Source organism: Candoia aspera, chromosome 2 (genome assembly GCF_035149785.1).
Source record: "Candoia aspera isolate rCanAsp1 chromosome 2, rCanAsp1.hap2, whole genome shotgun sequence".
Classification (NCBI taxonomy): domain Eukaryota; kingdom Metazoa; phylum Chordata; class Lepidosauria; order Squamata; family Boidae; genus Candoia; species Candoia aspera.
The window spans coordinates 102801033-102873121 of NC_086154.1; the positions used below are offsets into that span (position 1 = coordinate 102801033).

At 42.6% G+C, this 72089-nt stretch overlaps 1 long non-coding RNA gene across 1 annotated transcript; it reads left to right on the top strand.

Annotated features, from left to right (window-relative positions):
* The first annotated feature begins 5145 nt into the window (after window positions 1-5145).
* On the top strand, window positions 5146-57433 carry LOC134492327 (uncharacterized). The gene is made up of 4 exons (XR_010067426.1): window positions 5146-5257; window positions 52555-52845; window positions 53484-53715; window positions 57031-57433. It is a non-coding gene; the product is annotated as an uncharacterized LOC134492327 (long non-coding RNA).
* Window positions 57434-72089: the final 14656 nt, after the last annotated feature.

Genomic DNA, 72089 nt, shown 5'->3' on the forward strand with positions numbered 1-72089 from the left:
ACTGAAAAATTAAATTGAGTTGATTTGGATTTCTGAATTATTCTGAACAAGCTATTTCTGTGCATGTGCCGAATCATACTGTTTGGAGGCATCCAGTTCACTTCATGATTCACTTCAAATCCTTGAAGTGAAGTGACTTGACTGTGTCAGTTTTCAACTGAATCTCAATTTTGATCTGAATATTCATATGGCTGTATTCGTTATGCATTACCAATCCACAACTGGAATGGAACATTAGAACAACCCTGACTTGCCAAAGTGGAAACAAATGTAGCTTTGAAATAAAAGTCATTTTGTAAAGTATGAGAAAAATTGGTTGATAGAAGTCTGGCTGAATGACCAGAGTTTTTAACAAAACAAAGAAGCCACTACTACTGCAAGCTGCTGTGCACTCCCTGAACTTTCCAGAAAAATATCTGCTTAATCATTAAAGTGAATAAGATGCTGGCTATGAAAATGCATAATAAATTACAGAATACACTGAGTCTGGGCTAGAAGGAACAAGAGGAAGAACTGGAAGAGAGCTTATGCCAGCTTCACTGGAGCAGCTGCAGAAAGAACTTGGGAGCAGAATGAATCTAGTCGTAAGTAGGATGAGTTTTGCAAAGGATAAGGAGTTGGTAAAATGATGGCACTCGCTTGTGTACAGCACAGCAACTGGTCTGTCATATAGTGGCTTTGAATGTCAGTGGGCAGACATCTCACCAAGGGAGAAAGTTGCCTAGACCATGTTCAGGCAGTCCTTCAGATTATCAATAAAGGGCAGCATTTCTTCAGAGTCTTCTTGCATTTAGCCATGTTAAATTTAGCCAGGGCTTCAGTCCTGCCATTATTTTGGAAAGGGAAAAGTTAGAGCTTTGTTCCTGAGGGATATGTTTGGCTGGAAGAAAGACAGAGTTAAATCTGAGTCTCCAATGCTAGCCAAGATATTTTACTGATTGAAGAGCTACAGTAGAACTCCAATTCCATGCACCAAAGCTGGCAATTCATCTTCACCACTAGGGATGAACAGAGTGCTCCACTGCTCCTGAAAGGAACAGTCCACACAACTCTCCCCTCCAACTCCTACCAGCTGCCTTCCAGCAAATGCAACCTGTGGCAATTTCCTCATTCTGCCTATTAGTTGCCCAGTCCTGCTCAGTGGTTACCAGACATCAGCTGTCAGAAATACTAGTCAGGCTTTCTCAAACTTCAATTCATTACCAGATAAATTTCCAGTTGATATGAATTGTGTAGAAGAAGCCAATATGCATATTTGATGCATTGCAGTTCATTAGATATGTATGTAATTCTTAATTCTTTCTTACGGAGACATTGGGGGCAGATGAGGGAGGTCAGAAACTAGCAGAAGCTATGGGAAAATATTGTCTCAATAGGCAATATTTTCCCATAGCTTTTGCTAGTTTCTGATCACAGGTAAAGTATCTCTTACCACCAAGGCCATCCCACACTCCCTAACCTTGGCATTGAGCCTGCTGAAGGATCCAATAACTTGATGGGAAGATTTCAGACAAGGCAGCACCATCATCTTTGCCCAGCCAGGTTTGGTAACATATGCCAGTCTGCTGGCTCATCCATCATCAAGTTATGGATAAAGATGGTCTTATTGGAAATAGGTCTGGGATTAACCATCAACACCTCAAAGCCAAGATTTCTACCAATCCAACCACCTGGCTCCCAGGTTGCAAGTCAAGATTATCACCAGACTGTTATTGTTATTATGCTGTATGCTCCTTAGAACTGCCTTAGTTGAAGTGGTTTAGAGATCTATGAATAAATGAATAAATATTCAATCATAACTCTGTCACCCACTCTCTCTGCATTGTTGTGTGGCATATATTGTTTATGAGCCAAGTCTCTAAATGTACAACTAAAGCACAAAAAGCCACAGCTGTATGGTACACTAAAACTTCTGGTTCATGGCATGGTATTCTAGAAGAGATAGTGAGTAGTACATGTCAGACCTTAATTTGGAGCATAATAGTAGGGATTTTATTTTTATTAGGTTTTTTATATTCTTCATGAGCATGTGAAAATCACATTCTTGACTCTTGATGTTGCCCTCCATATCTCAACATTTAGAAAAGCATGTGATGCCAAATGCTGCTCCACTGATTGTCAAGCTTCATTATCTACTGCATTTCTTTTCAGCCTCAGGATTAGGAAAATGATCCCGATGCCTTTGATAGTTCTGCTATTACATGTATCATCTTCCCATAATTTGCATGGCTTTGCAGAGACAGGCCCAACTCTGATTGCCATATGGAATCTATCTCTTGTAGTTGCTATACAATACTCAGAAATCCCAATTAGGATTTTTGGCTTATGCCTTCCCAATTAAGAAACAAAGCACTTGGAAACCATTAATGGAGTTTAAAGAGCCAGAGTCGATTAGCATGGCTAATTCTATTACCCTAGCTTGGTCTTATTTTTAAGATTTGTTTGAAGATTAAAGATTAATTATGGCTACAAATCTTTCAGCAAGGAGCAACAGAGCTATATTGATTGACCAGATATTTTTTTACATTGTGGCATTTATACCCAACACTGGATGGCTCAGACCTACTTCTAAGGATGCTCACAGTCAGCTTTCTTCAGATCAAGACATAAACCAGGATGTGTTTGCTTGTTTGGAGTACTTTTATATGACATTTCTAAAAACCAGCAAGATGCCATGCAGAAATTCCAATTGCAGTTCCAAAAAGAGTATATTCCAGAGTTGGAAAACACCTATATCCTCTTCTATATGCACAAAAAGGATGAAAAAAAGGGGAGACAAATTGGTTTGTACAAGAGACAGGAGGAGAGAAAGAGATAAATTAGAATGAGCATGTAACCCTCCACAATTACTCCAGGGACACCCTACTCACCCTCTAAATCTGCCTTTAATACAAAGTAAATTGGCTTACAAAGGCACATACCTAAATGTGGTTGATACTGATTTAGGTTTAATGTGATCTTTCCCCTTACTCTTCCAGGAAAGAGCAAAGCCCTATCACTGATTTCACTGGACAGGAAGCTAAGCCAATTTTCAGCAGCAGTTCAAATGACATTAGGACTTAGTAGAAGGAAGAAGGGTTCACTTGATATTTAACCAGACTGTTACATAATTTTCCCACTTTTATTTTATTTGTATGTATGTGTGTATGTATGTATAAAATATTCACAAAATTGTTTTTAGTAGAACCTTAAAAAAGGATATTATTACTGTACTTCTATTTGATGTTCATAAAAAAAAATTCCGCCTTGCATATACCATGATCACCATTTCATGGTCATGTTCAAGGTAAAACTCACTGTGTTTCTACCCAGTCTTGAGGATAATTGGTGGCCCAAGAGCTCCATAATTCCTAAGGCAATCCTCTCAGACTTCTCACTTCTGGTCCCCTTTCCTTCTCTCCTCATGTGACCCTTTTTTCTCATACATACAAACTAAATAAAAGGCCCTAGACCTAATACTTTTATACTAAAGCTAGAGTGTCAAATATTTTTTCAGCCAAAACAGGAAAGATGTCCTCCTTCCCATCATCATAGTTATGGCAAAGGTGTGTCTCTCCAAAGGGACATCTTGAACAATTGTGAAGGCTTATCCTAATTGCTCAACATTCCATTAATTTTGTATGCTTCATTTGGTCACTGGTGCACTCTGAACTGTAGGCAGAATGTGGTGTCTGGTACAACTCCTGATAAGAGAAGTTGCCCTTGAAACTGCCCTGTGGCTTTATAAACAATCTGAACTTCTTGTTAGCTTTTGTCCATCCTGACTGATAAGAAATTGATTTTCTATGGAGGGCCATTGTTGTACTCCTGACATCCGAAACACTGGTCCATTTCTCTTAATAATTCCTATCTGTAAAATATGTTTTCTCATAATGAAGCATTTGGATTCAGTGTACGTGCCTGGAAGGTTTCCTTAAGCATAATGCTATGGTTACGATCAGTATGCATTTACACAGCCCAAAGATAAAGATCTTGGTTTAATTTGTTGATAAAGCAGACCAAGCTACACTTGCTGTTTGGGATGCAGTCCAATCCAGATTCAGCTTGCTTGAGTCTATTAACTCCAATGAGCTTAGGTGTGCCTAACTCTGATTGTTAAATCTATCACACACTAGCACTTAGTAAAGTAAACATGAAGGCCTTGGAAAAGATATTCAGATACTGTGATGTCTTTACATATACAAAGACCAGAATCATGCAGACAATTGTTCTCTGTGTGACACTCGATGGAAGCAAAAGCTGGACTTTGAAAACCCAGTATAGAATGAATATTGCTGCTTTTGAACTTTGGTGTTCGAAAATACCACTTTGGTGTACCTGAAAATACCATGGGTAGCCAAGAAAACAAATAAATGGATCATCAAATGGATCACCTGTGGCTCAAATGACCAGGCACAAATTATCTTACTTTGGACACATTATGCAAAGACTCTATGGGTAAGTGTATAAAGGTGGGAAAGATTAAGAAAAGAGGAGACAAGGATGACCAGCAGCAAGGTGGATGGCTTCAATTGCAGCAGCAATGGATAAATCATGGGAAGACCAGAATGAAGGACAAATTGTCCTGGAGAAAATTTATGTATGGGGTCACTAAGAGTCAACACTGACTTGATAGCACATAATTAATCAATCGACTCTCATTGTTGGACTGAAATGAATGTTTTCAATCCATTTTTCCTCCAAAAAATGATACACTTATCTCATATTTTTATGGCAAAGAACTATTTGTTTTATTAGCATTTGGGTTATGATAGTGAGAAATCTCGAGTCTCTGCTCTTTTGGGGGGAAAGGGGGAAGGAAAGATTACATTTTATTATGTTTTAAGTCCTTCCCCAAACTGGCACCCTGTAGCTACCCAACGTGTAGCCGAGTATTGTGGAAGTTGAAATCCCAGTGCATCTTCATGATAACAGCAGTAGTAATCATCATTATCATCATCATCATCTATTTAAATTATATGCCACCTGATTCCCAATGACTCTGGGCAGTTTACAAATTGTTAAAAGTATTTAAAAAACAAAGAAAAAACATGTGAAAAAAACTACAGAAAAATACCACAAAAGAATTAAGATGGCTGAGAACAAACCTGGATGGGAACAAAGAGAAGAGAAGAGAAGAGAAGAGAAGAGAAGAGAAGAGGAGAGGAGAGGAGAGGAGAGGAGAAGAGAAGAGAAGAGAAGAGAAGAGAAGAGAAGAGAAGAGAAGAGAAGAGAAGAGAAGAGAAGAGAAGAGAAGAGAAGAGAAGAGAAGAGGGGTGTCAATCATTTTTTCCAAAGGCCTGGGCAAAGAACCGCATCTTCAAAATACCAGTAAGGTGGGGGCCATTTGACTCTCTGGGGGAACCTCATTCCTGAGGGCAAGCACTATGACAGAGAAGGTGCACTTCTGGAGTCCCAATAGATGGCATTGTTAACTGAAGGAACCCGGAGTGTGCCAACTGGCAGATCTGACTGGCCAGGCAAATACTCTGGGAGACAGGCAGCCCTTCAAGCAACTAGGCCCTATGCCACGTAGAGCTTTATAGGTAGTGACCAGCACCTTGAATCATACCCAGAAGCAAAGTGGCAACCACTGCAGCTTGCAAAGCAGAGCTGTCAGGCTCTGCCTGCTACCCAGTAAAAACACAGACGCTAGTGTAGGCTTAGGTTCTGGTTTTATTTGAGTAACAGTATGCGTGCCATTTAAGAAAGCTGAGAGTGAGTGGAGCGCGCCGGAACGGGATTTAAATAGCCTGCGCCGGTCAGCGCTCCACCCCTTCTTACTCTGGGTGCGCCCCGAGCCCCGTCGGTTCCGTCTTCGTTAGGTGAGGGGTCATGGAGCCCCTCCTGTGCTCCGGGCATTTCCTTGATTGCTTCCCTGGCCGGTGATGGTTCATTGCCGGGCGAGCAGGTTCGTAATCTCTTTGACAGCTCGGGCGCGCCTCATGGTCTGGTCTTGTCAATTACCTTCTTTGCAACATTGTATCTCTCTCTTCCATGCCCCCGGCTAGAGTTGATACTTTGTTGCCAGCACCTGTTGCTCTCTTTTGTTAGCTAGTTGCCTTTTCCCTTAATCTGCCCGGTACCCATTTCCCTGCATTGTCATGCAAGCCATTGCGATGTCACAAGCATTGCAACGGTGATCATGACATACTGCCCCCCTTTGAGAAGGTTAAGCCACGGGTTTGGAGGGATAGGTGGTATGGAAGGTGCGGATCAGGTCGGGGGCCTGGACGTCGCGGGCAGCGACCCACTCAGGGTGTGGAAAGTGTTTCCACTTTACTAGGTATTGGAGGGAGCCCCGCCGCTTGCGGGAGTCAAGTACCTCCTTCACTTCGAAATGTTGTTGTCCGTCTATCATCACTGGGGGGGGGGGAGGGCGTGCGTGGGTGCCACCGGGAGGGATCACTTGCCGGCTTGAGTAAGCTGCAGTGAAATACCGGGTGCAGTCTTTCCAGTCCTCTGGGTGGCCGGTCCCCCCCCCCACCACTGTAGAGCCATCGAGTTGTTGGGACGCCAGCGGTTTAGGGAGGGGGGAGCAGGGCAGTTTTAATGCGGCGACAATGTCTGGGTGGATCAGATTTCTGGAGCATCCAGAGTCCACCAGAGCCTCGACCGCGATGGCTCTAGGGCCATACGAGAGTTCAATTGTCCCTGCCAGGATGGAGCAATCGTCACTCACCCTGGGGTTGTTGCGCCCCTTCTTCACCACCTGCCCAGCGGCACTGCTTAGAGCAGGTGGGGGGCATTTTCCACCAGCTGTTCTTGGGTGTCGATCGCGTCCCCTGCGAGGTAGGCATACGCGTCCTCATCCAGGGTTGCTAGCGCTCCTGTCAGACGTCTGGGGGGGTTGGATGGCTTGTGCAGCGTCTTCGGTGTTGGTCTGGGTGGGCGATCCGTTGTCCTGTTCTTGAAACAGTCCGCCGCTTGGTGGCCCGTCTTCCCACACCTGGTACATTGCCCGCAGGCAAGCCTCCGTTGTTGGTCTGCGTGCCAGGTTGGGCCCGACTGTGGGACTGGTCCTCTTGTGCTGGGAGGGATTTTGTCCTCTGCGGTTGTGAGCAGGAACGTGCGCTGAGCGTGCTCCGCTTTTCTGGCTAGGCAGATCCACCCGTGAAGGGAGGCTGGGTCGTCCCTGTAGAGTGCCCATTGTAGTACCTCCTGGTTGAGGCCATGCTTGAACATGTCGATCAGGGTGGCCTCAGACCATTCTGTGATTTTGCCTGCGAGGACCTTGAACTCGAGGGCGTAGTCAGCCACCGTTTTTCTTCCCTGGCGAAGCACTTGAAGTGTGCACTTGGCCCTTTCTTTCGCCAGGGGGTCCTCAAAGTAATGCTTCAGCTCGGCTAGGAAGTCATGGAAATTGGCCAAGGCTGGGGCTCTGGACTCGGACATCTGTACGTACCAGTCCGCAGCCCTGCCTTGGAGCTTGGTGGCCACCGCCGAGATTTTGGCTGCTTCCGTGCTGAAGTAATGGCCGTATTGGGCCATGTAGTCCCTCGCATTTGTGAGAAAGGACAGTTTCGTGGGGTCCCCATCAAATTGTATGGGGAAGTCTTTGGCAAACCTCCCAATTTGTGGGACCCCTACCTGTGGGTGGTGAGGGATGGCTCCCACTGGCCTGGGACCACGAAGCCCTGCAACAGAGTCTTGTGCTTGGCCCCTTCTGCTCGGGGTTGTTGGCGGGGTGGGTATGGTGCCTCGATCCCCTCTTGCCCCCTGTGCCGCCTCAGTCTTGGAGCGCTCGCCTACGATTGTTGCCAGGGACTGGAGCATATGTTCCAGGTCTCGTACCTTGGCTTCCACGGCTGTGTCCTTGTCTGGCGTGCTCCGGTCTGCCGATGTCGGGGACAGGAGCAGGTGTTCAAGGTATCGTACCCTGGCTTCCAGGGCCGTGACCCTGTCTGGCGTGCCCTGGTCATCCGACGTCGGTGCTGCCAGATGCTGTCCGGTCTGTAGTCTTGCGCCTTCCTGCTCGGGCGTTTGGGGGGTAGCGGAGCCTCCAGGTGGAGTAGGGTGTTCCCGTCCAGGTTCCTGCTCCGCCGGCCCATGTGAGGAGTTGCTGGTCCCCGACTTCGTCTTCCGTCGGGGCTCTCCCGTCTGGGTTGGAGCTCCAGGTCTGGAACTGGGGTGTGGTGTGGGCAGGGAGGGTGCCCATTCCAGGTGCGCTGCCTCCAGCAGCTGTCAGGTCTCCTCTGCCTCTTGCGGTCCATCCTTCACGCCTCTGGTGCGAAGTGCTGGCTCCATTGCTGTCCCCGGTTCCGTTTTCGCCAGTTGATCTCTCCCGCGGAAAATTTTTGTCCGGTGGAGCTTGGCGACTTTGGTTTGGTGATCTCAGCTTTATGTCAGGTTCTGCCTGCTACCCAGTAAAAACACAGGCGCTAGTGTAGGCTTAGGTTCTGGTTTTATTTGAGTAACAGTATGCGTGCCCTTTGAGAAAGCTGAGAGTGAGTGGAGCGCGCCAGAACAGGATTTAAATACCCCACGCCGGTCAGCGCTCCACCCCTTCTTACTCTGGGTGCGCCCCTGAGCCCCGTCGGTTCCGTTGCCGGTAGGTGAGGGGTCATGGAGCCCTCCTGTGCTCCGGGTGTTTCCTTGATTGCTTCCCTGGCCGGTGATGGTTTATTGCCAGGTGATCAGGTTCGTAATCTCTTTGACAGCTCGGGCGCGCCTCATGGTCTGGTCTTGCCAATTGCTTTCTTTGCAACATTGTATCTTTCTCTTCCGTGCCTCCGGCTGGAGTTGATACTTTGTTGCCAGCACCTGTTGCTCTCTTTTGTTACCTAGTTGCCTTTTCCCTTAATCCACCCAGGACCCATTTCCCTGCATTGTCATGTGAGCCATTGCGATGTCACAAGCATCGCAACGGTGATCATGACAAGAGCTGTGACATGAGCATAGAGAGGTTTGCCCATCACTGTCCACACTGCTGCATTCTGGACCAGTTGAAGTTGTTGGTGGTCTTCAGGGGCAGCCCTGTGTAGAGCGCATTGCAGTAATCAAGCCATGAAGTGACCAGGGCACGAGTGACTGTCTGAAGGGCCCCCTCATCCAGGAAAAGGCACAACTGGCACACCAGATAAAGCTGTGCAAAGGCCTTCCTGGTGATACAGAGTTGGCAAAGGTGGAGAGCTGGTGTTTTAAAATTGCATGCTGACCACCTTGAAAAAGTAGAAGGACTAATCTTCTGGTTTAAATGTCAGTAACAGGTTGCTTGCTTAGTCTCTGAACAGACTGTACTATCCTCTGACCCAAATATGTTATCTCTGTTGTCTCTGTTGACTGTTGTATTCATTCTTATGATTTGCTACCAAAGAAAGAACTATGCGGAGAATTCTGCCCCTGTAAATAAATATGGTGACCAAAGGCATAAACTGAGATCATCTCCTGACTACATTTTCTTCATACATTGCACAGAATGGACAGAAATTATGGAAAGAAACAGGATTTGAAAGGCATATCCACCCTACATTAAATAAAACCTGACCCCCCTTTTCTTTTATATTTTCATTTGACATGAATCTGCAAGCAGAGACTGCTTTTCTTCTATCCATGTAGGTATCTTATCTACTTACTTATCTCCAAATCACACAAAAAGCAAACTTTTTTTTTTCTGAAATTTTAATCAGCTAAAAAATTCTTAGAAACCTGAAAGCTTGAACATTATTCTTCAGTTGGGCTAATGACAACTTGACTTAATTCCATGGATGCAGTCAACAGGATTCAACCCTAATCCTAAATTTACCTTTTTTAAAATATGGATTTGGATTAATGTTTTAATCTACGCCCACTCTATTTTATGTAACATACAAATGTTAAAGGCAGCAAATGAAGAGCTATGGCTTCTAAAGAAAATTCATACATAAACTGTAGAGTAACAAAGCTGGAAGCTTTTTCAAGACTGACAATCACATCATGGTTTTTCAAGAATTTCCTTCTAGAGCAGCCCTGGGAGGACTTAGAGTAAGCACAGTGTTGATTTTATGGCAACACACTAACATAGTTGTCCTTCTGTCAACTAGATCCTCTGCTTAGAGAATGCTGTACTTCATGGCAGATCGTCTGCTTGGCACATAAGAGTCCTCAGGTTAAATTCTTAGCATCTCCAAGTGCACCTGAGAAAACCTCATGCCAGAAATCCTGAAGAGCTGCTGCCAGTCAGTGTAAGTAATACTGAGCAGAACAGTCAATTGCCTGGCTTGGAGCATACTGTATCTACTGCACTTTTAAGCTGTTCCTGTCCTGTGCTGATGCTGGCTTAACTTTGAACTGGTTAAAGAAAACCTCTCTGGACTAAAACACTTTGGCAACAGCTGGCAAAACATTTAATCCAGACTACAGACTGCCACAGCTTCCCATTAGACAATTCCTCTGCTGTAGTGCCCTTCCAACTTAATGTTCCAGGAAAGCAATTGCCAATTGCTTTCCTTTCTGTGGGTGGCTCTTACCGGATGCATATACACACATACATGTGCACACACACATACAGATACAAAATTGTATATATAACATTTTGCTAAATTACGTTTATATATACAAGGTTAAATAATCAAAATGTGTGTATATGCAGAGACAAAAAACAGCTTTAAAATAAAAATCCCTTTCTTCCATTTTCCTAATTCACCTTAATAAGGTCTGTCGCAGCTATTGTTAAAAAAAAAAAAAAAAGCAACAGCTTAGTGGTTATAACATTTGCCTGACATGGCACTGCTTCAAACTCCAGCAGAAACAATAAAAACAAACTATTTTTCGTTTCCCGAGTTACCTACTTTTCTATGTATTTTCTATATATACAGTATGTCTGTGTGTGTGTATGTGTGTGTGTGTGTGTGTATCCCCACTGGTGCAACATTTCATTGTTTTTCTAGACACTTGAGAAAGAAGCATGTCATAGTTGAAAAATGTTTTCAGCTGTGTTCTGGTGACTTCCATAAATAAACAAATTCACAAATAAATAAAAATGGGGAAAAGTAGAGCACTCAAGAAAAGAAAAACAGTAATTTTTAAAAAAATCTTTCCGGTTTCAAACCAGTGACATTCTACACATTTTTTTTTAATCCATCCCGAAAGTGACTGTCCCAAGGTCCCCCATTTGGCTTTATGCCCAGGGTAGGACTAGAACTCACGGTCTCCCGGTTTTTAGTCCAGTGTCTTAACCACTACACCAAACTGGCTCTCTATACATTAAGCAAATGTTATAACAACGATGCTTTTGAGGTTCCGATATCTTATAATACCTGCAGCACACCTTATTTTGAGAGCCACAGAGCAGCAATCACTGACTTATAAGTGATGGGTCATTCCTACCACTCTGTGCAGTAGCTAATCAAATTGCAGAAATTTACCTATAACAAAATAATGCCCATCAAGAAAACGGGATAGCAAAGTCTGAGCCAGCATAAAAGGGGTGTGTATTACTTTCAACTCAGAGCAGAAACCATGGGCAGATATCACATTTGCAGTGGTCTGGAAGTAACTAGAAGATGATAAGGTCCAATCTTACTCTCCAAATGAATGGTGGCTTATACTCATGATAGAGCAACCTGCCATGAGGATATGCCCTTGATATAAAGTAAGGCTTAATTATGATAAAGGAAAATAGCCCATTTTCATGCAACTGGAGAAAGTGTTGGTATGTCTTTGCCAAGGCATTAGATCAGAGTTATGAAGCCTAAATAAATAAATAAATAAATAAAAAAGCAAAATAAAAGGTTCACTAATGAAATGCACAAGGACCAACCTATTGACACCAAAGTTATATAAGTACTCATAAAGTCATTGGGGAATATTTAATCTTATGTATGAATGGTCAGCCCAAGGATATCTAATGCTTTGAACCACAAAAATGTCATCTAAATGCACTGCCATGATTTAGAATTCCTTCTGCTGTAACAATTTAAGTAAGTTTCCAGAATACTTCCCAGTGTTGATTGTGTCCAAAGGGTGTCATTTTTATGTGCATTTCCAGAGGTTGAAACTGAATGTAATATATGTTCTAGAGAAATATACAGCACAGGAAATAGCTGATTTTCAACACCAAAAATTAGAAATCTTTCAAGGTTGCTTTTGCTCCAGCTGCCTGAAGGAAAATATCTTCTTGTTTCGTTTGAAAAGGTTAGTTGCAGGTGAGGGAAACTTCATAGAGTAGACTTTATCAGCCGTATAAAAACTCTCTGCAATTGGACCTTTTCCAATAAGTATTTTATAAAAGACTTGCACTTGGTGCGTCTTATGCATTAGAAATTAGCTGCTACTGCCACCCCATCAAGCTAATGAACTAATGAAACTGAGGATATGAGCTCACCAGCAGGACTTGTATCAGCAAAAGCAGCTCCTGCTGAGTTTCTTTCAATAGTGCAGTTAGGTCATTTTAGACTCTGGGCTTAATAGTCTTAGAGAATTTCTTTAGATGGTAATGCATATGCTTCAAAATATAGGATTTAACCATGTTGGTTGAATTCTGCAATTGGCCTGGAATTTTATTCGGTGCCTCTGGTAGAAAAATGTCTGGAGTTAATATCTAAGGACATCACTGGCCAAGCAGGCGTGTGAAACTGATGAAGGTGACCAATAGGCTGTAAGGCAATCTGTTTCTGGGAAAGGGGGCTGCTGTTTTCACACGGGGGGTGGAGGGGGGGAAAGGCAGGCAGGTGGGCAGAATCACAAATCTGCCCTCAACAATCTATATAGTAACAAAAGCCCTGCATATCTCTCCTTGCCAAATAACAAGAGCCCCAAGGAAGTAAACCGACGCTGTAGAACAGTGTAGCATTTCGAGAATAATCAGAGTGGAATGAAACCACATTTCTTTTCCATAGTTCATGTGTACATTTTCAACCTTTCCTTTTGGTAAGATATAGTCTTTGAGCTGAACTCTGGGAAAAGCATAGTGTCTATATCCAGAAGGAGGCTGGGTTTGTTTTTGTGAAAACATAATGTATATATTTATATCCTTCCTTTCACCTGTGAGTTTAAGACAGCATACCTGGGGGGCCTCCCCTCATTTTAGCCCCACAACAATAATGCTCTCAAGTAGGTTAGGCTAAGAGAGAGAGAGCTCCATGGTAAACTTATTTGCCCAGGTCCAAGTCCAACACCTGTGACCACCATACTACATTGACTGGCTGAAACTTCACTTCTCTATTTCTGAATGGTTTTTGAAGATGTTTTTGTTTTTAATTAACAAAGGAAAGGATGCACCCATAACTGCATTTACAACACTGTTAGAATGTTCAGTTATCTGATCTTCCCAGGTTAATTAAGCCAAGACTGCTGAGTCTCCAATAGTCCATCATAGAGAAATAAGTGCAAGTTGCAATGACAGTATGAGTTGTCCGTGTGTTTTCTGGCACAAACCTTTTATTGGCTTAAATCTTTCTGCACCCATGCAACTCCCTTTGTTCCTTTAACACCTGGTTACCCTGCAAACCATAAACACAACAGTGACAACAAGCAAATAGGATGGGATGAAAAGAGACAGGGTTGGATTAAAAAGCAATGACCTAAACAGGCATTCAGTTCAGTCTGTGGGTATTAACACTCTATCCAGGTGCTGTAAAAGCACCAACTCACTGCTGGCATGACATTCAATTGAATAAGAAAGGCCACAACAACCAACAAGGGGAAATGATGCTTATAACCTTCATATCAAGTTATTTTTTTACATTCCTGATAAAGAGATCAGGTCTATCCAATCTTACCAAGTCAGCTTCTGCTCTCAAGACACTTGATCTTTTTCCTCATTACCCCATATGTTCAGCACATTCTACCAGCCACTTTGCATGCCTTCATTTCATTCCCACAGTGAGGTTAAATAGGACTGGTGGATACTACTACTAAGGTTGGCAGCCTTGAAACCCTAATTTAATAAGATACAGGGTATGTGAAGCATGAATTTAGGAGGGTGAATGAATGAGGCTACAACTAATCATGATGATAGTTGGGAGCTATTGCCTGATTGCCAGTTGGGAATAAAAGCTTTTATAACACCTGCATCCAGATGTTACCAAAAACTTACAGCACTCATATTGAAGACAAATCAGGTTCATGGGAAGTAAGTGTTCCACTATCTTCAGCCCTGGTTAGGCCACCTTTGGAGTACTGTGTCCAGTTCTGGTCACTACAGTTTTAAAGGAAAAGTGACAAATTGAAGCAATTTCAGAGAAGGGCTACCAAGGGAGTGAAGTGTCTGGAAACCAAGCCATATGAGGAATGTTTAAAGGATCTGGGTATGTTTATCCTATAGGAGAGATAGGTGAGGGGAGATACAGTATATCAGTCCTCAAATATCTGATGGCTTTTCATACAGAAGAGTGGCCAGTTAAAAATGGCCTGTCTGGCTGGTAGTTGACCAAAGTGCCTCTCCATGTATGGTGATAAATCTGGATACTTCAGAAGAGGCTCCCCAAAATCTCTTTCAGTGCTGCTGATCATCGATGGGGACAGTGATCTCAATAAACTAATTTTATCTTCCAACAAACTGCAGTGTCTTTCTGATGATGCCAAACTCTTACCTATTCCTATTCTGCTTGATGTACATGATAATCAATTTACGTCTCTCCCTTCTGCTGTAGGTTCACTAGAAAATCTTCAGAACTCAATGTGCGAGAGAAGATAGGGAGTTACCAGTATACCCATACCCTGGAGGCCCTTGGGGCCCTGGAAGTCTTGGAGGTTCTGGAAGCCCAGGTGAACATTGCCAGAGACAGAAGTGGTGATTCCAGTGGGAGCTGGTACAGTCTGCAGAGGTGGTGGGCTAAGGAGTCGTTGTAGGGGCTGATGTGGAAACTGTGGTGACAGGGGAAGGTTCTGGAGAGGAGGGTTGCTGCTCAGTGCAGTGTGGCGTCCCCTCAGCTGGACATAGTGAGGCTTGTGGAATAGCATGGCTTGGGTCTGACTGTTACCCCAGCAACAGCCCCACCTGGCATCTGCCATCCCCCTGAAATTTGCCCAGACTGGATTGGAGGTTTGCCTAAGGTTGGAAATGATGGCTTCCTGGATCCCTAGGGTGCTCTTTGCTTCATGGGGAGCAACTCAAGGAGTGTCCTGAGGTGGGGCAGGAGGAGCTGGATCAGCAAAGGCATGATCAGAGTCTGTTTACTCCAATGGGAGGTCTGTGGTTGCTCAGGCTTGTTGCTCTTTGACCTTCACCCTGGGCATCAGCCTGTTAAGGCCTTTCTGCTGGACCTGGGTTTTGTTAGACAGCCAACCACTTGCAATTTTAACTGAATGGCAATAGGTGAGGCTTGGGGTTTGATGAGGCTTGTGGTGGAGCTTGCCACAACAGCTAGGTACCACAGCAGAGTGCCTTGAGGCAGGAGCAGCCCAGGAGGGGAAAGCTAGGAGGAACTTGGGGGAGAAGACAGGGCAGGCAGTATCATCAAGGCCATGATGGGCAGGTGTAGATATGGTGGGACTCTGTGGGTGGGCTGCACTCAGGGACATTCAGGCTTCTATCTGAGAGTTGTCCCATCATCTAGCCCTCAGTGCTCACCCCTGAAACTAGTTTATTGGATCCTCAATGGCCCTGGGCTCCAGCTGTGTTTTTTAATGCAGCTCAGTTTGTAATAAACCACCCCACCCCAAGATGGTCACCCATGCCCTAGTCACCTCACAAGTGGATGATTGCAGTGTACTCTACCTGGGGTTGTCCTTGAAGATTACTTGGAAGCTACAGCCAGATGTGTCCAGCTTCAGATAGCTATGCGTTGATAGAAGCCTAGACATGAGATTGCATTTTCTATTTTAGAACACTATACTTGTAGGTATCTCAGATATGCAGATGATACCACTTTGATGGCTGAAAGTGAAGAGGAACTGAGGAGCCTTATGATGAAGGTGAAAGAAGAAAGTGCAAAAGCTGGTTTGCAGCTAAACCTCAAAAAAACCAAGATTATGGCAACCAGCTTGATTGATAACTGGCAAATAGAGGGAGAAAATGTAGAAGCAGTGAAAGACTTTGTATTCCTAGGTGCAAAGATTACTGCAGATGCTGACTGCAGTCAGGAAATCAGAAGACGCTTAATCCTTGGAAGAAGAGCAATGACAAATCTCGATAAAATAGTTAAGAGCAGAGACATCACACTGACAACAAAGGCCCGCATAGTTAAAGCAATGGTGTTCCCTGTAGTAACATATGGCTGCGAGAGCTGGACCATAAGGAAGGCTGAGCGAAGGAAGATCGATGCTTTTGAACTGTGGTGTTGGAGGAAAATTCTGAGAGTGCCTTGGACTGCCAGAAGATCAAACCAGTCCATCCTCCAGGAAATAAAGCCAGACTGCTCACTTGAGGGAATGATATTAAAGGCAAAACTGAAATACTTTGGCCACATAATGAGAAGACAGGACACCCTGGAGAAGATGCTGATGCTAGGGAGAGTGGAAGGCAAAAGGAAGAGGGGCCGACCAAGGGCAAGGTGGATGGATGATATTCTAGAGGTGACGGACTCGTCCCTGGGGGAGCTGGGGGTGTTGACGACTGACAGGAAGCTCTGGCGTGGGCTGGTCCATGAAGTCACGAAGAGTCGGAAGCGACTAAACGAATAAACAACAACAACAACAATACTTGTAGGTATCTCTTAAATTTGTCTTAGTATTTGGAAACTACCATAAACCTCAGGACTGTAAAATAGATGGGAAAGATGATAAAAATAGCAATAATCCAGACTAAGTTTATAGCAGTCCATGAAGTTACTAGAAGTTGACCTTGATACAACCTAGGGCAGATTTGATGTATGGAGCTCCTCACTATCCCATATAGCCCTTATATTTATGTATAACTGGAGACTGCAGATGAGCTCAAATGATAGCCAGCCCAGCTGCACCTGCCACTAGGACATTTATATTTTGTTCCTGGCGTGCTTTCGGTTACCAGGCCTTGGCCATTTGCCCTTTCAGATGACCCAAACTGCCAAGATGGTCATGGAAAGAGTCTCCACAATTTCAGCAAACCGTATTTCTTTATTCTTCAGTTAACTTGACATGTACATGCAAAGATAATCATGTGGACAGAATGTAGGCCAGCCAAAGCTCATCATCACCCTGCACCCAGCCTCCACCCACCCACCTAGAATGTCCACAGTAGGCTGATCCCTCCCTTGACACATCTGTCTCAAAGTCACAGTGCTTAAAAGCAACCACACTACACTCTTCTTCTTTTCAATTTCTTGGATACACTTTTGCTGAATCTCTGTGCCGAGTATCTTTTCCTTGCCTTCAAGCTTGCAAAATCATCAATGACAGCAACATCACTTCTTTGCTTGGCAAGTTTATTCTCCCCAGAAAAGATCAGATGGTTCAGTCTCTTCTCCCAGTTGTTGGCCATAAGCAGGTCTTTAAAAGCTTCACCATATTAAAATGCTGTTCTCCAACAGCCAGGCACTCTCATTAACGTGCTGTCCTCCAGTCCTTGAGTTGATGAAAGGGTATGCTGATGTTAACTCTGCTGCCCTGACTGCTTGCCTCAGTAAAGAGGAAGACTGGAGCTGGTGCTCTCCTTACAATGTTAGTGCTTCTGTCCTTTTTGTTCAGTATTCATAATGGTTTCTGAATATTTGCTTCAAGGCCACAGGGGTTTAGGTTTCTTCCAATAACCTGTACAAAGTACCAGTATACTTTGCTGTTAAGTGATAGGAAAGCAGAGAAGTGGAGTCCTTGGTGCTCTCTGAGCTTGGTGCTTGGTGCTCACAGACCACCAGGGACTCCACAGTTCAACCCTGAGCTATATATACTTTATTCTCTTCTCTTGGAAGCAGAGAAGGGTCTACAGAGTAAAGTCACTTTACATATTTTTATCACTACCAGATTTATTTTGTTTCCCGCTTTGAAGAAGCTGAATCTGACATATTGCATCAATCCCTGGGTCTGCTAAAACTGGGAGGGACCTTGGGTTTCTTACACTATTACCCCCATGTGGTGAGCTGTTAGAATTACAGCTTAAAACCCTGTCCTTATAATAATCCCTTGCTTCCACCAAGCTGCCCATGAGTCAGGAACCAACCTTCCCTTGTATTACCCTGGGCTTAGTTCCTCAACTTTGGCTCAGTCCCGGGCTCTGAACTCACCACTGACAGTCACTGTAGCACAGGAACATTTTTCCTTGGTTGGAATGTTCTGTTTCTTTGTGTTGCTCTAGACGTCACAGTTTCCTCCATTGTCCTGTTAAAAGGAGAGCAATTGCTTCGTATTATGGGACAGAGAAGGGAAAAATGGGTAGGACAGCAAAAGCTTTCTTATGTTTTTGGTGTAATGTATTATTGTGCTTTACTCCTGATCCAGTAAGTGCTGCTGAGAAAGTGAATTAGGTGAGCTCCTCCACGCTTATTCCTTTATCAGCAATGAAGTGGTATGAGCGCACACATCTTTGCATTCTACATGTCCCCTGGGCAGCAATCTCTCAATGGGGCTATAATGCTCAAGGTCAAAGCTAGTGTGTGAACTGCTTTTCTGTGTTTACCATAGGTTACAACAGCTTTTTTCTTTGAAAGAGCATCTCTAACACTACTCTGGGTAGAGTTTACAGATGATGCAGTGAGAACAGGCTGCAAGAAAGGCATGCTAACATGTGGCTCCATATTTGATGAGGAGGAGAGAAACATACATTTTCTTGGCCATTAAAATATTGGATAAAGTTTTAGACAAAGATCTCAGAAACAGCTCCCAAGGTCTGCTGGGGATGATCTCTCATATTTCTTGGCATCCCAAATTAAAACAAAGCAGTTTTAATGTCATACTTGTCTCTACCCGGCAAGATTACCCTCTTCTCAGCAAACAAACAAATAAGAAAGAGAAATTGAATTTACCTAAAATACTGGAAACGTAGCAGGAAAGGCAGTGATCTTATGAGTGGGAAAGTAATTTTGAGCCAGAAGTGGAGTCCAGTTACCCTTGTCTACAAGTTAAATGTGGTAGACACACACACTAAAAAAATGCAGCCTTTACAGGCAATAAGTATAGAATCAAGGCAGAGGTAAGTTCAAAACTAAACCGAAGACTGAAGCTGCTTGAGTCTGATGCTCATAGTTTTATAGAAAAAAGAGAGGCCCCTGTTTCAATTTTCAGACATGACATTTGAACTCCGGCCTGCTATGGAATGGAGCCGAAGGTGCAGAGTTCTGCTTTGAATCACATTCTACAGAAATCAGAAACAGATTAGCAAAAAGGAAAAGGCACAAATCCAGTAGGACCTCTTTCAGCCCATAGCCAACACAGGAACTCTTCAGGCCATTAAGGTTTACACAATGTAAAGGAAACAAATTGAGGGGTGTGATAAACAGAACAGTTCTAAATTGGTCCACTGCATTATAACGTCACTATACGGAAACTGAGTCCTTCCTACAGTTGCTTAATTTTTGTTGTAGCTTTATTAAATTTTATTAGGCCAAAATTATTAGCAGAAAGATGGGTGCAAAAATGGTAGTACAAGGCTATATTGAAAAAGAAATCCCAAAGAGTGGGGAAAATGCAGTAACAGCCTCTTCCCTGGAGCCATAAAATCTCATGGTGTGTTTTCTAAGCAAGACTTGCTGTAATTCAAGCCTGGAGGCTAACTTTCTCTGACACTGGGGGAACAGGGCAGGACCAAAATGAAGACCTAAAAAAAGGGAGGGGGGGCACTTCATCAAAAGGAAACTGCAGGAAAAAAAAATACTCTACACGCTTGGAGAGATGATATCCTCAAAACCAAGTAAAAGAAATTTTGTGAATGCATAATCAATTCTTTTTTTTTTGCTGATGATATTCAGGACCATGATATAGCAGGTAAACAAGAACATTTTTTAAAAAATGTAGACCTAATTTACAAATGCAGGAATAGATCAGAAACCCTTACTGAAATCCAGTGGACATCAATGCATGTTATAGGCATAAAATGCCTTGGGACATAAATATCTTCTCCAAATTATATATGGGCTACAAGATAATTTAAGATTTAAAATGTCCAGTTATGTTTATTCTGTTTGTAATGATTGCCTATTCTAACAGACTCAGTCTCACAAGCAAGGGCTTAAGGATAACTGATTTATTGAAAGAATAGTATGCAAATACAAAGAAAGCTGAGAATGAGCAAAAGCACGCCAAATACAAACTAAAAACCCTCGCTTCAAATCCAGTCCCGCCCTCGCTCCCTCTTAGCAACCATCCCCTCCCCAGGTGTTAGCAACCGTTACCCACATCGGCCTGGGAAAGTAACCTTGGACAGAGGCAATAACCCAAACATACATTCCACAGTGCAGTAAACAGATTACAGCCTGGCATGGCTGGAAATTTCCCTCCAGCAAACCCGGGTCAGGAAAATGACATGTGAAACGTTACGATGTATTCAGACCATTGAAACGGTGAACATGACATATTGGCCCCCCTAACGAAAATGAAGAGTTAAGGAGCAGGTTTAATAGGGTAGGCAGCATGAAAACGAGTAACTAAAACAGGAGAGCGAACATGTTGAGCAGCCACCCATTCAGGATGTGGGAAATGCTTCCAGCGGACCAAGTATTGCAATGCAGAACGAAGGCGCCGAGAATCTAGAATTTCTTGGACTTCAAAGTGTTGTTGGCTATCAATCATGATAGGCGCAGGTGGTGCGGGGTGTGGATGCCAGCGGTCAGATTGATGGAAAGGTTTGAGTAAGTTGCAATGAAAAACAGGATGCAAACGTTTAAGATTATGAGGCAAGTCTAACTTAAAAGTAACCAGATTAATTTGGGCAACAATAGGAAATGGGCCCACAAATTTGGGTGCCAACTTTTTTGAGGGTTGGGGTGATTTAATAAATTTCGTGGAGAGGTATACTTTATCCCCAACTTGAAAAAGTGGTTGAGGTGCCCGTTTGGTGTCAGCATAGTGTTTGTAGGTGGCCTGGGCATCCGCAAGAGCTTGTTTTATTTTCGGCCAGGAGTCTCCAAGATGTGCTACCCAGTCTGCCGGGGACGTAGGAGGAGCGGTTGGTTGAGGAAGCTCAGGAATGGGTACGAAATCGTGCCCAAAGACAGTGAGGAACGGCACCCGACCAGTGCTCTGATGCACTGCATTGTTGTAGGCGACTTCAGCAAAGGGTAGGAGATCGACCCAATTATCTTGTTGATAGTTAACAAAAGCACGCAAATATTGCTCCAGTGTGGAATTAAGTGCTTCTGTAGATCCGTCAGTCTCAGGATGCGACGCAGTGGAGAGCACTTGTTTGGTGCCCACCAATTTCATAAAAGCCCACCAGAATTGTGATGTAAATTGTGTGCCTCTGTCAGTCACCAAACGGGAGGGGCTCCCGTGGATCCTGTACACATGTACAAAAAAGAGGCGGGCTAGTTGTTGTGCGGAGGGAATGGAAGCACATGGAATGAAATGGGCTTGTTTTGAGAAGTAGTCTTTTACAACCCAGATCACAGTTTTCCTCTGGCTTGGAGGTAAATCCATGATAAAATCCATAGAGATCTCCTCCCAGGGGTGAGAGGGGCTGGCCACTGGTTGCAACAACCCTTGGGGCTTCCCAACCTTCCGTTTGGAGCCAGCGCAGACAGGGCAGGAGGCAACATAGTCTTTAACATCTCGCCTTATTGTTGGCCACCAGAATTGGCGCCTAACCAAATGGAGTGTTTTAACAAACCCAAAATGCCCAGCCAGTTTGTCATCATGGCAACGTAGCAAAATGTCTTTGCGCAAAGCATCAGGCACATAGAGGCAATTATTTTTCCAAGCAAAATTGCCGTCAAAAGTAACCTTGTGTAAGTTTGCTTGCAACCAAGTGTCAGATTTCAATTTGGAAAGAAACTGTTGTTGCAAGTCTGTGGGAACTGGCAAACGTCCCGGATCGGGTGAAAGTGAAGCATCCGGTTGCTGTGCATGAGTCTGGCTGCGGGTCACAGCTGCCAGACTCAGTTGGGGCTCCATCCACAGCGTCCCTACGATATCAGGCACAGAACTGGAATCTTGGGGTCTGCGGGATAGTGCATCAGCTAGAAAGTTTTTCTTTCCCGGGATAAACTTCAACTTGAAATCAAAACGGCTGAAGAATTGAGCCCATCTGATTTGCTTTGGGTTGAGCTTACGAGGTGCACTGAGTGCTTCGAGGTTCTTGTGGTCAGTCCAAACCTCGAAAGGGTGGGTAGCTCCCTCCAACAAATGGCACCAAGTGTCCAAAGCAGCTTTAACAGCAAAAGCCTCTTTCTCCCAAACATGCCACCTCCTCTCAGTCTCAGAGAATTTGCGGGAGAGATAAGCACAAGGCTTTAAACATCCCGATTCATCTGCCTGTAGCAGGAGTGCTCCAATTGAGAAATCAGAGGCATCCACTTGTACCACAAATGGTTTGTTAGGATCTGGATGCTGCAAAATGGGTTCTGCTGTGAATAGTTTCTTAAGCTTGTCAAAAGCCACCTGGCATGCAGGCGTCCATTTCAGTAAAGCCCCCAGATTTTTTGATCTCTGTGTGTCGCCTTGCCCCTTAGTTTTAAGCAACTCAGTGAGGGGCAAAGCTATTTCTGCGAACCCCTTGGTAAATGACCGATAATAGTTTGTAAAACCAAGGAAACTTTGGAGTTGCCTCCATGTACGTGGCGCCTCCCACACCAGAATGGCTTCAATTTTAGCTGGGTCCATTTCAATACCCTTGTCTGAAATTCTATACCCTAAATAGTCAATTTGAGTTTTATGAAAAGCACATTTAGACAGTTTAGCATACAGTTCAGCTTTTCTCAGCTTGCTGAGCACTAGTCTGACCAGCTTTACATGCTCCTCCATTGTTTCCGTATAAATTAATACATCATCCAAATATACCAAGACCCCTTTGAACAAATGGTCATGCAAGACCTCATTAATTAATTGCATAAAAACCCCAGGTGCTCCCGCCAACCCAAAAGGTAACACTTTATATTGGAAAGAGCCCAGAGGACAATTGAACACAGTTTTCCATTCATCCCCCTCCCTTATACGGATACGGAAATATGCCTCCCTCAGATCCAACTTGGAGAATATTTTTCCCTTTGCCAGATGTGATAACATGTCTTTGATTAACGGGACAGGATATTTATTTAATATTGAGACTGCATTCAAACCACGGAAATCTGTGCATAATCTCAAAGTTCCATCCTTCTTTGGTCTGAATAGAATGGGTGCCCCCACTGGGGAATTGGCCGGTTCGATAAAGCCCCTAGCCAGATTTTTGTCCACAAACTCTCTTAGCATTGCCAGTTCTTTCTGGGTCATAGCATATATTTTTGGCTTAGGCAACTTTGCATTAGGAATAAAGTCTATGGCACAGTCAGTTTTTCAGTGCGGCGGTAGCTGATCCGCTTCCTTTTCACCAAATACATCCGCAAAGTCCTGGTATTGCTCCAGCAACCCCTCTAACGGATCAGCAAGGAAGTGCGGGGTTGTTGCTGCCGCCCTCCCCGCTGCACCGCTGTCCAATTCATCCCCCTCCGGCGCTTTGTAAAATCCATCTGCAAAAGTCACAGTCCTGTGAACCCAGTTTATATGTGGGTTCTGCTGAACAAACCAAGGCATTCCCAAAATGACCAATGGACCCCCCACAGGTGCTACCACAAAAGGCAGCTTTTCCCAGTGGCTTCCCATTTGCAATGCCACCATCCCTGTGGACTGCATTGCCGGTTTCCCCCCCCGCCGTGGATCCATCCAATTGGGTGAAGATCATGGGTCGTTTCAAAGGGAATGTGGGCAACTGTAAGGCAGCTACTACATCAGGGTTCATTAAACATCTTGAGCACCCCGAATCAATCATTGCCCACACTTCCACGGTTCTTGTTCGTGACTCTAATTTCACCTTCACTGTCAGGGTAGGGAAATTTCCACTCACCAAAGTGTGATCGTGCCCTTCCTCTTCCACCTGCCCAGTGGTGCCCTTTAAAGCAGGTGGGTGGCGTTTCCCACCGGTTGATCAAAAGGAGCCTCCTCCTCATCTCCGAAGAAAGGGACTTCCTCCGGTTCGACCTCCACCAACGCCGCCTTCATCTTTCTTGGTAGAGACGGAGATTTCCCAGATGATTTTTCCCCCCGGTCTTCGGTCTTCCTCTTTGAGCACGCCGCCGCTCGGTGCCCCTCTTTTCCGCACCGCAGGCATTGCCCCTTTGCATAGCGTCGCTCCTTCTCTTCCTCCCAGGCTCGCTGACTGGCTCTCCCTGGGGGAGCCGAGGTGTGGGACCCTTTACTGATTCTCCCATACCTCATCGATCTACGGTGGGTAAACGTCTCCAAGGCATGCTCGGCGCTGCTTGCTAGCTGAATCCAGTCATACAGGGTTTTCGGGTCCTCACGCCCCAGAGCCCACTTCAGAACCTCCGTTTCCAGCCCATCCTTGAACATCTCCACCAGGGTGGATTGGGACCAGTCCTCCACCTTCCCAGCCAGCGCTTTAAACTCCAGCGCATAATCTGCCACGGAGCGTGACCCTTGATACAGTCCCTTCAATGCCCTCTTCACTCTTTCCTGAGCTAACGGGTCTTCGAAATGCTGCCGTAACGCCCATAAGAATTCCTCGAAGTCTTCTAGCTCTGGGGCATCCTATTGGCACAGTTGCACATACCAATCGGCTGCCCTCCCCTTCAGCTTGGTGGCAATGGCATTTATCTTGCCCTGTTCTGACCAGAATCCCTGTTCCCAATCCTCCATATAACTGTTAGCATTAGTTATGAAGAAGGACAATTTGGTAGGGTCCCCGTCGAACTTTACTGTAAACGGTGGGGTTCTTCCAATTTCTGGTCGCTCAGCCCTTGACACAGCCCCCAGCGAGCACCTCCCCGCTGGAGGGGACCTCGAAATTGTCACCCTTGGGCCCCTCTCCTCTCCTCGATGCCGAACCCTGCTTCTCCCTCAGGGGGATAGTAGGGGCGCCGGGGAGATGGAATGCCTATGGGGGGATCCTTCCCCTCCTTTTCCGGGTGAACTGGAGCCCATTGACAGTTTTTTCAGCAAGAATTCAACCGAATCCAATTTTGCCTCCAACACCTTTATACGGTCAGGAGTGGGTGACCCCTCGGGTGCCTCTTTTCTGACCACCGTTGGTGACAGCGGGTACCGCCGCTTCCAGGAAGCTTGAGCCGCCCCGGTGACCAATTCCTCATCCCATGTAATGTAGTCACCAGCCGAAGTACTGGTCATTTCAGGTACTTTTGGATGACCCTCCATCTCCTTCGAGTTGGGGTTGGTTTCTGCCCGACCCTCCAGAGCATCGCTACAGGGTACCTTCTCTGCCCTGACCACTGTGGAGTTCGGTTCCCCCTCGCTCAATGCCTCGCTCTCCATCTCTTTCAATCCCGACTCGTTCCTCGCTAGCGCTCCCCTTCACAGGTGACACTGGATAAGGGCTAGCAGAATAAGGGTTTTACGATTCTCAGCTTTATGTAATGATTGCCTATTCTAATGGACTCAGTCTCACAAGCAAGGGCTTAAGGATAACTGATTTATTGAAAGAATAGTATGCAAATACAAAGAAAGCTGAGAATGAGCAAAAGCACGCCAAATACAAACTAAAAACCCTCGCTTCAAATCCAGTCCCACCCTCGCTCCCTCTTAGCAACCATCCCCTCCCCAGGTGTTAGCAACCGTTACCCACATCGGCCTGGGAAAGTAACCTTGGACAGAGGCAATAACCCAAACATACATTCCACAGTGCAGTAAACAGATTACAGCCTGGCATGGCTGGAAATTTCCCTCCAGCAAACCCGGGTCAGGAAAATGACATGCGAAACGTTACGATGTATTCAGACCATTGAAACGGTGAACATGACACTGTTGTTTCCAATGGAAATCTATGCCTGGAAATGGTTTTAGGACTTCAGACACCAAAGTTAAATGAACAGAAGGCTTCCCAATTAGTTCTTTAGCAACAAGGAATCTCAGGGGTCATCTTCAGAAAGTCCTGTCCTGTTGTTTCCCATTCAGAGCCGATTGCAAGGAAACACATGAGGTCTGTACTTCAAGGAGTCTTGTCTGAATTAAACTTACAATATACTTTAACAACACCAGACACTGATTTAGCACAAAAAAAAAAAAAAACTTCCCTAGATGGCACTGTCATTAGCACACTGGTAGTACCAAACTTTGGACCTTTCCTGATGATTTCATTTGTAAGGTAAATATAATGGAAGACAAGCTGAAACTTTGAGAGATATCATGTGCATCTTTCTTGTGACTGGGGATTGTACTTTATTTTTATTTTGTTGGCCTTGAAAAGCTGCAGAAGGCATGAATAGCAAAACTGGGACATCATTGGACTGAGTGGGTAAAAGTGGAGGATGGATGGGGATGGATGGCTGCCTCGGTATTTGATTTGTGGGAAGGGGTTCAGGTGCCCTTAGGGATCCATTTATCTTAAGGTGTCCACTCCTCCAAGAAAAAAGACCAAAAAGTTTAACCGTATTCATTTGTTGTGTGTTCTTGAGTACTCTGTAGGCTGCCAAACAAGTTCCATGGCCAATGGCCTTGGTGTCGAGTACGAGTCTCTCAGCACTAATGTCTGAAATCACGTCTCCAAGAACTGGAGCTTCTGAAAAATAGCGTCTTCAAGTTCCGCCCCAGGTAGGCGACTCCGAAAATTAGCATGATCGCTAATGTTGAAAACCTTTAAGCAGAAACAGTAAAGACAAACTCCCCCCACCATCTAATTCCCAATATAATTTGCCCTTCAAGTAGCCAATGTGGGTTTTGTATCAGATATCAGATACAGGCTTGATGGTACTTGGTGCCAGCTGGTATTATCCCACCGTGGGTCCACTAGGAATGAAATACTGAAATGCTTTCATCTCTGTAGTAGGCAGAGTTGATTCTCATTACAGCATTACCGATATGAACAGCTTTATCAATAAGGTGAATAAGCTAAGATTAATTGCCTTACCTCCACAAGTATTAATGTGTAGCGACATCCTTGCCCCTCTCATGACATGCCTTATCACCTCTTCCTCCCTCAGGTGAATTGTTCTAGTGCTACAGCTGCAGAAAGTGCTGAATCTGATTAGATTCTTTGAAGAACTAGGACTCGCAGGTCCCAGTGCGTTGCCTGCAACAGCCATAGATTAGCACACCAAAAAGCAGAATTTTAAAGCATGCCCACGTTTTACCTGGACAAAATGTTGCATTCATCTTGCTTTCTAATCAGGCAGGCACTATCATGTTCCTTTCATGCCTCAGTTCTAAAAAGCAGCTGCAAGCTGTTACGATACGACTGGAAGATATTTTTGGAAACAGCTGAGTCAGAGCTGGATTTTGTGAAAGACAGATAAGTTTTTGACAGATGACAGAGCATTTTAAGAGTGTCAACGTATAGGTAAATAATCCCCTATCTCAGGTAGGGAGGAATGAAGGGGAAAGCAGCCTCGGGAGGTTGGGAGAGAGATTAAGAAACAAGGAGGGTTTTTTTTTTTCCCCTCTGCTTGAATGGAACTTCACTCAACTGAATAGATCTCTGACCTGGAGCATTATCTGAAAGTAGCATGTATGGAGCATCGTCTCTTGTTACCATGGAGTCTCGTTGCTTCTGCGGTCAAGGACTGAAAAGAATTCCTGGGAGATGAACTTCTGCTGGAGTGTTCCACCATGTATGTATTTTTCTTTGTAGAATAGCAGGAGTCAAATAGCAGGCACATTAATGCGGCTGTGGCCCATCTCTGTAAACTGCTAATAGCTGGGCACATACAAAGATGATGAGTGCAAGGAAACAGTTCAGTTCATTATATTCATTTAATTTGGGAGCCAGCCAGAAAGCCAAACGGCCTGTTTTCTTGCCTTAGCCAGCCCTCATGTCCCCCATAAACTAGTTGAAAGAGGAAGCACTGTTTTCTTCTTGATCTGTTTATAAGCTTTTTTCATCCTTCCTATAGTAAGCCCCCTCCCCAGGTGAACAGCCCTGAAATCCTGGGGCTGAATTTTGTGAACTGCTCACCCCATGATCAAATTTGCGAGCATCTTCTGACTCTCACAGAAGGAAATTACTTAGTCTTACGTGAGGCACTTTGGAATCTCCATGTTTATAGTGCTGTCTCCAAATTTTCGGCAGCCTGCAGCAGAGTAGTTCACTAATGAGCATTTCCCAGAGAGGGTTAGAAGAGGGTCAAGGTTTTAATTAAGAACACGGGGCCCTTTGACGGTACTGTTTTGACAAACAAATAACATTTGCTGAAAGTCCAGGCAGATAATAGGGTGAAAGAACAGTCACAGTATCTGTCTGAAGCAAAGCCTTGTGGGTTGGGAAACCATTACAGTTCCTCTGAGAAACAACTCTAGCTATCCTAGATTATTTGGATTTGGTAGATAAAGGGCTGTTTCCGTTTTGAACAGCTGGGAAAGGTTGCTTGTAAAAGAAATGCAACCAAGGAAAGGCTGTATTAAATGTTCAATATTTTATCTGTATTCATGATACGTCTGGCCAAGTATGAACTGAACAAAAGCAGAGGTGGGAACCCTTTGTTACAAACTGGGGGGAGGGACAGTGTAAAAACTTACTTGGCAGTTCCTCTCTTTCAAGAGTTTCCCCATATGATACACTGCCACCAGTCAAAATGAACCTCCTGACATCTCCTAATCTGTCCCGCTGGGTAGATCTTAGCAATAGACACTCGTGGGGAGGGAAGGGGCAAGTGACACTGCATGTGCCATGATATCAGCACACAAGTGATGTGTTACATACTTGCACCATTTGTGCAACGGCATCCCAACACAATATCTTTTTGATGTCACTGTGACTTCTACGGATGCCTACGTTCTTAGCCCTTCTAACAAGAACATCTCTCTGGCTCTAGAAAACCAGGAAGTCAGGTACTTTGGATCTTCCTACCCACAACCCAGTAATGAAAAACATTAATACACTTTGGGCCAGTCCTGAAACACAAGAAGTAGCTATGTAACCATGCAGTCTTGCAGGTATGGAAACTTTGAATAAGAATGTATTTATTAAATCAATGAAGCCAGATGTAAAGATGCAAAAAAGAATTTACTGCAAAAGCAAAATATAGGGAAAACAAGAAACAGTCGCACACATAATTTCAAATAAAATCAACACAGTCAGCCTAGCTAAATTAGTAACTGATTATCTTCTTGAACAACCTGGGTTTCAGTATTCTCTCCAGTGCAGAGTGAAGTGAAGAGAAGGCTGTGTGAATGTGTGACAGAAATGCTTTGGGTGAGATTGTGAGTGTGGGAAAGAAAGCGCTCTCACTCACCATCAACCAAAGGATTTCATGGGGGCTCCCATCCCATAGCAAAAATGAGCTACTTCAACTTAGTGCATCCCAATTCTAAAGGTAATCAGACCCTCTTCCAACACTGTTGTTTTCAAAGAATAGCTAATGCGAGTGTGAGAGATGAAATGGATGAGGGGCTGTTAGCCCTTTGAGGTAGTCCAGACAAGAAGCACAACAATGAATACTAGCTCTATCTTTATTGTAAGGTTACATTAACAGAATCTTACAAGTCTGAAAGTATTCCTCCCCTCCTTTCCTTTAACTGTCTGGAAAACTAGGGAGGATCCCTTCTGAAATGCTTCCCATGCCCCCGCTCCTCCTGTGGACTGAGATACATTTTGCATTACAGTTGTCCAGTCTGCAGCTCTTCCTGCCATCTCCCAAGGTCATTCCTACATACCATTACATCAAGTCAACTATGCCACCAACTTTGGGTAATTTATTTGTGGATGCTATTGCTGCAAGGGCTATTATATCTGGACTATAACATTCTGGGCAACCACTAGATGGCAGCAAAGAAAGCTTGAACAGCTCTTCTGCCACTGAGTGGTGGCCTAGATTTTTGCAAAGCAGGCACTGGAGCCCTAATTACTGCTATTATTGCTACCAACAACTTACACTCTTAGCAATCTTTACCAACCAGATCCCCTCTAAATATATACAACTATAAACTGCCAGAATTATTCTCAAATCCAAGCAAATGTTAGACACAAATCAAGTATTTTCACTTGTGGTTAATGAGGCTGTGTTTCTCTAGAAACAAAAGAGTACTAATCTCCCCATGTCTTATCAGGTACCTGAGATTAAGGTTACTGTGTCTCATTTTAAATGTTATGTGTCTTCTGAGATGCTTTTACAGCACATAACAGCAATCAAATAGATGTGTTATCCAGACAAATAAGCTATCAACACCAAATCTGAAAGGGGGAAAAAAAAGTAACTGTTCCACAAGCAGGCATTAAACAAGAACATTAAAACAGGCTTTTCAGTGCCATTTAAAAAAATGGATCAGGATGAAAACAGACAGCTGTGTATGTATGAGGTTGTGCATTTAGATTATTTCTCACATGGAATTAAATTTTGGGCTTTCTTACTATAAATATATTAGAGTGAAAGGAAGCACTGTATTAGTTGCCTGTAAAATAATGTAGATATGCAGATTAAAAAGCGGTGACAACTCAAGTTTAATTGATCCAATTACAATCAAAGAATTGAAAGTAGTTGTGCACTATAGTTTGGGGAGATCCCAAAAGTTAGGGCCATGCAAACCATTTAAAAGGGAATGTTCTTTGATACAGGGAGACTCTCAAAGCTAGCACTCCAAGTCTTCAAAAGGCCTCCTTGAAGCTGCTGCATTTGCTTCCCAATGTATCCTTCCAAATAATTTGCACAGCCCTACCAAACAGCATTTCAGTACTAAGGTTTTTCCTTAGGACATTACGAAAAAAAAGTTGGAAGTGTACATGAAAATAAGCCTCTAACCTGCCAAGTTATATGGAAAGACACATCCATGGAAACACACCTTCTTTCCATAATGATGGTCACACAAATGAACAATTTTTCATCCACCAATGAATTGCATACACAAGGTTGGGCTTGTTGCATCTTGTTCATATTGTAGTGTGAAGATTGTTCTGAACTGTTTTCTAGAATAGTGCCATATGTCCAAAGTGCAATAAACAATCAAGCTTCCTCCCTGCAGAGTTCAGATGAGCCATTCCTTTCATGCTCAGGTAGGCATGTACTTCTCTTCCTGAACAGATGCCTCATCACCACCTTTTGCTCTGCCACATAATTAAGCATCACCTTTCCCATACATTTACACAGTAACCTTCATGTTGTTGCATGAGTTACACATCAGTTACACATTAGGTTGTAACATTTCAAGACCTATCAGGAACAAAATAGTGCCATTGTGACCACAAAATTACTGAATAACTGCATCTTCCAAAGAAAAAAATACCAGCCGGTTTAAAACCCTGTCATCCTTTGATCTGATTATTATTCTGGTCAGGATACAGCATTGCTAGTCTTTCTTCATTTTCCCATAAACCGTGTCACGCTGGTCAATGGATGAGGAACAGGTTTACTAGAGTTTGTCCATCAATGCTTCCAGACTCTTGCTGTTTCAGCAGAACCAGCCATACACTGCACTACACATTTTCCTCTGTTGTTGAGCATCTTCTTAAACCAGATCATCATGTATTTAGATCATTCCTTTTTCTTTAAAATTCAAACAAACAAACAAACAAACAGGGCTTCCTATCTGTATTATAAATTGTTTACGTTCTTGATGCAACCCAAAGAGAATGAGATCAGAAGAAGGCTGCAGGCCCATCATACTGTATGTATTCGAAGTTTCCCCCAGTATAAGGTGGAAAAAAGCCCAGAATGATGATTAATATTACAAGTTCATATTATCAGTTTATTTATTAAACATATTTGTATCCTGCCAAAATCCAAGACTCTCAGCAGCTTAATTAAGATAAATAATTAAATTAAAACATCCATGGTGTGACCCCAAAACCTGACAGTCATAAATAGAAATAATAAACAACATTAAAGAAAAAAACACACTAATACCGTAAAAATAAAAAATAACAATGGCAACACCAACTCAGAGAAGGGCTCTCCAAAATAACCCAGTTTTCAGAAGTTTTCTTTAAAAAAAAAAAAAAAACACCAGCAAAGAGGGTGTCTACCTGATTGGCAGAGGGAGGCTATTCCACAATGTCAGCACTGTCACAGAGTGGCAACTCCTCCTTGCTTTGGTCCCCCAAATCTCCTGGAAGTGTAGGATCCACAGTGATTTCTCCCTAGAAGATCTGACTGATTGGGCAAGTAGTGGCTGGAGTAGGTAGCCCTCCAGTTATCTAGATGCCAGGCTATACATGGCATTATAGGCCAAAACCAGCACTTTAAATTGGGCCCAGAAACCAACTGGCAACCAATGCAAGGTCTGCAGAACTGGGGTTTCAAGTACTCTTTAAGGCAGCCCCAAATACAGCATATTACAACAGTTTAACTAGGTGATGCACTAGGTGGTGATGCAGACATGAGTTAGTATAGCCAGGTCCTCTTGCTCCAGATACAGCCATAACTGGTGCACCAGCTAAAGCTAGGCATAAGCCCTCCTGGCTGTGGCTTCTAACTGCTGATCCAGAAGGAATTATGACTCCAAAAGGACCCCCAAGTCACAGACCTGCTCCATGGGAAATAGTGCTTGTCCATCAAGGAAGAACTCTGATGGCAAAAGAAAACCTGATGTATCAACAGCAATTTGGACTTCCTAGGGTTCAGCTTCAGTTTGTCCTTTCCCATCCAGACCCTGACAGCATTTAGATATCAGGAAAGGACGTTGACAGCATCTCCCTCATGGCCTAAGGTAGCAATGTACAATTGGGTATCATCAACATACTGAGCCCTGAATCATTGAATGACCTCTCCTAGTGGCTTCATATAGATGTTAAAAAACAGGGGAGAGGAACTGATGTGTGATTATTCTGCCTTGATAGGAAGATACAGAACAGCAAGGTATCCTGGGTTGATATTTCACCTTCAGGGATTAGTTGGTCATCTGCATGGGTTTAAGGCAAAAAGACATGTAGATTACATTTGATGTGTGCACATATAACCACATCCACACACCAAGTGGCTTGCACAAGGTAAGGATCAGTGAGAGTAGGTAGATAGTTAGACTGAATATCCAATTGCTCAACTAATAGGTTGCAGGCTATATGCCTGTTATTTGTCATTTGGACTATTTTGGAACATGGGTGTAGTGATAAATAGCACAAACCTGTGTCCAGAAATAGTGTGGCTGACAGAGGAAAGGCATGAGGCATAGCAGAAGGAAGCAACAATAAAGAGAAAACTCTGACTAGTTCTGCAAGGGAATGACAGTGCTAACAACAAGTGGTTGGAGCTGACAGCCCATATAAGTATAGGCTGTGGAATGGTCAAGTGCATGCAAGTAGTTGGAATGACCCGGTGCCTCTTCTCCCAAATTAATAAAAACAGTAACTAGTACAACTGTAGGAAACCCATTGCTGACAGAAGCAGCAGAAAACTTGTACCCAGAACTAGCAACATACAGCTGGCAGAACTCTTCTCTTTCCTAGTTAAACCCACATTTTTTTTAAAAAAAAATGGTCTAGTGTTTTTTCAGAACATTGCTAAATCTTTGTTTATAAGGAGACCACATTAGACTGAACAAGGGTGTTGGAAAGCACCAGTCATACGCTGCATTGATAGATCCCTCTGCAGAAGTCAGGTGTCCAGTCTCTCATACGTTTATATCTTCCTCTTCATTCTCAGTAGTGCTCTTTTAATTATAGTCCTGTTGGTATTCACTAGCTGAGTTTATAGCTAGAGGAAGTGGTAAGTCTGCTATACCTGAGATGATTATTGCCTATAATGGCTAGGAATTTTGGAGGTGGTAGCCCTAACCCTCTAGAGAGCAACAGATTGGGAAAGATTATGCTTTTAGATAAATGATACTAGCAACTCACCCTCTGTAATTCAGACAATTCTTTCAAGATAATACTACTTAGAGAAGACTATGAATGAATGCTGTTCATCTCTCTTTACAAAAAGTCATTGTGGCTCCCTCTGTATTGTCCTATTCTTGGTTCAGAAACAGAATAGCAATCTTATGGCCACAGAGGAAATCACCACAAATAATCTCTAGAGCAAATTAGTGGAACGCTCCATTCCACATATTTGTTATCTCACACCTCCAAAAATGTAAGGACTTAATGGGAAAAAATAGTGTGAAGTCTCCTGGTGTTTAAGGAACTTCCCAGTATCCATCAAATTAACTTTTTGTATACAGGAAATAGTGGTAGAAAACAGAAGACAGATGGAAGATTAAGTATCCAACAGTTATCTTGCACATAAAATCAGATCAAAATTAACCCCTATCTTTGGAATGGGTATACCTGGCTGGGTATGGTATTCTTGAAAGGCAGGAGGTTTTTTTATTATTACTTCTAAGATTTTATGTTATGTTGTTTATTTATTTATTTATCAAGTTTATACACCACCCATCTCATTTTTTTTTAATTTAGCCGTGATAAGTCACGTTGCCCTGGGTGCACCACAAGGAGGCTAGTCTACATTGCACCAAGTTGGGCTGAGAGAAAGTGATTGGTCCAAGGTCACCCAGCCCGCTTCATGCCTAAGGCGGGACTAGAACTCACAGACTCCTGGTTTCTAGCCCAGCACCTTAACCACTAGACCAAACTGGCTCTCACCCATCTCATTACAGAAGTGACTCTGGGTGGCTTACAAATAAAAGATCCTAAAAACCATATAAAACCATATAAAAAGTTTTTAAAAATACAAAGTTAAAAGAGAAAAACTAAGACTAAAAGGCAGAGAGAGTGTCTTCGAACCACCAACCACCCCCAGGACTGTCTACCACTCTTGGATCCCCAAGCTAGTTGGCAGATCCAGGTCTTCCTGCTTGCCCTGCTCAGACTGTACACTTAAGAAAGCAATGAACCAAAAAGTAATCTACAGCAAAAGAGAAATAAATAAATAAATAAATAAATGAGACAAAAAAATTAAAGTTGTTTTATCAGTAACCCAAGGCATTTCCAGATTGTTTCCCATTTTTATTCAGCCATGAAAAAGGAAGTGAAAAATAATCATATTTTGTAAGTGGGAACACCTCCCCCTCTCCAGAGTTTCTGGTGGAAGACTTACTTTGAATATGCCCCAGTTCCATTACCTAGAACATCCAAATGGGATGTATAAAACCACAGAGATGAAAAGGTTGTGGAGTCAAGACAAATCAACGACATCGTTTTTTATAGGAAGCCATTCTAGCTCTGCTGAAACACCTCTAATAATGGAAGCTGATCACCTTTTGAGGTAGTCTGTTCTGCAGTCAAATAGTTTACACCACTAGGAGGATTTCCCAATGATATATTTGATCCTTTTTCTTATAATTTTTTCACCATTAGATTTGGATCTAATAATCCGAACCAAAGAACTGAAATATTTTCTTCCACCTATTATGCCTTTTCTATGCTAAACAAGCTTAACCTTATCTTTTATTATGATTCTGGACACAAACCTCTTCATCAATATTCCACTTAAATTGCATGTACAGAATTAGACTTGATACAGCATGAGAGAGCTGATCACAGCAGAATAAAGGAGAACAATGAGAAAGAACTCTTTCCAATGTACCAGGCAACTTTTCCTAAGCAGATGCCTTGGAAATGTGTTGCATCAACTCTAAGAACCCCTCAGCAGATTTGGAAAGGCCATCCTAGAGATCCAAGCTTTGTTGGCATAAGGAGCTGTCATGTTCACTGTTTCAATGTACAGTATACATCGTAACGTTTCACATGCCATGGTGCTGACATGCATTTCTGTTGGGAGGGAGCTGCTGTGAAACCTTGTACCAAGCTCTGTATCTGTGTTCATTACAATGGAATGTATTTGGGTTATGTTCTCTGTTTAAGGACTTTTCCCGCAGACCATCAGAAACCATTAGGAGCACCTGGGATTGTGAACTTGGGAAGATTCTATGGGGGGAGGGATTTCATTTGCACCGAGGGTTTTTAGTTTGCATTTGGCACGCTTTTATCATTCTCAGCTTTCTCTGTGATCCTGCATACTATTCTTTAATAAATCAGATATCTTTGAATTCCTGCTCATGAGTCTGATAGTGTTTTAGAATAGGCAACCATTACATAAAGCTGAGAATCACCAAAATTGTACTGTTAGGTCCTACCAAAATTAGTTTCTTGTGAGGGAAAATAGTTAACGATGGCCAAGTTTATGACCGGGGGACTTGAGGAGATGGCTAGCTTGATGCCCGAGTTGACGGTCAAGAGCGGAGAACTGAGCCTCACCCCAGAACCTTCAGATTTCTGGGTGGAATCGAGTTCCAGTCCTGAGGTGGAGGAATCTGATGATGGGGGAGAACCAGAGCAACTGGTGAATCACCCGCAGAGTTGATCACCTGGGATGAAGTTGGAGAACCCCAGCCAGGGACATCCCAGGCATCTTGGAAGTATCAGTTCCTGCTGACCCCAGATGTAGAATCTACCATGGTATCAACAGAGAGACAGCCTAACATGCAAGGGGGGGGGGAGGAATCTCAAACCCCTGAAAGGCTAAGAGTGATGGAGGCCAAAATAGAATTGATGGAGTACATGCTAAGAAACCTGTCTGTCATTGGGGGGGCAGGGGAGGCGCGGAGAAGATCCCAGCTTCACACAACCATCCCCCATCCTCCCATCCGGACCGCCAGCGGAGCGAGGCCAGAGACGGCTCCAGGATGAATCTCCACCCCGCAGAGCAACAACTACCATAACCTGGGGGCCCAAACACTCAAGCAGTCACCGGTTCTGCTCCAACAGGAGTGGGGGTGAAAGACTTTTCTGTCAAGTTTGATGGGGATCCAACCAAGTTATCTTTCTTTCTTACCAATGCTAAAAGTTACATGGGGCAGTTTGGAGCATACTTCCCTTCCGAAGAGGCTAAGATAGCTGCCATTGCCACCAAGTTGAAGGGTCAAGTGGCTGACTGGTATGTTCAATTAAGTGAGGCTGACTCCCCTGCACTTGAGTATTTCTAGGACTTTATGGGGGCGTTAAAGCTGCATTTTGAGGAGCCTCTGTCCAAGGCATGAGCTAAGAAGGCGCTGAAGGATCTTACCCAGGGCCAAATGTCTGTAGCTGATTACGCCCTAGAGTTTAAGGCTCTAGCTGGGAAAATCCCCGACTGGTCTCAGTCAACCTTAATAGAACGGTTTAAAGAGGGACTCAACCGAGACGTCCTACGGTGGGCGTTGTGTAGAGACGACCCAGAGTCATTGTATGAATGGATCTGTCTGGCAGGCAAGGCTGAGCACATTCAGCATACCTTCATGCAAGCTAGAAGATCTGAAAGACCACCCGCCACGAGGACACCCCGAAGTGCTGTGACTGCTCCCCAGCCAAGCTATAGAGCCTGGGATGAGGAGAGAGATCAACGCTACACGAGGGGTCAGTGTCTCCGATGTGGAAAGGAAGGGCATCGAGCAGCTGATTGCCCAAAAGCCAAGGCTGGAGATCGAGCGGGCAAGCCACCGGCCAAATCGCCCCCTGCCTTGCGGTGGATGACAGCAGCCAAGGGCGCAGCTGATGCTGAGGAAGTATTCTACTCCTTGGGAGAGGCTGAAGGTGACTCTAAGGAGCAGGTGGGAAACGCCAGCCACCTGCCATGAAAAGCGCCTGTGGGCAGGTGGAGGAGGATGGGCGTGAGGATGCTATGGTGAGTGCTGACTGTCCCACTTTAGCAGTAAAAGTGAAATTGGGCTCCCACACAAAATCTACAGAGGTCTGGGCTTTGGTTGACTCTGGGTGTTCCAGGTGTCTAATTCACCCTGATCTGGTTGCTGCTTTGGACCTGCCTAGCTTCCCCCTCCAGCAGCCTTTGATCTTCACACAGTTGGATGGTTCAACGGCAGCGGGGGGGGGGAACCCATTTCACTGGAACTGTTGCAATGCAAATGGGCAGCCACCATGAGACTTTAAAATTCATAGTAGCACCTGTTGGCAATCCCTTGGTAATTCTGGGGATCCCCTGGTTGACCTATTGAAGCCCATATATAAACTGGGAACACAGAACTGTGACTTTTAAAGATAGGTTTTACCAAGCTCCTACAGCAGAGAGAGCTGCACGTGCGGGGGTTGGAAGGGCTGCGATCTCCATGCTGCGCCCTAGTTTGGCACATTTAGAAGGCTTGCCCGATCGATACCAAGACTTTGCAGATGTCTTTGGGGAAATGGAAGCAGATCAGCTACCCCACCACCAGAAAACTGACTGTGCAATAGAGTTGGTTCCCAATGCTCAATTGCCCAAGCCAAAAATTTATCCAATGACTCAGAAGGAGTTTGAGGCATTATGAGACTTTATTGACAAAAATCTGTTAAGGGGGCTTATTGAACCTGCAAATTCCCCAGTTGGGGCCCCTGTGCTATTCCGGGAAAAGAAAGATTGCACACTTTGACTCTGTACGGACTATCGAGAGTTAAATTCCATCTCAATTCTCAACAAGTACCCTCTTCCACTCATGAAGGACATGTTAGCTCATTTGTCTAAGGGCAAGATTTTCTCCAAGCTCGATCTTCGCGAAGCCTATTTCCGCATCTGCATACGAGCTGGGGATGAGTGGAAAACTGCTTTTAATTGCCCACTGGGTTCATTTCAGTACAAAGTCCTCCCTTTTGGGTTGGCAGGGGTGCCCGGAGTCTTCATGCAATTGATTAATGAAGTATTACATGATCATTTGTTTAAAGGGGTCCTGGTTTATTTAGATGATGTTCTGATTTACACTGAAACTGAGGAGGAACACGAACACCTCCTCAAACAGGTGTTACGCAAGCTTAGAAATGCCAAACTCTATGCCAAACTTTCCAAATGTGAATTCCACAAAACCCAACTTAACTATCTGGGCTATAGGGTGTCTGACAAGGGCATTGAAATGGACCCTGCAAAAATTCAGGCGATTTTAAGCTGGGAACGTCCCCACACCTGGAGGCAATTGTAAAGTTTCCTCAGGTTCAGTAATTACTATCGCCAATTTATCCAGGGGTTCACTGAGATTGCCTTGCCGCTCACTGATTTACTCCATACCAAGGGCTTGAGGGAGACAATCAAGGTAAAACATCCTGGAGCAGTGCTGAATTGGATGCCTGAATGCCAGGCAGCATTCGAAAAACTGAAATCCCTTTTCACTGCTGAGCCTATTCTACAGCACCACGATCCTGAATGGCCCTTTGTGGTCCAAGTTGATGCTTCTGACTCCTCAGTTGGGGCTATTTTGTTACAGAGAGATTCTAAAAATCACTTAAAACCATGCGTTTATCTGTCCAGGAAATTTTCTGAAACCGAACGCCAGTGGCATGTTTGGGAAAAGGAGGCGTTTGCTGTAAAAGCTGCTTTGGAAGCCTGGCATCACCTCCTTGAAGGCACTAAATGCCCTTTCGAGGTTTGGACCAATCACAGGAATTTGGAAGCCCTCCGCACCCCCCGGCATCTCAGTCCTAAACAAATTCACTGGGGTCAGTTTTTCAGTCATTTCAACTTCCAGTTAAAAGTTATCCCAGGAAAGAAAAACTTTCTGGCTGATGCTTTGTCATGTTTACCTCCGGATTTTGACCGGGGGGCAGATGTGGTTGGGACTGTTCTCACTGAACCACAACTGGGTTTAGTTGCTGTCACTCGGAGCCAGACCTGAGTGCAGGGAACCCCGCCCCCAGCCCAGTCTGGGAAGTGGAAAGTGCAAGTTCCTTGTCAGTTACGGAAGGACTTTCTCCAGGCGCTGAAATCTGACACTTGGTTGCTAGCTAATAAAGACACTGTTTCGTTTGAAAACAGTCTGGCATGGGTGGAACACCACCTTTATGTGCCTGAAACTTTAAAAGCTGAGATTTTACAGTGTTCCCATGATGATAAACTTGCTGGACACTTTGGTTTTGTCAAAACATTGCATTTGGTTCATTGTCAATTCTGGTGGCCTACCTTGAGATGTGATGTAAAAGACTATGTTGCTTCCTGTCCTGTTTGTGCCATGTCAAAACATAAGGGGGGAAAAGCACAGGGGCTTCTACAGCCAGTGGCCAGCCCGTCCCGTCCCTGGGATGAGATTTCTATGGATTTTATTGTGGATCTTCCTCCCAGTTGGAAGAAAACTGTCATTTGGGTTGTAAAAGATTTTTTTTCCAAACAAGCACATTTCATTCCATTTGCATCCATCCCATCAGCCCCGCAATTGGCGCGCCTATTTCTCCTCCACATCTACCGCCTCCACGGTAGCCCCTCCCATTTGGTCAGTGACTGCAGGACAGTTTACTTCCCAGTTTTGGAAATCATTTTTAAAATTGATTGGCACCAAACAAGCGCTGTCCACGTCTTCCCATCCTGAGACTGATGGTTCTACTGAGATTTTAAACTCCACTCTTGAACAGTTCCTTAGAACATACATTAACTACCATCAGGATGATTGGGTGGAGTTACTACCTTTTGCTGAAGTGGCTTACAACAATGCTGTCCATCAAAGTATCGGGCAAACCCCTTTTCGTGTGGTTTCTGGTCACGACTTTGCTCCCATCCCTGAACTGCCAAAACCCCCTTCCCAAACATGTTCTGCATCGGACTGGGCTGTTAAGCTGTCTGATTCCTGGCCGGTGATTCAACAAGCTTTGGCTGATGCCCAGGCTGCTTACAAGTTTGAAGCCGATCAGCATCGTTCCTTGCAACACGACTTCAAGATTGGGGATCAGGTGTATCTATCCACCAAATTTATCAAGTCACCACAACCCTCTAAAAGCCTTGCTCCCAAGTTCATTGGTCCTTTCCCTGTTGTTGGTCTTATCAATCCAGTTACTGTTAAATTGGACCTGCCTCACAATTTGAAATGCTTGCACCCTGTTTTCCATTGCAGCTTGCTCAAGCCTGTCCACCACTCCTCCCGCTGGCATCCCCAACCTCCTCCTCCTGCTCCAATCATGATTGACGGCCAACAGCACTTTGCGGTCAAGGCTGTCGTTGGCTTTGAGGCACCCTCCCCCTATCCCCCAGCTAAATTTATAGTATACATTTTTGCTACTTACTGACCAAGAGGAGGCAGTGTGTGACCAGTTTCATGTTTATTGGAACTCACCAGATACACACAGACATTGTGATCGGTTTTAGATCTTATATAGTCCAACTTCTTTTACTGGGAATGGGACTGTCAGGTCATGGCACCTGGTTGACTATTTTATAGTCCACTCTGCTTTATAAGCTGAGCTGTAGTGGCCTGGTTGTCAGTAGACTTGTAGGAAGGATTATCATTTTCTTTTTATCATTTATCAAATAGTATCATTTTCACTCCCCAAACTCTCAGAAATAGTTTCAAGCTGATGCATGACCAGACTTGTTGCCACTGATCCAAAAATGCTAGAAATGAAGCAATTTGAGCCACTACTCCCTGTGAAGGACCTGCCAGGACACCCAGAGCCCAGGAGCAGGAGTTCCATCCAACATGGAAACCAGCTGTATGGAAATACCAGATTTCAAACCACTGCAAACAAAATACTGATTTTGCTTCATTTTCAGCAGCACAATAACTGAGCTGAGAATAAATTGTCTTAACCATGCAAATGTAGCTGAGAGAGACTTGGAACTGCTCTCAGACTATCGGATAGTCCTCATGCGGAGATTCCCTGAAACTGAAAGATGCTTGCCTAAAGTTATTTAATTAGTTCATGGTGAAAGCAAAATTCAAACTAAATTTCTTGATATATGGTTCATTTTCTCAACTGCTATGCTATATCACCTACCACAATACATTTCTGAATTTATGAACTCTTAACAATTTCAAAGAAACATTTCTTAGTAGCATATTAATGTGGGTGAAACATAATCTCTGTAAGGTCAGAACCGTTCTCATGAAAATGTGCAGGACATGTATGGGTAAAGACAGTCTTTTCTTTCAAAATAGTCATAAGTGAAGAAAAGAACAGGAGCAGGCCTTGAAGACGAAAACAGCTGCAAAGTAGCTATGCCTGAATTAGTGGAGTATTTTGTATTCTACGTATGTCTCATGTGAAGCAGTCCTCCAGAATTATTGGTGGTTCCAAAATCTTCACAAGTTTTCACTTTGCAGAATTAAGGACTGTTTGAACACTAGCCATTTTAGGATTTGTTCCACTTGGTGAATGCAAATAAAATACAGAAGATCTAGTAGGCTGAGAAATTCCCTCTCTTATGTGCCCCCTAAACAGAATCAGCTCATTAAAGCAACCAGGAAGATAACACAAGTTTGTTTCCCCAAATGCAAGACCATCTGTCTGCAAAGATTTCTCACGCCCCATCTGCACATTCACTACACTAGAAAACATAGTAGAATGAATAAATAATAAAGGCCTTTTAGGGTAGCTATCAGAGGTATTATTTTACACACAGATATCAAGTAAGAAGAATATTTTACTCTATTGACTATCCCTGCTTTTGGTCTCAGAATTGATCACTGATTGTAGGATGAAAGACTGTGATCACAAAATGACATGTATTTATTTTAAAGATCCCCACTCTAAATAAATAAGGGGCAGAGTGTCAGATTGCAGGTGAATGGAAGGTCATCAGAAATAGATCAGCAAAACAGGTTATATCCTTCTTTCTTGCAGAAATGAATCCGCAACAATAATTAAGAGTTGAGTTTCCATGCTACTACCAAAGACTGTTCATCATTTTCTGCACAAATGAGAGACAGCAGCTCGTATATACTTGCCTCCCATCATCTATTCTATGAATATGTTGGGAATGACATGCACTTACAGCTGAAAAGCATGCACCAGATATGCATCTTTGACCAATTCTTCCACATTCACTAAGAGAAAAGAAAAAGTTATCATACAAAATTTCACCCTTTTATCTACAGACAAGTTGCCCAAGTTGCACATAGGCTTGCTTGATATTTATGTGCATGCTTTTGTTCTCTTAACACATAGAACACTCATATGCCTCTGTGAAAGAACTGAAAGGGAAGCAAAGCTACATTTCCGTTAAAGGTTGTGTTGCATGTGATAGACACTGTAGTCAAATGACTTGGAAAGTACCCATTTGGGAAAGATGGTTGTATCAGACACAACAATTGGGAGATTTTGGATATTTCAGTGCATGTACGGGGTCTTCTAGGACTGCACTCTTCCAGGAAACTGTGTGTCACTGAAGGTACCTGAGGCCTCTGAACCTGTCATGATCTGCATGGCACTTAGTGAAGCCAATTTACCTTCTCTGTGATGCAGGTGGGACTAATACTATCTGGCAACTATGTGCATCTTATGTGGCAATCACCTGAGCTGTGCTTTAGTAGCAGTATCCATGCTTTGCATGACTAAAAGCTCAGCTTCTGTCACTGGAATTTCCAGCTGAAAGGAAGTCAGGTAGCAGGTGCTGAAAAAGCTTCCCTGTGTCTGAGTTTTGTAAGAGGTATTGCCAATCAGAACAGATGACCGCAGGCTAAATGTACTAGTAAAAGTTAGCATTGCACCTTCTAATAAGTTTAACAAAATAAATGATCCCAACAATCAGTGTGAGGCAGATTATTCCACAGAATATTCCATGGAATTCATTTAGCCAGTTTTCCTTCCTCTAGGATTGGAATGAGTTCAATAGGTTAAACATTTTGTGAGCATTCCAAACTCAGATTTATTTCCTGTACCTGTGAAAATTGTCTCACAAGTACTATTATCTTCTTCTCATGACAAGCATAAACTCCAAGTTCCATAGTCATTTAGTCGACTTCTAATAGTTGCATTTAGGGGCTTTAATTGAATTGAGAGTGGATTGTAACAAAGGTTAAAAAGACCTTTTTCTCTGTTTAATTCTTTCTAATTTTATCAACAAAATGAAATCATTGTCACTCATGGCTTTTAACAGCTGTCAGCCTCATCTCTGAAAAATATTCAATTGCCTTAAAATTGGAAGACTGAGCTAATAAAAAAGAGCGATATAAAAGGTAAGATCTCTAATGTAAAACAAAGGCAACCAATTTGTTGCCTGCTTGCTTGGAATTGTGACTTCCTCAAGCATCTTTCAGTTAATTATTATATCATTGCTCTAGTTGAAGAAGTATACTTCTTCTACCTTACCACCTTAATGCTTAAAGAAAAAAAAAATTGAATCAGGTATTCCCAGAAACAAATAACATGCTGCTTTTTTTTCCATGAAGGGGCTGAGCTGTGTGCAGCATTTGCATTTCAATAGAGCAGAAAGCATCATTTCTCAATTGTGTTTCTCCAGAGCACCCTAAAGGCCTATTCTTGCCATTTGATTAATCACTTCATGCTTAATGCCTTTTAAAATAGTACTACTTTTCACAAACAAAGATAAATGCACTGCACTTCTGAGCAAACCTAGGTCTTAAAGAGGACCCCCCCCTTTTCCCCCCTCACTTTAAATACTCTCAGTTGATGTGGAAAGCTTTTTATTAGACTTTTCTGGCTGAAAATAAGATGTTGGAGGGCCAGGGCTCCATGAAATGACAGAATGCCACAGGTCTTTCCTAAATGCAGAAAAGCATTCTCAAGAAGGGCTGGCCATTCCAAACAATCTGAAAGTCAGGGCATGCCAAATGGCTAATTTACTTAATGGTCAATTGTATATCTGCCTTCCCCAATCGAGCAGGAAGTTTCTTTTTGTGCAGCTGAAATTGGAGGCCAAAAGGGAAGGGAGGAAACACCCAAACAAGGCTTTTAGGCAGTTTCGGTAATGGGTATAGCTTTTATACATGTACATATCCATGCACTACACACAGGTATGCCCACATATATCATATCAACATAATATATACACATATACAGAACAAAAATCAGGAGTCTGGTAGTACTTTTCCCGCCTAACACATTTTACTAAAAAGCACAGCTTGCTTCATCAGATGCATGGAGTGGCTAAATTGATGTAGGATTTAAATTGGGGTGGAGGGGAAGTGGGAGGAAGACAGAATGATTATGCAGATGCAGGTTACCTGTGAGACAGATTACCAGTACCTGATCAATTAACAATTGCAATGTGTTAAAAACCCATTGTCTTTGTTGAGACCTTCTGAGATTGCCTGAAACCTTTTGATGTATGTCTGTTCAACAGTCACTCACTTGATTGTGCTGGTAGTTTCTTTTTTCTTTTCTCCCCAAAATGGCTGCTTTGAGATCTATAATGGAGAGTCCTGGGAGGTTCAAATGTTCTGATATTATTTTGTCCTTGGATTCATTATCTGTCACTCTGACATTACTGGGTATATTGAATAGACATGAGTAAGATTTTCATTTGGTGTGTTTTAAGATAAAAGCTTATCAATATTCAGAAAGTTTTTATAAATGGTACAGGAAAATCTTATGATTTAAAAGGACTGAATGTGGGAGAAAGAGAAACTGACAGATCCATCACTTTCACCAGAGAGCTTTCAGAGCTCTTATCACTTAAATGCCTGGGTTTCACTTTCTAATATTCAACCAAGTTTGTTGCTTTGAATTAGGGATGATCTCCTATTTTTTTTTTCCTGACACTTCTCATGACAGGAAGTAAATTATGCTCCTTTCATCCTGGGAATAGGATGAAACCCTTCTGGTGCAGATGAATGAGAATTTTATTGTGAACACTTGTGTGTGCGTGTGTGTGTCTGTGTGTGTCTCTGTGTGTAGGTTTATAAATCCAATCAGAAAATTTCTTTGGCATGAATCTGAATCTGGAAGAAAGCAAAACTAGCAGGTGGGGGGCTCCCTTCCTCATGAGATGGCCTCTTCCATGACTATCAACAAGGGAAAGACACTTGAAAAAGGTGTGCTCCTAAGAAATAGCTGCTGGTAGGCAGATGGGTTGTAGTTTAAGCAGTGATACTACTCTGTGAACCAGGAAGAGGACAGAGCAGAAAATTGCTAATCAGCAGTAGTGCCGGCAGTGCAAAGGAATAAATCTAAGGAGGTGAATATAAAGATAAGTCACAATAGTTGTAAAGGAAAAGCTTGCTTTGGTCCCTGGTAATGAGATAAGAAGACTTGGAACAAAGCAGAAACACCAACAAAACAGAGCATGAGAATAAAACTTTGAGGGCAATACTCTTTCACAAATTGTTTAACCTCCCTGAGTCCTTATATTTCACACCAAGAATGTTCACTGGAAAACATCTCAATCATCCTTAAAAATAACATTTGGCTTTTAGAGGAAATGATACCAGCAGCTGGGCTGCTGGTATTATCCCCCTCAAATATGTTCCTGATATTAAGAAGGCTGCTGAGGTCAGTATACTCATTCCCGAGCAACTCATACCAAGCTGATGCAGTCAAACTCAAAGCTGGACCTTGCCTTTGGGGAGATTGGTGAAGATTAGGGCTGAAGGGGTGTGTGTGTATACACACACACACATATATACATTCATTCAACACAGTCCACCCACTGATGGGGAGAAGCACTTCAGATCTATGTCATTCTGAAAAAACTTAATTACAGGTGGACTGAAAAGTGGAAAGCTTTATAACATGTCCCAAGCATGGCCCAACTGCTCTGCTGAACATTTTTTTTAAAACCCACCCTTAGCTGTGACCTTCATCTGCTGTATAAAGTAGGTATTTCACACCTGGTGCCTCAATGGTAAAAATGATCACTTAGGATTCAGTGTGGATTGACTATAGATCAGCTCTGTCTGCTACCATTGTGCTAATGCGTGCAGTCTGAGGTTCCTGTACACAGCTAGGGAAGACTTACTGTTCCCATGGAAACAGGCCAGTTCCTCTCTGGGTTCTACTTTGAAAGATAATGTCATTATTGGGACTGTGGCCTAAAGACAAACTCACAGAAACCTATACAATGTAGAGTGTGAGGCAAAACAGAACAAGGAACACAGTCTTCTTTATTGGCAAGCCCCTGCTATGCTCAAAGAGCATTTTCAGGTTCTCCGAGTTTAAACAGCAGGCTGCTGAGTTTAACAGAGAGGCTTCTAAAGATGAAATCAGTATAACAATCTGGGTTCACTTTGCACAGGACAAATCTTGGCCAGCAGTCTGAAAGCTGGAGTGTTCCTTAAATTTAAAGAAACTCAAAATGTCATATTGGAAATGCCTGATTTTTTCCTTCTATTAGAATTCAGGAGAATGAATTATTTAGGGCAATGATTTTGGGGGGAAAGGCCAAATTTAGCCTCCTGACCAATTTGGACCACAGGAGAACTTCCAGTGATCCAGAGACTCTTTTAAAATAACCTGGGGCTCTAATTTTGGCCTTTTTAACCTGAAAATGTCACCCAAATCCAGCTATTTTGCACTGAAATACAGCAGTGTAAGTTCAGCTCATTTTCCAAGAGGGGTGGGAAGACTTTAAGGGCAGGAAGGCAATCCCATTATGATCTTATAATTTTTAGTAAAAAAAATTGCCCCACTGAATTTTGCCACTTAACTGAAAAGAAAAAGAGAGAAAAGAAAACATTGCTTTATTTTCTGATATAGAACAAGAGTTTTCCAGCTTTGTAACAGGATGTATAGTCTGACAAATCCTGAAAGAATAGTTCAATATTTCTGTGATGAAAAGCATTATACAGTACCCCAATTTCTAAAATCCATGCTTCTCCAGAAGGAATTGGAATAGGAATATATATGGCAGCATTCACATTTTATGTCAAAGATGAAATTTTACTTCCATCAGAACTATATTTAGGTCTGGTTCTGACAGAAGAAAACTTACCAGGCATCTAGTCTCATTTACTTCTTCAAAGGGCAAATGCATTAAGAATGAATTGAGTTTTGACCAATAAAAATACCCCAAAGAAACAAGTACATGAAGCAACCACATTTACATCAGCAGTTCATCTTAGATACTTGCATTCCTCTCTGCTTCTCCAAAGATGTGTGGATGGTGGCTTCCAAATAGGACTACGATTTCTAACACAATTTTTCTCCCTCATTTCTGTAATTCTCCCTCTTTTTCCACTCCATCCTAGCTGATTTATACAGCTGTCCTTGATATATGTGAGGCAAGCCCTTTCATGCCAATACATGTATTTTGAAGATACTGAATGTTTCCTATTTTTCTGCACTGAGCATAGCAGTTGCTGCCAAGGAACAATGTATCTTGATAGATGTGGGAAATCTTCCTTCCTGTTGGGACTGAAGATAGGAAAAGTATTCAGTACAGGATGAGACACAAAGAAGTGCACATATACAAGGGTGAGGAGCAGGAAGTGATAGAGTCCTTGTTGGATGTTTCTTTCTTCAAAGCAACTTCCCTTAGACTAGGTTTTCCAAACTGGGGGCAGACACCCCTTTGGGGAACATGAAGGAATTTCAAAAGGAACATGAGGGTGTGATTTGTTTAAAAAGTGTAGAAAAAAGCCACCTTTCAAATGAAGATCTGACTGAGAAGATTGATGTGGTGGGGGCTGATAGGTGGGAAGCCCTTGGAAAGATTGCTGTGTGCATGGTAGGAAGATCAGGGCTGGGTTGACTGATGAGAACAAGGGAGGGAATGTGCTGCAAAGATTGGGGTGCAACAAGGCTATAAGGGCTGGGTGGGCTTTTAGGAAGGAGAAAGTGCTGTGAAGATAGGGAGGTATGTGGCAGGAAGATCAACAGGTAGGCAGCTGGAAGATTGCGGATGAACTAGTTAATAGGAAGTTTGGTGGCAGATTGCTGGAAAGATGATGGGGGGAATGGAAATCCAATGGATACTTTTATTCATGCACAAGATGTTGAATTAATTTAATGGATAGTCATGATAGTCAGTTTCTAAACAATCAAAATAAAGGCATGATGTAAACAAGTTTGAGAATCCCAGCCCTACAGTAATCTGCGAATCAGAATGTGAATTGGACTGAAGGCAATCAACATCTCTGATGATCAGATTTTGTGGCTGTTAAGTCCTCTCAGGCCACCATTGTATTATCCATTGTCCTGACTTGCTGATGGTCCACCGTAGTAGTTCGGTGGAGAGGCTGGTGATGGATGCTGCCCTGACTTAACAACCGTGAGGCCTCCAGGCCTTGACCCATGCAGGTTGCAATTAGCCAGAATTAGTCATCTGTATCCTGGGCTCATCTTCCTTTAAACACCTAACAGTGTGAAAGCAACGGCTTCTTTCCTTTCTTCCAAGCCTCTCTTTTCCAGTGCTTTGTGCTTGACTACATCCTCTTTCCAAAAGAGCCTGATTGGGTTTTGTTCCTAGGATGGCAATCATTAAAAGAAACTTAACAGCCCTATTATCATCCTGAGCAATTCTTAACTCATTCAGTTTTTAAAGCAGCAGGATCAAAAAGGGGAAATTGAGAGGCAAAAGGAAAGAACAAGGGGGGAGCCTAGAGCTTCAGCAGGCAACCATAAGCATCTTAGTTTTTGTCATTGTTTTATTGGGCCAGATGTTTCTCTTCATAATGCATTTGATGGTTGCGCTGTATGATGCATATCATTCTGAGAGCCTGTGTTAGCCAGATTAAAGTGATGATACATGTATGTATCATGACCCAAACTGGATGGAAAAAAAATGACACTTTTTGTAAACCAGCTGGTAATGGGCTGATCTGCAGTGAGAGAACAATCCTGCATATATGTTGACAGGCTTACTGTCAATTTTCTACTTTGAAAGATTTATCCTAGTGAAACTCATTTAAAATGGAGAAGTTTAACCCAAGCCAAATTTAGAGATTTAGTTGACTTCCCCTGACTGTGAACTCTCAGTAATGGACTGTTTATACTGACAAGATGCAACATCCTGCCTTTGAGATGTACATTTTAGCATTTTTGGCAAGCAACATGCCTGAGTTCATGCTAAACTGTAACAATTCAATACACAGGATAATTTTTCAACATAAACTTCAAGCAGAGCTGCCCCCAACAAAAATGGTGTCAAAAGAGAGAAGGAAGTTCTCCTGAGAGGGATAAGAAATTGAACTCAGTAGAACAAAACTGGATTCGTGTGTGTGTGTGCGTGCACACAAGTGTGTATATGTTAAATTCACAGAATATCCTTTTGTACCATTACACTGTAAAGAAAGCATGCAGAAAATGGCTTCTTGAATTCTGGCCAACCCCTTTATCAGCAGTAACTATAGGAAGAACCTACATTTTCTTCTGTGTAACAAAGTTACTTATTTATTAGTTACATACCACAACCAGTTGGATAGTTACTATTGTTTATTGTTGTTGCTGTTGTTTGTTGTTTAGTTGGTTTTAACCCTATATTTGCTGCCCAGAGTTGCAATTGCAAGATAGGTAGCTGTATAAATTGGTATAATAAATAAGTAACAATAAACAAACTAAATAAACCAAATGGCTCTCAGCAGCTTACCTGTCACCCAATACGTTAGCACATCTTGTTATTTGTCTCCTCTAGGTGATTCTCTGCATAGATGCTTCTGCTCCCTCCTCATGTTGCATCCATGTGTGTTTGTGTGTATGCGTGCACTGGGAAGCATGGGACAGGCTACATACACTCCTTTCTGGTCACATAATCAGGAGGGGATTGAATGGAGCAGTCAACAGCATTGTGAGCTGCTCTCCCATTGGGATACATTTGGGGACTTTCCCTGGAATGCCTTTCCCCATGGCCTCCAGCAGCAGTCAATCCATTTTCAACCTCAGCCTTTCTTTTGCCAGTTTCTCACACCATACCACATTTGGCCCTGTTCCGTTTCCTTTTCGGAAAATTTTCTTGTTGATGGATGGAGAAGACAAGAGTCCCTTTACATAATTTCTTTCCAATGTTCCTTTGAGTTGGAAGGAACTTAAAAAAAAAAAAAAAAGAACCATCTTTGTTTGATTGAAATTTCATTTCTTGTTATGTTAGATGGGGGTTCAGGTCTCCAGCTCTGGAAAAGGTAATTGAGGTGAGGTAGCATTTAGTTCAACAATTGAACATGACCTTTCTGCAACATGTTCCTTGATTCAAAATGTCAAAAAGGTATGCCAACGATTCAGTGTATGTGGGGTATTATAGATGGATGGAGGGACAGAGTGTAATGGTTGCCTATCCCAAACACTCAGACTCACAAGAGGTTACTTAAATGAAATCTGATTTATTAGGAAAATTATGACAGTTACAGAGAAAGCTGAGAATGACTAAAAGCGTGCCAAATACAAACTAAAAACCCTCGGCTCCAAACGTAATCCCTCCCCGCTACCAGCCATAGCAACCACCCCCCTCCCAGGTGCCGGTAACCATTTTCCACACATCCTGGGAAAGCAACCTTGAATACATGAGATAACCCAAATACATTCCAACCCAGCAGCCAACAGATAAGAACTCCCCGAAGAGGAATCTTCCTCCCTTCTGAGATCAAACACGTATCAGGCTAATGACATGCGAAACGTTACGATGTACCAAGCACATTGAAACGGTGAACATGACTCAGAGAGAAGAAAAAAGAGAAAAGTTATGTATTCCTAAATGGGCTACATTGAACAAAATTACCTTTTTTGTTGTTTATTCATTCAGTCACTTCCGACTCTTCATGACTTCATGGACCAGCCCATGCCAGAGCTTCCTGTCAGTCGTCAACACCCCCAGCTCCCCCAGGGACGAGTCCGTCACCTCTAGAATATCATCCATCCATCTTGCCCTTGGTCAGCCCCTCTTCCTTTTGCCTTCCACTCTCCCTAGCATCAGCATCTTCTCCAGGGTGTCCTGTCTTCTCATTATGTGGCCAAAGTATTTCAGTTTTGCCTTTAATATCATTCCCTCAAGTGAGCAGTCTGGCTTTATTTCCTGGAGGATGGACTGGTTGGATCTTCTTGCAGTCCAAGGCACTCTCAGAATTTTCCTCCAACACCACAGTTCAAAAGCATCGATCTTCCTTCTCTCAGCCTTCCTTATGGTCCAGCTCTCGCAGCCATATGTTACTACAGGGAACACCATTGCTTTAACTATGCAGAACTTTGTTGTCAGTGCGATGTCTCTGCTCTTAACTATTTTATTGAGATTTGTCATTGCTCTTCTCCCAAGGATTAAGCGTCTTCTGATTTCCTGACTGCAGTCAGCATCTGCAGTAATCTTAACACCTAGACATACAAAGTCTTTCACTGCCTCTACATTTTCTCCCTCTATTTGCCAGTTATCAATCAAGCTGGTTGCCATAATCTTGGTTTTTTTGAGGTTTAGCTGCAAGCCAGCTTTTGCACTTTCTTCTTTCACCTTCATCATAAGGCTCCTCAGTTCCTCTTCACTTTCAGCCATCATCTGAGTGGTATCATCTGCATATCTGAGATCGTTAACATTTCTTCCAGCGATTTTGACCCCAGCCTTGGATTCCTCAAGCCCAGCATGTCGCATGATGTGTTCTGCGTACAAGTTGAATAGGTAGGGTGAGAGTATACAGCCTGGCCATACTCCTTTCCCAATCTTAAACCAGTCCGTTGTTCTGTGGTCTGTTCTTACTGTTGCTACTTGGTCATTATACAGATTCTTCAGGAGGCAGACAAGATGATTTGGTATCCCCATACCACTAAGAACTTGCCACAATTTGTTATGGTCCACACAGTCAAAGGCTTTCTCACCAGAGGGACTGGTTATAACATTCCAGCCTTATGGCTTGATGGAAAGGCTGTGAAAACATGGAAAGCCATGTTTTCACAGCCTTTCTAAAAGCCAAGAGGGAAGGGCCCATTCTGCTCTCTGGGGCAAGCTAGAAGGATTCACTTTATACTATTAGTTTGTGAAGGACATAGTAAAGGTAGCTATTGTCATCTCCCATTTGCATGCTTCTTGCAGACATTGAATTGTATTCTTCTTTGTGGATCACTGTGAACACCAAATGCAGGATTGGATCAGACTTTGGTCTTACCCAGTCTTGCTTTTATACAATATATTTTCTTTTTTTCAGAATTACCCAATGCTTAATCAAGAAGAAAGGAAAAGAAAAGAAAAGATGGTGACCAAGTATTTCAAAAAGGAATCACACAGATTTAGATAAAAACAGAGCCAAGAAAGTCTATTGAAGTATATGGAGACTTATATCAGGCCATCCTGAATTCAAATTTGCCCTTTGTCACCTTCTACAAGTCAAAATCATGGCTCCTCATCTAAAAATGGGACAGAAATAGCAACTATTTATAAGGATGAATAAACAAAGATCCTTTTTAGTTGTTCTGTAAATGAGAAGTAGCTATACTAGCGATGCTTGTTCTTGTGGACAAGATGGATAAATATGGGCTAGAAGGTAAGACAATCCAATGGATTTTTCATTTTGTTAAACAACTATTCCTCAATGGCAGGGCTACCATATTTAGACTACAAAAATTAGAATGACCATTAGATTGCAGGAAAGAGGTACAATAAATTCTAACTTTGATCCATCTAGAGGTCATCCTGAGTTTTGCAGCCAATTTATGGTAATCCTATCTAAAGGAGCTCATAAATGGTTCTACATTATCCTGGAGAGAAGTGTTGAATAAGGTCCTCCAAAGATGGTTCCTTGGTTTAGTACCTATATATTACCAATGTGATGGAATAAAAAGGAGGCTTTTCAGATTTGCAGATGACACCAGTCTAGAAGTAATGGTTAATTACTTAAACCATAAAATCATAATTTCAAATGAACTCAACAGGCTTGAATATTAGGTCAAATCCAACAGTGTGCCATTCAAGTGTGACAAGTGTAATGTGCATTTAGATAGGAAAACTCAAATGGCTAGGTTCAGGATTTGGAACACCTGGTTTAGTGGCAGTGCATGTGAGAAGGACACAGAAGTATTGATGTACTTATCAATCAGCATCAACAAGCAGTGTAATGCAGCAGCTAAAACAACCAATGCAATCCTGGGCTGAATTAACAGAAGCATTGCATCTACATCACAGGAAGTAATCATTCTATGCTCTGTGCTGATTACGGTACACTTGGAGTGTGGGTCCGGTTCTGGGATTTACACTTCAAAAGGGACATAGAAAAGCTGGAGCAAGTTCAGAAGAGAGCTACCGGTATAATAAGGGAACGGGAACAAGCCATCAAAGGAACAATCAAAGGCATGTTTAGAGAATATATATGAGAAAACTATGATAACATCCTGCAAAAGTTGTCACATGTAAGAAGGTGTGGATGTGTTCTCTTTAAAACTGACAAGGACCAGCAGGTTGAAATTAGAAGAAAGGAGGTTCAGGCTGATTAGGAGACATTTTCTGATGGTAAAAGCTGGTTAGTAGTGGAACAATCTACCTTACTTACTTACTTGTCATGTTTCTAGGCTGCCCAACTCTCAAACAACTCTGGGCAGCTTTGCAAACTAAAAGCACAATAAGATACAAAGAACAATACACAGCATAGCATAAAATATAACCAGTGTATGGAGACCATAAAAAAACCCAACAGATCTCCACAATATCGACCACTAAAATGGGACTCACTTTTTAAATATTTCAAATAAGGCTAGACAACCTTTTATGAGAATAGTGTAGTGAGGATAGTGTAGGACAATGAGCATAAGGTTGGAGTAGATAAAGTGCCTTTAAACTCATACGTTCTATAATTCTAGTAGCAAGCAGGCAAATCAGAAATGTTCATGCTGCTTGTTAATTTGCCCAGGCATGTATCACCCAATTAATTAATCTCATCTGATTAATTATATAAGAGTAGATTAATTTTCATTACCTTTATATGACTGAAACAGTCTTTGTTTTTTTAGTTGGTTCATATTAATGTCACAGAGGGCATCAGTGTAGAATAGCATCTCCTTTATGTCTTCAAGGAAGAATGCCTCTTCTCTAGGTTTTGTAGGTATCAGGTTTTTTTAAAAAAAAGACAGTATTGTGAAGACATACTGCTTGATTGATCAAGAAGAGTGCTTGAATTATAAGGATAAATTAGGGTGCCTTTATGAAAAATCTACAGGTTCTAATCCTGATTCTTCCAAGTCTTATCTAAAACATGCTCCCTCTTCTAGCTGTCTCAAACAATAGCTGTGGGCCATGGCATACAAATAGGAGGCAGGTCCCTCCTTACCACTTCTTCTCTAAGCATTGAATGTTATGCATTGATCATTGATGGTTATGGAAGTATAGCTTGAGTAAGTGGTGATTTACTTTTCAGCCAGCCATATAATGAGGTATGGCAATGAGTGGACCAGGAATAAAGGTCCATGTGTCCTGCCCCAGTAAAATAAGAAACCATAGTTAACAGGCCACATAGGACAGGAAGCACCCAGCTGACCTTGGCTGATCTCAAAAGGCTAAGCAGCCTCAGACCTGGTTAGTACTTGGGTGGGAGTCCAAAACCATCCCAGGAAAAGCTAATGACAAACCAACCGTATCATGTTGCCAAAAATTCTGCATGGTTATATTGGTGCAGTCACTAAGAGTCAACCTGAATTTGAAGACCTTGCCTTCTATTTCAAACATCTTTTCAGTAATGTAGAAGTTTCATTAATTAATCAGACAGTCAATTAAATCATGTATTTCTATTCCTTGCTTAAGCTTCTCCAGCATGAAGTGAAATTCCACTTTCCATCTGTCACCTTCATGCTGGTTAAGTTTTCTTACAAGGAAAAGATCTTTCTACCATCCTGTCTGCCTGTCTTTTCAGAAGGGCAGGAGGAAGGACCACCTCTTGCATAGTTGAGGCTTATTTCTCTCACACAGTATTTGCTACATTTCTGTCCTGCCAACCACAGCTAGTAATAAAAATCCCCCTAATTGCAATGTCATGGGGAGACTTCTTTGAATAACATCCTCCAGGCGGGGTACTTTGGGCTAACTGATCAGCATCCTCCTCTCGTATAACCCACACCTGTCCTTTTTCACAGTTGGATTCCTCTGACTAGAGACCAGATCCCAAGGTTTGTTTGGGCATTTTATCTTCAGAGAAAAACAAACCAAATAAGTCCTCATAGATCTGCACCAAAGAAAGATCTGCCAAATCAAACATATGCTTGAGTCTGGAGCAACAGGAAGTTCTCGCTACAGTGTTCAGGGTCAGCTTGCCTTCTCCTTTTACAATGAGGACAGATTGAGGGGTGGAAACAAAACAAAGAGAAAAGAAAAGGAAAGGAAAAAAGGAAAGGCAGAAAGCTAACACAAGTTAAAAGCCACAGTTGCACTTCTAAACGCATCAGAGGCTGGATATTCTCAATGCAGGCATAAATGTGCATTTCCTCTTCCAGAGAGGTGATGCAAGAAATTTCAAGAACAGTTCCTGTTTGCAGTTTGGAATGTGAAAACAAATTTGGTACCACACATGTAGAGTCTTGGTCTGCAAACTACCTCCTTCTTTACCATTTCATAATCTTTGCATTATAAGTTTGCAAACTTGGCTCACAGGATTTGACACTAGCAGTACTTTGTACATATTTCATAATGATCATATGACTGATGACCTGACATCACACATCATACATATAGATGCCCAAACTCTCTTCCATGAATGTTCATGCATGGGGCACTCCAGTTTCTTCTTCGCTGCCTCCCTCTACTCCTGAATATCTAATCTAGTGCATTATAACAACTCTATAAAGAATTATTAAAGGCTTATTATTTTGGAAAGAATATCTTAAATCCTCTTTTGGGGTGGCAGGGCTAAGACAGGCTTAGGCTTTATTCACTTTCTCAGCTTGAATTTCTTGATTGTGGCCAACCACAAGCTTTCTGTAGGACTGCTTACCAGGCTACCTCAGGTACTCTTCACTGCTTTTAAGAATAATGAAGCTACCGGGGGAGGGGAGGTGTTGGACCAGCATCTCTGTCTATAGCCTACTTATCTCTGTGGCATTGTATCTTACCATTTCAGCCTGATTCTGCTGACTTTGCTAATTATCTAATATAGAACATTTCCAGGAAGTTCCAACCCTATTAGAACTAGGTTCTACCCTGAAAAATCATGTTTTGCCAATGTACCATGCTTAACTTGGCTGTCTACCAAAGTCAGTGATGAGGGAGTTTTGCCTATGAGGGATTAAGCTTGCCAACCAGCTATGCCAAATCTCTGGGCATCTCACAAAGCCCAATGTTCAGAAGTGGCAACACTACATCATCCCGCAAGAGCTAGCCAACAGGAATTTCATCATGCCAAGTATAGAATCCCCTCCAAACCCCTACTTTAAAATTCAAAACTATGGCATATTCCTCCTTCATACTGGTTGTTGGTATTTTGTCATGGCTATGCTCTTTCAACCTTGCAATAAATACAATGCCATTAATGATTAATTCTATGCAAGTTCATGAATGAGGGTAGGAAGGACCTTAGAGTCCTTCCAAGAGTTAATCATCCCTGTAGCAGTTGAAACAAAGACCCAAAAGTGAACTGTAATAAATCCTCAGTTAGGAAGTATTTTCCTAATTCACTAACAGAAATTTGTAATTTGCTAATGATTTAGTTCATTAACTTTGAGTCATTCCTGGCTTTGTCATTCCTGCTTAGGTGCTGATGAGGTCTAAAACATCATTGCAGATGGCTGAACACTTTACCGAGGTATTCCGGATGAAGCGTGGCCTTATTTCCTTTTACATTTCTATCTCTTACTTATTATTTTTACTTCCCAGGGCAATCATGTTCATGTAACAAGTAACAAAAAAGGGTCATCATGTATATTATAATATACATTATAATGTTTCATGATTTATCTTGTATGTTTCCCAAGAGAATTGAAGGCATATACAATTAAAAAGAAAACCAAAGCCTCTCTTCAAAGTTGGAGAATTGAACTTTTATTGATTGATTGATTGATTGATAAATCAATCTAACTAACCAACTGACCTCTCAGTTTGTTTTTGCTTTATGAAGAACTTCCCCTCCAGTAATAACAACAAAATAAATGGTAAAAACAAACATGAAAATTGTATTTCAATGTCATCTAAATATTAACTATAACATCTGTATTAACAATTGAGAATAAGAAGTGCATGTGCAGATAGTAATATGATATACTGTATAAAATGAAAAAAAGGGAAAAGTGCCATAGTAAAAACATACGCAGAAAATTGGAGCAATTCAAGATCTTCTTCAACCTTCTATCAAAATATGGGTTCCAGGAATTCTTGGCTAAAACCACTTTTGAACATAATATACCAGCAAGAACAGTGGTCGTGGGCATGAGTTTTGGCCAGCTTTCCAAATTTTCAGATTTGTTATTGGGAAGAATAGCCACAATGACAGGTGTAACTTGTATTTTCTGTTTTTATTGGCATCATAGGTCTACTCTGTCTTTGTTCTGGAAAAACTGCATAGACAAGGGCCTAGCAGAGGACAAGAATGAAAACCTCATGGTAGCTTGCCCAGCTACCTTTCCTTCTCTAATTGAAATTCATGGCCTGTTTGTTCTCTACCTTGAGCTGAAAGGAGATGGCCTTTGCAATGTGTAAATCATGAGAACTCCACATAAATGCAAATCCCTTCCTATTTTCAGGTCACTACTCTAATTATGCAACCCATGAGGGAACCCTAAAATGGCCCAGTCTGTAGCCTTGGTGAGAAATATGATCCAATCTTGTATCATCCTTACCTCAAAATAGATCAGCAGGCAAACGTATCAGCTGGATATTCCAATGGTTGCTTTTTGTTTTGAGCTTCTCTCTCAAAACCTGGCCATTGTACTGCTGAGTTACAGTCAAGCAGCCATGAATTCAAAAGACTGTTTTCTTTTATTATCCTTAAACCTCAGCTTTCTTGGCTTAAAATCACCCTAAAACCACTCCCCATTGTTACTTTTTAGCTCAGCTGCTCAAAACCCACACTGGGTTCTCATATCACTGTAATCTATTATCAGGTTGTTTGGTTCTGCCTTACCACACTGTGTGAGTCTAGCCATAGTAGTTTGTAAACCATGTTTTATAATATGGATAGAGAATTAGTTTACAACTATAGTTGGCTGGAGGGATTCCAGAGGGATGTGGAACCACAAAACTGCAGATGGAGGCTGCATGCAGCCTAGAACATTGGATTGTCCACCCATGTTTTATGATTCAATGAACTGTGTGAACCCAGCCTAGAACATTGGATTGTCCACTCATGTTTTATGATTCAATGAACTGTGTGAACCTAGCCTAACATTTTCATGGGGACTTATTATGGAATCTGGCATGGAAGGACTCTCTGTCATGTAAGCACCAACATTTCTCTGGAATTTGTTGGCTCACAACACTTTCTTATGTTTCTTCATTGCATCCTCCTCCTTCTTCTCCCCCAGTGCATTTCCCAAGTCCACTTGAAAAAGTTCTGCACTCCAAATATAGTAGTGTGGGCAATCTACACAAGTGTAACATCACTACTCTGTTTTCCTCCCACCCACATTATTTTCCTCTAAATTTAAATACAATGTATATTGGTAGCTGGAACATCTGGCTATAGTGGGATAAGGGAGATGTGCAATTTAGTGTGTAGGCTAGAGCAACTGGGAATTATTTATCTTATGCTGCATTATTGTATGGATACTTTAAAATCAATTAAAATTAAAAGCTGCTGTAGAGCATCAGAAAAAGAGCAGAGATAAAATGTTTCAATGTGAGAAAATGAATCCCAGGCACTACGTTTTCCAAAAGTAATAATAAGTATTAATATGGGAGCAAGGGTGTGTGAAATCCCAACTATGCAACCATTATTTTTGAACTTGGATTGAAAAATGCAGGTGAAGAAACTCCTCTCAGTCTGCAGCTAGGCTGAAAGATACCACAGCTGCTGTAGCTTAAAGTGGAGGAACTGGGAAATGCAGTGGCAACTAGGAAGTGAAGAGATACTTGGCCCATCAGCTCCAAGGCAAGCTCATTTCTGGAAACATAGGAAAATATAAAAGAAAGGCATGGACTTCTCATTGACTTTCTCTTACTGTGCCTGAGAAGGAAACATTCCATTACGCCAATTTTTCTAATCTGGAGCTGTCCATATTCTTGGATTTTAACCCCCACAGCTCCCAGTGGATACTGTAAACAGCTTGCTATCTGTGAATTACAGGAGTGGTACTCTAACACATCTAGGGAACACCTGGGTGGAAGAGCTGGCCAACAGTCAGGAGGATGTGAGGTCTGCCAACGTTCTGCCATTTTGTCATAGGTGAAGCCAGTGAGAGTTTATTATGCTTGCTCGCCTATTCTGTTTCCGGTATTTTAACTTTATTTGAAAAAATAAAAGGATATTCCACAGAGAGCTTTTCATAACCTGAATGAGTCTTCTTATGCTTTCCAAGCAAGCAGTTCATCAGCTACCTATTGTGCTCTGCCAAGTGCTCGACAACACTCCTGTTTTTGCAGTCTCAGGCAAGCCGTTAAAGCAGGAAGTTTATCAAATCCCTGGTGGGCTGCCATACATGACTGGCATACCTCATTTAGCTTGGTGTTTAAAGGGAGCCGTTTTTCTATGTTGCATTCATCAGCATAATTCACCAAAGCATCTCTACCCCATATCCACAAAGGATAATTCCTGGGCTTGGCACCATTCTGATTGGAACATGGGACATGGCATAGAGTAAATGGGTGTCCAGGGCTGAGCAAGAAATGAAGTGTTGCATCGTCATGACGTAGATTGCACCTTCTCATACCTATGTGTGACATTGTGACAAAGGGCAGGGCTTGTGTCACAGTGTCATGATGCATATTTTGTCATTTTGGCAACATCATGGCTGGCTACGGATACTTATATTGACATAGGGCACCTCTACCTAAGTATTATTGTATTGTTTCCTTCAACAGTTTGGTCTAGTGGTTAAGGCGCTGGGCTAGAAACCAGGAGACTGTGAGTTCTAGTCCCACCTTAGGCATGAAAGCCGGTTGGGTGACCTTGGGCCAGTCACTTTCTCTCAGCCCAACCCACCTCACAGGGCTGTTGTGGGGAAAAGAGGAGGAGGAAGGAGTAATAGGTATGTTTGCTGTCCTGAGTTATTTATAAAAATAACGGATAGAAAATAATAATAATTTATTTTATTTATTTATTGTTCAAATTTTGCTACTGGCCATCTCCCCCAAAAGGGGGACTCTATAATAATATATAATAATAAATAATAACTGCTATCAGACAACTATCATGTTACTTCTGCCAACTTCAAATTGCTGACTACAATGCTATCATGGCTGAACTTGTGTGTGCAGGAGAAAAAGGAGTCAGGAAACAGGGTGAAGAATAATGGCCATACTTCAGGTGAAATGATGAACTTTTGTTGGGATTTCTTTTACTCCATAGCTGAACCATCAATAAATCGATTTAGTCCCTGGTCATAGCTAAAGCCATGAGACAGGATAAGTCCAGAGCTGATTCCAGACTGGTTCAATCAGTCTGTCTGGAGGTGCCTTTTTTCTCTCTGAATTTATTCAGGCAGTTGACCAAAAGAACTTTGGCAACAGGTTCAGCTGAATTGTGAGCTTAAAAACATAATAAACATAGAAAATATAAACTGCAAGCCTGTGGGCATTTACCTTCAAGTAATTCCTGGTGAATTCCATCTGGTTTCTGAATAAACATGAACAGGATTTCCACCACATGTATTTGGGTTCCTGATTGCAATAGAAGCTGCCTGCTTTATAAGAAATACCATTGTGTTTGCACAATTGAGATGACAACAGTACAGACTCATCTAACTGCATTTGCAGCAGTAGTAACAGTGGTTTTATTTATTATGGACATATAACTAAGCACAATACATAGAATAACATAATTGAAACAATACATTATAATAAATCATAATGTCATCGTATAAAATTAGAAGCCTATAAACTAAATAGTCTGTAACAGATAATTATAACCTCTATATATTTAAAATGACAGGTAAGGGTTTTTTTTTTTTTTGAATCAACTTCATAGAGGGGTCATGAAATGTTTTAAAATTTCAAGGGACCTGATTACAGGTCTAAGCCTGGTGGGAGTCTATCCCACAAAACTGAAGCCAGTTGCAAAAAATTTCTAAGGCAGGACGTGGCTATTCTTCTAGTACATGGTAGAACCAAATGGCCTTGCCACTATAAGCTGGTCAAGCACACAAATATGTGTGCCACCATCAGGCCTTTCAAATAACTGGGTGTGATGTGTCAACACAATCTGTACAGGTATCTAACTCAGATTCCCAAGCAAGGTAATGCTCAGCAATAAAAAGAGATGGGGCCAAATAAAGAAGGTCCAGAATAGTATAAACAGTAACATTCTAGACATAAATCAAAGGGCAGAATGATGTCTTAGGTAACCTAGCCAACAGGCTACTACAATATTCCAACTGTGACACAGCCAAGGAATGAACTAAAAGCTTAGTCATTTCAATAGTGAGTAACCAATGAATTCTGCAAACATTCAGTAAATGGAAATAGCCGACTGAAATTGTTTTTTTAGTGAAGGTTTTAAGGACAGTCTATCTCTGATTTGTCCCTCACAATTGGGGAAACCTATAACTGGTGGCCTTGAAACTCAGAGGGAGAAATAGATAGATTTGAAAGAACATGTGGAAGTCTGATCTCCTTTATTTATGGAAAGAGTGTTGTAGGTTAATGAATAAGAATAAAAAGCATACATCAGCAATGACATTTTATTTGCATCTCCAGAAATACTTTGGCTCAGGTTGCCAGGTAACAGGAAGAGCCACTTAACTAATCACAGGTCAATTAGACCACAGAAGACCCAACATTCAAGGGACAGAGTTTATGGCTTTTTAAAAACTTTTATGGCTGTGTTCATAAAGCACACATACCCCAATCAGCCACTAACACCCTCGTAAGTTCTTACCATGGGATCAAGTAGCACACTATCATGCTAAGTCCCCACCTATTGCCTTTAGCCCTGCCTTGTATCCCGTGAGCCCTTGCATCAAATGAATACAGGCATTACATGAATGGCTTCTTCTCCTTTGGCTAGATAGTCAGCAGTGGGCCTGGCTTGGTTCCTGCAATGAATCAATTTGGGGAATCTTGTTCTATAACTGCCAAGCATTGGCAGTGAGTTTTGTAATGGATGTGCCTTGTATTTTCAGCACCTCTACACCTCTGTCTCATTTCCTAGAAAGCTGACAAGGCAGGCTTGACCACTAATTCTCAGTTGACTAACTTTTTGAAACACATAACATTGTTAATAGAGAGAGGGTTGTTGGATTCATAATTATCCTGATTTGGGGTTAAAACTCTCCCTCTGTTGTCCCATTACTGACTTGGTTAGCAGTTCAAACAACCTACTGGATCTTTAACAGATGAGTTGGGTAAACCCAGCCTATGAGTCCAGAACAAGAGCCCCTTCAGGTGAGCTTTGTGTAGATATTTGTGTAACTATATCTGTCCCACCCCACTGCATCCTTCTTTACCAATTACCCCAGGGCTCACCTCTCGCTTACCATGCTAATCAAACTATCCAAAAGATTAATTCTCTGGCTGTCTTTAACGCAACTCAAGGCCCAAGGAAAGCTGCTGTAAATGATGGGAGAGGATGTCAGGCACTCTTACGGTGTCACACATGAGAATACTGTAGGGCTCAGAAACCATTCCATATAGTTCACCCAAGCTGCTCTGGATGCAAAGAACTCTAGGCCTCCATGTCTCTAATCTGGAGCACTGGGATGCTTGAAATCTCAATTATTTATGTGTTCATGCTATGGGTTAATGCTGACTGACACTAAAACACAGCCTAGATTTAGCTTCATAAAATTTTTATCCCCACTATGAACAGCAAGTGTTTCTCTGGCTTCAGCGGATGGAAATGGCCAGCTAGAAAGCCTAGACAAGCCCACCCTTCTGCTAGGCCAAAATCTTGGAGCTCGGTTACCATGGCAACTGGTCATAATTTTTAATTCCCTTCCTGGTTACATCTGCACAGGGAAAAATAAATTTTCTTGCTTTCATAATAACTGTCCATCTACTTGAAGCTGAGGGCCAGGTTCATAGTAATTCTTTCCCTTGTGATGGTACAAGGTGGATGTACAAGGTTGATCCATTCTATAAATGTAATGGTCTGGGAAAATGTAGCTGAAAATTCAGTGTGCACTGGCAAATATATATTAAACGTCTTATATAGCTGTAGACTGAGACCAACATGAGATATGGAAAAGTGAATAGCAGCGTATGAATTTTACAATGAAATGGTAAAGTGACTAACAGGACAAAAATCCCATATTAGAATTTAAAACAAAACATGATGGCACTAGGAAAACATTTAGTTCAGGAACATACAAGGTCTTGGTGACCTTTAGGAGAAAAGTAAACCTGATGGAATCCATGCGCCTATTTCATATCTCAGTCAGCTTGCAGAAGCTCTTCCTATTGCAAAGGGGATAGTCATATCGCACAGAGAGTCGCTGTTCACAAACCACCGTTTTGGGCCCTTCATGTGCAAACACCCTGCAACTTTTTGGTGTTCATACAACTATTGGGTCAGAGATCCTCAATTACCATGGACAGGATCATGAGGAAATCAGTCTCCTACTGCTCCAAAGTAAACATTCATCCCTGCAAATTGTTAGACAACCAGGATGCCATAATAAACAGGGAGTAACCATATACACAGAAAACCCAACCATTGCAAAGGTGGGTGAGAGGTTGTCATTTCCTGCATTTTTTGTATACTGTTTTTGTTTTGTTTTGTTTTACTTCCAGGAAAACTTTGTTTTTAAAAAATTGTGATGGCCAATCAGAATCACCACTGTGGACAATGTTGAAGGAGGCTTACCCACCTCCACTGTTTCTGGCCCTCTCCCATATGCTGCAGGGGGAATGAAAATATCCCTTCTTGTAACTCAGATTCAGTATTCTACACCCTGCATTGCAGGATAGTTAAGTATTAGCTATCCTACCCAGTTTTTTCACTCTGCTGAATAATCTCTATCTCCTTAGCCAAGCCATTAATATAAAGGTGAAAACCTTTTTATTGGGCATCCCACTTGAAATTTCAAGTAGATAAAGAACTATTCAGGAACACTGTTTGAGTATGATTTCCTCACCAGTTATGGATCCCACGGAATGGATATAACATTCAGCTTATACTTAAAGACACTCTCTTAAGTCAAGCTTAATTTCTGGGGATTGCATGGACATGTCCATGGCAACAATATGGAAGTCATTTTCCATTGTCCTCTCCTGGAATGGTTTTTCAACTTCCCAGTCTACTGTAGTGCTGGTGGTTTTACTAGAAGATTGGCAAGGAGGAATTGTGTAGTGGTGAGTACCTCATTATCTTAGGTACAAGGAATTCCATATGATTTTATAGGTTCATGTAATGGTTTGGTATTGTGCAGAATTAAGCAAACATTTATTTTAGTCACTAAATGGTCATACTTGGGTTATACTTTGTTTTGCCCTGTTCTTGGTAAGAAATCTGCATAGATGAAGATGATTTTCTCATCTTCAATCCAATTAACCTTGTGAAACAGATACTCCTTAACTGTGAGATGGTCTCATTGGTACAAACAAAGACTCCTTAGCCTTGATGGTCTCATTCATGGCAGGAATCCTCAACATTGAACCTTGATGGTCTTATTCTTGGCAGGAGTGTAAAGCATTCCAAGATAAGATAGACTTCTCCTTAGTAAAAATTCAGTGAGATGAGACCACTGAAAAGCAGGCATGCTTAATTATGGTTCAGAGTCTCTATAAGCTAGTCAGAAACCTACATGGGATGGAACTTTGATGCAGACCTAAGTGAAAGGGTCCACCCACTGTCATTACTCTGGGGTTCCCTGACTGGCAGAAGGGGCATAAGGTCTTTCTTTTTTCATCTTATTGTATTCTTCAGTATTCCTGAATATTCTTTGATTGCTATCTCATGTTATGTTATTAGGTTGTTTTCTTATACTAACTTGGAAAAGCCTTAAATACTCATACTGTGTGGTCATTGCTTCTGAATCCAAAAACAATGACAACCACCTATAACCCAACCCTACTGGGCTGGAGACAGAGCAATACATCTACCCTACACTATTCATATTTCCTCATGATCTCCCATTCAAGTACTACCCTGATCTGGCCCTGCTTAGCTTTTTCAAGATCAGCCAAGCTGTTTCAAGCTCATCACCAGCTGTACTTAATGAGCTTGTTAATCAGAACATCATGGGATACCTTTTCAAATGCTTTGCTGAAATCAAGACATATTCTGACTACGGGATTCCCACAATCCTGTAAGCTAATTATCTGATCAAAACGTGAAATAAAATTAGTCTGGCAGGACTTTTTTAAAAAAAAAATCCAAGCTGACTTTTAATAATCATGTCATTATTTTCAATTTCAAACTAATCTGTTCATTACCCACAGGGGAATATCCTCTGGTATTTATGTCAGTAGTTCTACAGTTCTGGACTTTTTCCTTTTTGAAGACGGGGACAACATTTGCTCACCTCCAAACATCTGGTACGTCACCTTTCAGGATTTCTCAGACATAATGGATAGCTACATCTAGATGATCCACAAGTTCCTCCAATATCCTATGATGCAACCCATCTGGCCATGGAGCTTTGTACTCATTCAAGATCATCAACTTTTCCTTAATTATGTTTCTCTTAAATTCAGTTACCCTTGTGCCATCTGCACTCAGCAATTAGCTTATATATTTTGTAATCTTCTCAGTTTGAAGTAACATTAAATGGACTGGAAGACACACACACACAAATTCCCTTCTCACCCCTATGGGTGGTATGTGACTTCCTCAATCTCAGGTTCTCTACCAGAGGCCTGGGAGTTTGAGGGTTCTGCGCAGTATCTTAGCTGTTCCTAGCACTGCGCTCTTCTGGACAGAGAGCTCTGATGCTGTTCCTGGGATCTGTTGGAGCCACTCTCCCAACTTGGGAGTCACAGGCCCAAGTGCCCCTACCACCACTGGGACCACTTTGGCCTTCACTTTCCACATCCTCTCTAGTTCCTCCTTCAGGCCCTAGTACTTCTACAGCTTCTCATACTCCTTCCACCTGATGTTGCTGTCACTTGGCACTGCTATATCTATCACCACCGCTGACTTCTGGTCCTTGTCTACTACCACAATGTCCGGTTGATTGGCCAGTACCTGCCTGTCTGTCTGGATCTGGAAGTCCCACAGGATCTTAGCCCTGTCATTCTCCACAACCTTCTGTGGAATCTCCCATCTGGACTTGGGAGGGTCTAGCCATATACTCTGCAGATGTTCCTGTACACAATGCCAGCTACTTGGTTGTGCCATTCAGTCTATGATGTTTCTGCCTGCATCTTACACCCTGCCACTATGTGTTGGGCTGTCTCTGAGGCCTCTCTGCACAGTCTGCACCTTGGGTCCTGTCTGGTATGCTAGACCCCTGCTTCTATGGATCTGGTGCTTAGTGCCTGTTCTTGTGCTGCTATGATCAGTGCCTCAGTGCTGTCTTTTAGTCCAGCCCTTTCCAGCCACTGGTAGGATTTCCCAATGTCAGCCACCTCAGCTATTTGTTGATGGTACATCCCATGCAGGGTCTTGTCTTGCCATGGCACTTCTCTGCTTGAGCTTCCTTCCATGTCTGCTGCTGCCTCAGGCATTCTCTCAGCAGCTTATCTTTGGATGCAATCTTACTGATGTACTCCTGGATGCTCTGGGTCTCATCCAGGACAGTGGCTTGGACACTCACCAGACCCCGCCCTCCCTCTTTCCACCTGGTATACAGTCTCTGGGTGTTGGACTTGGGGTGGAAGTCTCCATACATTGTGAGGAGCTTCTGGGTCTTCACATCAGCAGCCTCCATGTCCTCCTTTGGCCAGCTCACTATACTGGCAGGGTATCTGATGACTGGCAGGGCATATATGTTGATGGCATGGATCTTGTTTCTCCCATTGAGCTTGCTCTTTAGGACCTGTCTTATCCTTTGATGGTACTTGGATGTTGTTGTCTTCCTTGCCTCCTCCTCATGGTTCCCCATGTGTCTGTGGGATACCAAAGAACTTGTAGTTGGTCTGTATGTCTGCTATATGGCCTGCTGGTAGTTCCACCCCATCAGTCTTAACTCCTTCCCTCTCTTTACTACCATCCAGCCACGCTTCTCCAGTCCGAATGACATCCCAATGTCCTCACTGTAGATCCATGTCATGTGGATCAGTGAGTCAATGTCTCATTCACTCTTAGCTTGATCTCATCCATGTAGAGGAGGTGACTGAGGGTAGTTCCACTCTTGAACTTATATCCATATCCAGTTCTTGCGATAATCTCGCTGAGGGGGTTCAAGCCCATGCAGAACACCAGTGGGGACAGAGCATCACCTTGGTATATGCCGCACTTGATGGCCACTTGTTCAAGCTGCCTTGAGTTGACTTCCAGTGTTGTCTTCCACAGTCCCATTGAGTTCTTGAGGAAGGTCCTGAGTGTTCTGTTGACTTTGTATAGTGCCAGGCATTCACAGATCCATGTATGTGGCATTGAGTCATAGGCTTTCCTGTAGTCAATCCAGGCTGTGCTCAGATTGGTCTGTCTAGACCTGGAGTCTTGGGTGACTGCTCTATCTATGAGCAACTGGTGTTTTGAACCTCTGGTGTTGTTCCCAATGCCCTTCTGAGCTGTGCTCATGTACTGGCCTACATGGTCTTGCAACTTGGTGGCTATGATGCCTGATAGGACTTTCCATGTTGTGAGGAGGCAGGTTATTGGCCAGTAGTTGGATGGTGTTGTTCCCTTGTTGGGGTCTTTCATGATCAGCATTGTCCTACCTTGTGTTAGCCAGTCTGGGTGGCAGCCTGCTACTAGCAGCTGGTTTATCTGTGCTACTAGGCATTCATGCACTGCTGTTAGTTTCTTTAGCCAGTAGGTCTGGATCATGTCTGGGCCAGGTGCTGTCCAGCTCTTCATGTTCCAGACCCGCTGCTGGATGTCTGCTACTGTGATGTTGACTGGTTCCTGCTCTGGGAGATTTCTGTGGTCTGTTCTCAGGTCCTGCAGGCACTTATACATCTTCTCTTTCTCCCATATGTTCTTCCAGTACTGTTCAGTTTCTGCTGCTGGTGGCTCTGCTGTTACTGCACTGTTGCACTGCAATTGGGAGTACACCTTGGATGGTTCTTTGGAGAGCAGGGCATTTATCTTCTTGGCCTCTGCTTCTCTAGTGTATCTCAGCCTGGCAGCCAGTGCTGTGAGCCTTTGTTTAGCAGTCTCTAGGGCTTCAGGTGGAGTCAGGCCCTTGTATTTTTTCAGTAGCCGAGTCTTATCCTTAATCTCCACACCCTTCTGTAGCTCCACCAACTGACTAACTTCTCTCCGAGTTGCCTTGATCTTAGCCTCCAACCTCATTTTCCAGGAAGAGTATGCACTGCTGTTCTTCTTGATCATGTAGACAAGCAACTCCAGGATTACAGCAGCTGTAGCACATACTAGTTCATTGGTTTGAGTTATACTGATAGTAGGGATTGTCGCGAGGGCTCTGTTGGCATCTTCTAGCATAGAAGTCCCTCTTTTGGGGGAGATGGGCGGTAGGAAAATTTGAATAATAAATAAATAAATACTATATGATGGTACTTCTCCACTGAGCTTTGGTAATCGGTCTTGAGAGTTGACTGCAGCTAGTTTATCCATGATCTTTTGCCTCATTTCAGCTGCTGTGCACTGTAATGGAGGGGGGGGCAGTGATGTTCCAGCTTCAGGTGTTGGCTGCACCTCCAGTTGTTCTTCCGGGTCTTCTTGAGTCTGGGATATAATGTGTAGTTGGTCCATCTCAAGTTGTGAGAGCAGCTCCCTCTTCACTATGTTGAAGCGTTGGGTAACTGGCTGTTTCTCAGTTAGTTTGGATGTAGGTCTTCGGTCCATCCATAGTTCCCTCGTGCGTTTCATATATCCCCTCTCATTAGGTCTGCTGTTGTAGTAGCATTCCATCAATTCCAGGTTCTCTTGTCTCGTCCATGTATGGTTTGTTCCAAAAGCCCACTTATCGTCAGATTGTCCTGGTTCCCCAATATCTGGCATGGACCTTGTTAATCTGGGCGACGTCCGAGCCGGCATGACTCTCTTAGTTCGTGTCACTCTCATATTTGAGGTAGGCAGGTGAAGCATTAGGGGGTCTTTGCCCAAGGACCCCTACTGGTAAGGTAGGTACAGCCGGGATTTGAACCCCAGTCTCCCGCTCTAAAGGCGGTGTTATAACCACTATGCTATCCAGCCTCTCATACATATATATTCATACATATACATATTCATTCAAGAAACATTTGTACAATCTTGCATCACACTTTCTTTTAAGGAGAAGGAAGGAAATTATTAGGAAGTTCATACAAACTGCCTGCTTTTTCACATTATAGTATTGTAAGAGTATTCTCTGCTAGCATCAAAATAGTTTTATATTTATCCATGAACAATTTAATGGGGCCATAGTAAAAGGATGAAGGTCTTTAATGGTCAACATAGCAAGAAGACAGCTGGAGACACCTCTGGGAAGTGACAGCCATTTTTTCCAAGTAGCATGTCCTTCTCTGCCCCTCGCAATTAAAGATAATATAACTAAATTCTGTGTCTCATAGAGATGCAGAGTTTTCAAGTGAGACTGAGAAAGTCTCTAACAGCAAACTTGACAATCTAGAACAAGCCTTATGATGACTACTACTCTCTGAAGATCGGACTAGACAGTGAAATTTGCTAGTGAATTTCTCACTGCTTGGGGTAATGAAAGGGTGAGTGCAAACCTGTTTTCATAAGGAAGGGGGTGCATGAGCATGAAGGGGACCCTCTCCATTACATAAAAAGTATCTTCATCCACTGAATGTACATAGCAGACTTAAGGAAAGGAAGGGCAGGGAGACCATGAAATACTAGGTATGTGGACATTTAGATGGAAACGATGACCAGATTAAGAACAAAGCTTGGAAGTTTGATGGGAGAGGGATTTATTTAAAAAAAAAAATCAGGGTAAACTAAAAGGGCAGGCAGAAGCCATCACAGTATTGGTGAAACACTTTATGGAATCTTTTCAACAAGAGTTGACTATAGGATAAAGAGTATTTAAAACTACCCACATTGCTCAAACATGTTCAGGTTTTGACCTCTCTCCCTTTTTTTCACACAGTAAACATGAAAAAACATCCAAGCTAAACTTTAATAAGAACTCAGGGTTCAATTTATTGGAAATTATTCTGAATCAAAATACTGTAGTGACATTATCTGTTTTGCAGGGAAAACACTTGCTTTGGATGACAAGTATAAATTCTCACAAACAGTTTTGCTTTATAACTACTGTGAAAACTTTCAGAAGCTTTTTGCCCAGTTGGAGAAAGCCAATATAGAAACAAAGTGGTGATTGTGGCCATGATTGCTTTTTATTGGCCCAAAGAATCAGAACATTTTGATCCACTAGAAACCACAGCGATCCTAGGTGCTCCTTTCAATCCATAACTGCTTTGCCAATCCCATCAAGCTAATGATAGCAAGATTTCAGAGTTGCAGTAACCATTCGTTAGTCGTTCTGAAAGTTTTCACTTACAGCTCCCACTGGATTCAGCTAGGATGGGTGATGGTGTAAGTTGGACAATCCATCTGAAAGCATCTAGAGAGAAGGTAGCTTGTGGGAGGCCCAATCTCACAAGCATTTCACGGCCCAGTTTAGCAAGAGGAAGCATGATGGTGATGACAGGGATTTGGAGAGAGAATTAATAACGTCTCAAAATTGGCTTCATCTGTCTCATCATGGCATCATTATTATTTTATTCCTTTAGCACTTGGAAATGCAGTCCCACTGTCACACACAATCATGCATGGGGGTGGGGGTGCAATATTCCTGAACATTTAGATTGAAGCTGCTCATCTACCTGTAAACAACATGTACCTGAAAAGAACCCAAATCCCCAACTCTGCAGTTTTTGGGAGATCTCTGGAAAACAAGGTAGCACAATAATAGTCCCTATTGGAGAATGCCTCCCATTAATGAAAAACAGGTTTTGAAGGAATATCCCTGGTTAGATACAGTGATCACCCAACTGGTAGCTGCCTGAGCATGTGCTTCTGCAGCTCATCAGTGCTCTGAGAGTGCTAATCACCCACAAATTGAAAGGCCAGAAGCACCCTACAAGTTCTATGGTAGTGCCTGCTAAAAGAACATACATTTTTATGCTAGGTACATTTCTGTAGCAAGCTGTGCATTTTTGGCCATGTGACAGCCATGCTAATCAGGTTATTCAATTCACAAAAAGCCTCTCAAGGATTTGTAATATTACACTCATATTTGAGGGGGGAAGGAAACTCCCACTTGAACTCTATTATTTATGGCACTCTTACAGCACAATCTCATTATGTAGGCAACAGTGCAATTCTTTAGTACAATATAGTGCCTGGAAACCCTTTTATCCCCATCCACCTAGCAGCCCAGCCTCCTGTGAGTTGCCATATTGTGAATATTAAAGACCAAAACATAATGGCCCCCAAAGAATATCTTTTCCAATTAGCTCGCTGGTTGCCAGCATCAGGTGTACTAAATTAGTAAGATTGGCTTGTAGTACATTTCTTTGAAGTCCTCATTAATCCTGTCCTTGGATTTGAACTTTGGATGTGTTTCCACGTCAAATCTGGATTTTTGTAATGTCAAAACAACTGATTAGCTCTCCTCAGCTTGAAGGAAGTGGAAAGGGGAG